The following is a 72,089-nucleotide window of genomic DNA, read 5'->3' as shown; positions in this document are numbered from 1 at the left end:
TATGACGTTAGCCATGTAAAGGACAAACTAAAATCAGAAATCTGAAGAAGTGGGCTGTGCCCACAAAAGCTCATGATACCATCTACATGTTTTGTTAGTCTTTAAAGTTCTACCACACTATTTGTTGTTTTTTAAGTTTTTCCTGTTAGGGTACGTCTACACTAGCTCATTAGTTCGAGCTAGGTAGGGTAATGAGGGCAAACGGAGTTGCAAATGAAGCCCGGGATTTAAACATCCCGGGCTTCATTTGCATGTTCCCGGGTGCTGTCATTTTTAAATCCCCCTACACGTGGCAGGGAGTAGGTAGTTCAAATTAAAGATCCTAATTCGAACTACCGTTACTCCTTATGGAATTAGGAGTAATAGTAGTTTGAATTAGGATCTTTAATTCGAACTACCTACTCCGTGCCGCGTGTAGCCGTGGGCACGGAGTTCGGACTATGGGGGATTTAAAAATGGCGGCACCCAGGAACATGCAAATGAAGCCCGGGATGTTTAAATCCCGGGCTTCATTTGCAACTCCACTTGCCTTCATTACCCTACCTAGCTTGAACTAACGAGCTAGTGTATATGTACTCTTTCAGACTAACTTGGCTACCCCCTGAAGCTTTTAAAATCAGAAGGGCAATCATGCATCTAACACAGCTAAATAATAAGTAGTGACACTACTGTGGTGTGATTTCTGTTGTTGGGTTCAGTGTGCAAGTGCGGAGTGGTGCTAGTGGCCTGTGGTTTATAGGAAGTCAGATCTGGTGGTCCCTTCTGGCCTTAAACTCTTTGACCCTATTACAAAGTGAGGGTTTCAGACATGGATGCACAACAGTCTAGCACATTCCACCTCAAAAGTTTGTCAGTTATAATCCTGATTAGTACCAGTCAGGACAGAAAAAGCAAAATTTCCCTTACTTGTGTTTTTCTTTTGCTTCCTGCAGTACTGTCCTCATGCAGAGAATGATTCCAGCTGCTTAATACCTCTAGGAGAGTCAAGTTGACCATGGTATCAACCATATCGATTGTATCCCAGATTCAGCCAAACACATGGTTAATTTTCATTGCATGACTTGTCTTATCGACTTGACTAGCATGCTGAAAATTAAGCACATGCTTTTATGCTTCGCTGACCCTGGGCCTTAATCTTCTCTTGGAAGCACAGACCGCCACCAGGATTATATAGATTTTCACACCACATAATGCAAATCAGGGAAAGTCACAACCATTTCTACACTGCCATGCTAAAAAATGGTTAACATTGCCTCCTGAATGGGGGGAAGTGTGTGATTACACTCAGATGCATGCAAAAAGGTGAAGGATATTAAATTTGTTCAGTCATTTATTTGAAAAAAAATTATTCAGCCAAGTGCATGTTTTCCAGATATAAAATGCGTATACACTTTTTGGTTACAATTAATGGATGAGTTCCAGGTCATTCTCAAGGCTCCATGTATATTTGTAGTTTCAGAATTATAGCTGGTTCTACATTTAAGAGTGTGAGATTTTCTGGATCCTCCCCCACTCACAATCTTGAGCTTGTTGGATTTTTTTTTTAATTCTGATCAACTTTCAACTTTTGAAATTCTGAATTCTACTAAAAATTAAAGGATTTTTTTTACTTTTCAAATGTCTTCATTTTTAGACCAGGTCTAGTCAACATTTTTGTCAACCACTTTCTATAAAATGATTTATATGCAGTAGATTATTTTGTTTTAAATTATTCTACAACAGGGTTACTTTCATATGGGAAGTAGTAATTTAAAAATATAATTCTTATTTATTTTTTGAAAATATCTAGGAGAAACTCATTTATCTCTGTGCTACCCATCTTTATGCTGCCACACATAACTTAATGGAAAGTGGTGGGAATAAAACTCACATATATTTCCACTTTAGAAGCTCTGTTCCCTTTCCCTTCAAGTTAAAGGAAAATACATTACCCATAGAAAGATAGGGCGTTTGAATCCTTATGCTTTAGCAGTTCTGTTGCTACCCAGCAGAGGGCAGTGGTATACATTATCACTAATGAGATTATTACAGTACCAATAACAACCTTATTCTGGTGTTCAATACCAATAATATATATATAACCCTACAGCGAGTCTCTTGAATTTTAGTCAATGATGACAGCTGTATTTTGCAAGTGTGGCTGTAAATTGGGTGATTTTTGAGAGCCTCTAATCCTTACCATGCTTTTGTCCCTCACAAATTTGTTTTTTTCCTTGCCTACATAAGACAGACAACCACGGATATATTGTTGGCTTTGACTTATTTACTTAAAACATATTTGATGCTCATATATAGTGTTTTGGCTACCTATACTCATTAACATCAGTTAGAATGGCATGCCAGTATCTTTGGGCCACTGGAGCCGACAACAATGGTTTTATATTGGGCAGGCAGCAGAATGCTGGAAATGTCATCACTTTTGGAAAAGACCCTTCCTTTGTTGCAGGATTGTCACATTATTGCCATATGGCTCCTTAGGAGTTGTGTGCCCTGACATGATACTCGAATGCTGGAGAGGCTGAAGAGCACTTGAGTCTGGCAAGCAGTTTTTTTTGAAAAGCAGCTTAATGACAGTGCACGTCAAACACTGAAACACAGGAAGAAATCATTTTGTAAAAATCTGTAGATATAAAAAAAATGACAGCCAAGTAATTTTGTTTTTAAGTGGCATCTTTTTAAATGAGTGGGCGGGGGGGGGGGGGGAGAATCACTTCGCTGCATACCAGCATTAGTCAGTTTCAAATATACAGTGTGATCAGTTAAACACATAAAGACTCCATGTTCCATGAACAATCAATAAATACATTAAATAACGATGAGCACAAAAGTTGACCAGATTAAATGGAAGGCATCTGGGGATAGGAATCAGAGTTCTTCAAGGTAAGAGAGGGAGAATTTAAGACAGGACTGGAATTAGAACAGAAATCAATGATGTGGAGAAAAGCAGAAATGTATCTTCCATACAATGGAATCCGAGACACAGAATGAATTAGTATTGACAATAATTATCAGTTTTATAATGGAGATGAACCTCAAGCTGAGGATGTGAGGAAGAGGGAGAGTGCACAGATGAGAATAATGTACTCTAGACTCAAATACTTGTCTAACTTTAAATTCAAAAAGCCCCACTCGGCAATTGGACAGTCAAATTGCAAATAAAATGGGATGCACATTGCAACAGATTGCACAAAACTTCTACTGACTTCCATCTGAAGCTTTCTTTACAGCTCAAGGCAGAATTTAGCCTACATAAAGGTATTTTGAATATAATTCTAGAAAGAGTGGAGAGCTAGGACTAGTTTCACAACAGGATTTAGGCATCTAATCCCCAGATTTAGGTACAAGTGGTATGCTCCAAATCCTTAGCTCCCACCTACCCCTGTTGGTGCTTAAACTCATTCATAGATATATTTTTGGAGTAAAAGCTCATTACTGCTTCATTCTAGGCTTTCCTCTGCCTAACTCATGGGTGTGGCCTGATAATCAGTGTGTTTAGAGGCCTTCTAGCTCACTGGGGCTATGACTACACTGACGGTTTCTTGTGCAAGAACATCTTGCGCAAGGGCTCTTGTGCAAGAACTCTTGCGCAAGAAAATGTCCACACTGCCTTGTGTGAGCTGTGCTTTTGTGCAAGAGCATCCATGGCAGTGTGGATGCTCTCTTGCGCAAGAAAGTTCTGATGTCCATTTTAGCCATAGAGCTTTCTTGCGTAAGAAATTCCTGCCAGCATCCACACTGCCCTCTTGCGCAAGAGCTCCTACACAAGAGGGCTTACACCTGTTAAAAAACAGTGTAGCTCTTGTGCAAGAAGCCCTCTCTTACCACGCCGTACTGTAAATCTCGCGCAAGAGTGGGTGGGCAGTGTGGACGCTTTTGGGAAGAACGACCATTCTTGCGCAATAACCCGCCAGTGTAGACATAGCCTGGGGGTTAGGACACATACTTCTTCTTGGCATCCCTTATTGGCTAGACTAGACAGCCTGCTAAGCTTGCTGGCTTTTGTGAATCTCATTCTCAGATATCCATCTCCCTCCCCTCACTGTACAGGGAATCTGAGCACTTAACTCAGCTGCTGAGGCATCCAAAATGACAGCATTAAAAGTATGACACACAGAGAAACATGAGCAAGTGAAGTAGTTCCCATCTAGTCTTTTTTGTAGACCAATTGGTGGTGGGATGGGGGAAACAGTCAAGGTACCATCCATGAAGAGTCACTAACATTAAATCAAATTCAGTATCTTCCATCGATGGCAACAGAAAAAACATGTTGATGTTCACTGACAGGATATCTCTCCTTATATTGTTACAAACTAGGTTAAACTTTGCTATGGGTTAAGTTAAAGCCCTGTTGTACCGTTATGCTTTTGAGAAGCACATAGGATCTTTTTCATGAGGAGAAGGCAACATGCCACTTTTATTGCAAACACAGCATATACATTCATTCTCTCTCACACACACAAGTCCTGCAGCTAGTGTCATAGTTACCAGTCTTATTGCTACTCATGGCAGCCTAGTGGCCAGTGAGGCTGGGTGCAAGCAAAAACCTTGGTTCTGTGGGCCATGGTCCGATGCTCCAAAACTGTTTTCACAAGACTAACCCAAAGCTTCCTGGCTCCACTCCCTATTCCTATGGTTGTAAATCCCAACTTTATTCTATGAGTTTTTGCAGTGTCATGCTGAAGTCATCTAATTGTTTTACCTCCAGGCTGCTTCCATTGTCATGCTCCATCAGTACTTTGATGAATATCCTGGAGTAACTGCAGCTGGTTTATCTCATTCACAGAGCTCCTTCACAGGTGTATGCCCTTGCTTTACAGTCCTCAATTTAGCTATCCTGAATTTGACCAGTTCCTGAGTTCACAGGACCTTAGTGTAAACCATTTTGACCATCTGGTGCTGGAGTCTTCTGTCTTTTATCTTCTCACATTCACACATTCCTCATTTACAGAAAGGACAGCTCATTACAGAGAAAGCAATTTCTCTTACAAAGGAACAGGCGGGATTCCTTAGAGACTTACAAAGTTAAAAAAAATTAAAACAATTTCTTACTAACTTTTAATACCTAATTCAAAATATACTGTAATACCTAGCAGCTACAATAAAACAAAGCTTATGAAACAAAATCTATATAACTTAATAAAGCAAAGCTATTGAATAAACCCTATTTAACTACTACTATGTGTCAGGCCTACAAAACTGATGTATGAACACGACCTTCATTGAAGGCAGCTGTAAAAGGCAGTTCAGAGCAGCAGTTCTCAACCAGAGGTCTGAGGCTCCCCGGGGGGCCATGAACTGGTTTCTGGGGTCTGCAGGGCCTTGTGGCAGAAGTGCAGGGCCTTGAGCCTTAGTGCCCCCAGGGGCTTGAAACCAAAGTAGAGTCATGGGTAGCTCTGAGATTGTATGACCCCTGTGGGGCTGAAGCTGGTGGCAGAGGCAAGGGGCTGAATCCCTGAGCCCTGGCATTCCTTGTGCGGCTGAAGCCAGGAGTCCTGTAGTTCCCATGGAGCTGAAGTCCTGAACTCAGGTGCCACTGCAGGGCAGAAGCTCAGAGCCCCAAATCCCTGTGAATCCCACCCCTCGGCTGAAGCCCTAGCCCTGCAGAATTAAAGCTTCAAGCCCCTCTGGTGGCCCAACAAGTTGAAGTTCCCAGGTCCCATACAAGGGAATTTGCCAGACCAGATGAGGTCTCCTGCCACCAGTCTCCCAGCCCGATACCCCTCCCTGATGCTTGATCCACTTTGGTCTTCTTGGCCCCACTGCCACTGGGCTCCGGCCACTGTTGTCGGACTCAGGCTCTGCCCCCACTGCTCCTGGGCTTGGACTGTGCACTCTGACCCCCCCTGCCACTGGCCAGGCTGGGGCTTCCTGGGACCAGAGCTTTCTGGCTGTCTCTAGCCCTGCTGCTGCCAGCCCTAGTGGCCACCAGACTCCCAGCCAGTTCCCGCTCCTGTCCGCCAGGTCTCTTTGGTCCAGTAACATCAGGACCATGGATATTGCCAGACCAGAGACCCGGAATTGGGAGGTTCAACCTGTATGTTGGAGGGGGGAAGGGAACTAGAAAAGAAAACACTGAGAACGCAGTGGGTGCAGAGTTCCAGAGTATTGTTCTGACCAGGTGTGTGTATGGTCAGAAAGTGCTCCTTTTGCTTTTTATTCCTCCTGTCCTTGAAGAAGCAGGACTTGTGCATTCCTTGTTAATAAACATGATTGCATCAACACTAAACTCCACTCTCAATTTCTGCTCCCAGCTGGTTCAATCTTGAAGGCCTTAAACTTTGACTAGCTGCTTGGATCTAATGGTATGTCTACACTAGCTCGTTAGTTTGAGCTAGGCAGGCAAATGAGGGCAAGCAGAGTTGCAAATGAAGCCAGGGATTTAAATATCCCGGGCTTCATTTGCATGTTCCCGGGCGCCGCCATTTTTAAATCCCCCTTAGTCCGAACTCCGTGCCCGTGGCTACACGCATCACGGAGTAGGTAGTTCGAATTAGAGATCCTAATTTGAACTACCTACTCTGTGCCGCGTGTAGCCGTGGGCACGGAGTTCGGACTAAGGGGGATTTTAAAATGGCGGCGCCCGGGATCATGCAAATGAAGCCCGGGATATTTAAATCCCTGGCTTCATTTGCAACTCCGCTTGCCCTCATTTGCCTACCTAGCTCGAACTAACGAGCTAGTGTAGACATACCCTAAAAGGGTAACAGTAATGTGACATACATACATTTGGAATTGTCTTCTGAAATATTTGGGATCTAATTTCTTTTTTGTACGAAGCCAGACGTATTCACATTCTAGAAGGGAAATTGACTTAGATCCTTGAGAGTTCTGTTGTGCACATTTCCATTTAAAGGACACAGAAATCAAATTTCACATTTCTTCCTTGAGTTGGCCAGTGAATTCATGAAAAGGTTTTGGACTTCACAGGGTTCTATGAAAAGCATCTGCTGACTGTCTTTTCAGCCTAAGGAAGGTATTAGGCAGAAAGCACTGTACAGTGGCTTGTACAGAGAGAATGAGTAAGCCAGAGAGAGAGAATATGATAAATATTGGTGGGAGAAACAGATAATCCATAACTGAGAGATTTACATTGCAAGCATAAGACATTTTTCTATATATTTAGCTAATAATTACCTCATGTTTCAAAGATGTATTCTTTATTACTACTGCTTTTTGGTACCTGACAGTAATTTTGTAGCTATAATAAGGTAGAAATTACAGTTGATATTGGGCCTGTTTAATTAGCTGCCTGGAAGAGAAAGATAATTTCTTATTATTTGTCTTATGTTTAGAGATAATCCCCTTCACTCTGGAGTGAGAAGACATCCTACAATTACACAGAGCTAAAAGCAGTTGTTTCTTTCAGGGGAGGCTGCGGGTCCTGAAGGCAGTGACATCTTCTAAACCTCGGCTATCATTAAAGTCTTTTAGACACCGTAAGTCTTCATTTTTATGGAAGCATTTGTTTTTTGTTGTGTTTTTTTTAATCAGCTTCTGAAAGTATCCCATTCTGTAATGTAATGTTCTAAATTCCATGCATTGACAAGGTTCACTAGAGATATCCCCTTTGTCTGGGGACATGCCTGGGGAGACGTTGTGAGTGATCTTCCAGTATTCATGAACTTCCTATTCATTTGATTAAGATTCTTGTAAGCTTGGCCCATTCACTTGTCTTTGCAGTTCCTCCACTCCATTGCTTTTATGCTATATTTTTGCCTGAATCTGTTTCTGATCTTGTACCAGTGGAAATCAGGATGAAATTCACTACCATCAATGACATTACACTAGTGCAGTGTTTCTCAAACTGTGCTCTGTGGAGCCCCAGGACTCCGCAAGACATCTCCAGGGGCTCTGCAAGGCTGTCAAACTGGAAACATCGATAGGTACAACACATATAATCAGTGAACCGCTGGGGCTCCGCAAAATTTTTTATGCATGTAAAGGGCTCCAGAGCCCAAAAAGTTTGAGAACCGCTGCACTAGTGCATATCCAACAGCCCCATCAAGTTTTCCTTGCTTCCAGGTCCACTGACAGGGGAGCCAAAGGGGAAAATTGCCCCAGGGCCTGGTGTTTCAAAAGGGCCCAGAACTCCCAGCTGCTGCTGCTAATGCAGCAACACCCAAAGCAACAGTCCCTTTAAATCACCACTGGAGCAGTCCATGGCACATTCTGGGTGGCTCTTAGGGTTGCCTGGGGATGTGGGGACATGGCAGGGTGCACTCCAGGCAATGCTGAGGGCAGAGGGGATAGTGCCACAGTCCCAGTGATGCTGAGGGTTGGCTGCCCCACCCCCACTCCTTCCCCTGAGGTCCTGCCCTTCCAGGAGTATGGAGCTGCCTCCCCCTCACATGGCCCAGGGGTCCAGCGAGGCTATAGGCTTCTGCTTGCCTCACAGAGGTAGTAAGATCCAATAGGATTGGCACTGGATTAGGAGCAGAACTGGCCAAATGATTGCACTGGCAACTCTCTAGCCTCTGGCCAATATTATGTCTCACAACATGCAAAGATAGAATTTAGATAAAAAATATAAATTACTCTTGTTGGAAGGTTGCAAATTGACACCACTTTATTTTTTAGAATTCAAACTGATAACAACTCCCACCCCCAAACCAGAGAGAGATAAAGCAAGCTGCTCCAAAAGGTAGGGAGGAAAAGCCTAGTCCTCCTTACTATAGGCTGGCTTTCCCCAGACTGATTGCATGTTGCTCTCCAGAGTGCCCTAATCTACAAGCAGGACCAAGAGCCTCCTTCTCCCATAATCTTAATTTTGAAGTGATGGCTTGCACGTCCAACACAGTCCTCAATACGTCACAGACTATAGGGTATTCTGAGGTGGGTGAAGTTTTGCTACTTTGTATACAATTCCTAATTCATTGGGAAGTGGGGAAAGAGAGTGAGGGATTGGCTGAAGGTAGCTATGGCACCCTACCTCACCCCAGGGTGGTGGTAAAGATGTGGATTCAAGTCCCTGTTCCAGAGCAGGGATTCAAATGAGGGTCTTCCATATCCCAGGATGTCCAAACCACTGAATTAAGTATATATTCTTCAGCATGAATCTGGTCTCTTTTTTTTCTGGTCAAAATTACTCAATGAATTTGTGTCAAATTTGTGAATAGTTTTGAGTCAATTGAAACTGCAAGTCTTGGTGACTGAATTATTTGTCCTGAACATTTCACCCAGCTCCAGTCTGGAGACCCATGTTCTATTCTCAGATATCTCCTGGGAACAGTAACTTCAGCTCTCTGGGCTTTTGTTTCCCCTCCCTCTCTTTGTCTAGAATTTAAACTCTTTGGGTATTTCTACACTACAGCGCTATTTTGAATTAACTTAATTCAAATTAGTTCATTCGAATTAAGCTAATTCAAAATAACGCATCTAGACACAAAAACTAATTCGAAATAGCGTTTTTCTAATTCGAAATAGCACATTCACATTGAGTGTACCCTGAATCGAAGGTAAGGTTGTCTGGAAACAGTGCCAAAAGGGCATCAGGGTCAGACTTAGTGTGTGGGGCTGCTGCCTGAGGTTAGCCGAGGTCTGTGCTTAAAGGGACTCGACCCCCCATCTTGGACAGACAGTTCTCAGGTTTCTCTACTTGCTGGTCCACCTCTCTGAGGGACAGCAAAGCATTCGTGTCTTGGAGTGCTCTGCTTGCCCTCACTCGGGACACCGCATCACTCTGCAACATGGAACCAGACCTGTCCCTGGGCACGCCGGTACATCTCGTGGGGTCATTGACATCACCCCAACTGCACTTGCTGCAGGCTGCCATCCGACAGGTCCATCGGGGGCTCTCAGGATCCAGGAGGCTCTGCAGGAGAGCATCCACCCAGAGGAGCCCTCAGAGCCACACTGGTCCTCCCCACTGGGGGCTCGTGCCCCATTCCTCCCTCATGTCCTTCCACTTAGGCTTCCCTAGCCCCCCCCCCCCCCTTCCTGATGTCAAATAAAAGTCACGTATTTTCAAAAATATTAACTGGGTTTATTGAACACAACTGGGGAGGGGGAATGAAACTGTGGGGAGATGGGGGAAAGGAGGAGGGAGAGGGCAGGAAAGAGGGTGGGAGGGGGAGGGAGAAAACTGGGAGAAGGGAGCTAGAAGGGGGAAGCAAGGAGAAGAAGGGGGAGAAGAAGCTCAGCACTCAGGGATAGGGGTCTCACTGGGCCAACTGTCTCCCAACACCGCGAGGGAGGGGGCCTCGGCGTCCCTGGGGGATGGGGAGGAGGGTGCGGAGGTTGAGGTGGGGGGTGTAGACATTGAAGGGGAGGGTGTGGAGGTTGAGCAGGAAGAGGTGGGGGGGGCAGGAGTTGGAGGAGGGACAGTAGTTGCAGGGGCAGCAGGCACAGGACCGGCATGAGGCAGCATGCTCTGCAGCAGGGCCTGCTGGTGACAGTTCCTCACTCGGTCCTCTGCAAGCTGCTCCCGGCGGAGCTGCAGGTCCTCCAGCATCCAGGCCTGGACGGTGCAGTGCAGGGGTCACAGGGCCCCCAGGTGCTGGTCCCAGTACTCCTGCTGCATTGTGGTGGTCTGGAGTAGGCTGCGGGTGTGGGAGCATGTCCCAGGCAGGGTAGTGCGCCCTGCACGAGCAGCTGGTGCAGCTGTAGAGAAAGAAGAGAAGTGGTCAGTTCTCCCTGGGGACACAGTGGATGATGCCTAGTCCCCCCGCCCCCGCGACGGGAGGGCGACCGTGCCCTGCACCGTCAGAGCTGCTGTACTTGCACAAAGGCCATGGTCAGGATGTCTGGCTCTCCCCGGGACTGGGAGCTGCCCCAAGACCGCACCCATGCCCCTGTGCCGTGTAGAGTGTGGCCGGGGTGGGGGCGGGGGGAGATGTCCCGTGCCTCTGTGTAGAAGGGGTGTGTGAAGGGAGGGTGTCCTTCTGGGTCCTGCTCCGGGGTCAGGAGTGTGTCAGGTCTCTTCACACATGCATGTGTCTATTGGGCCATGGCCCCTGGGTGTCACACAGCTGGAGCCACCTGCCCAAGGGTGGCATGGCACGTGCTCGCACGTGCACGGGTGGCTGTGTGCTCCGAAATAGCGGTTTGCATGTACAGGCAGTCCCCGGGTTACATGGATCTGACTTACATCGGATCCCTACTTACAAACGGGGTGAGGCAACCCTGCACTAGCTGCTTCCCCCCAGCAGACCAAGGAGACGTGAAGCTAGCGCCCCCCTCAGCAGACCAAGGAGACGCGAAGCTAGCGCCCTCCCCCCCCCCAGCAGACCAGGGAGACGCGGAGTGGCTTTTCTCAGCAGACACCTCAGCTTGAGAATAAAGGACTGAGGGAAGTGAGGTGTGGGAGAATAAAACTGAGCTCTGGAGAAATGTTTGGCTAGAGTTTCCCCTACAATATGTACCAGTTCCGACTTACATACAAATTCAACTTAAGAACAAACCTACAGTCCCTATCTTGTACGTAACCCGGGGACTGCCTGTATAGCCGCTATTAAAGTTAATTTGAACTAAGAGCTGTTAGTTTGAATTAATTTTGTAGTGTAGACATACCCTTTAAAATTTGGGACCAGGTACATCTATACTGGTATAAAAAGACCAATGGCATGGCCACAGCTGGCTCAGGACAGTTGACTCTGGCTTGTGGGACTTGGATTATGCAGCTAAAAACAATAGTGTTGACTTGTGGGCTCTGGGCCCCTCCCCCCACCATGGTTTTCCAGCAGTTCAGGTTCTGGGCTGAGCTAACCATCTACACCATAATTGTATAGCCCTGCAGCCCAAACCCTGCAAGCCTGAGTCAGCTGACCCAAGCCACTTGCAGGTGATTGCTGTGTAGATGTACCCTTATTCCTGTATGGTAAATAGCATAATGGGGCCCTGATGGTGGCTGAGGCTAATTCTTTCTTCTGAGGGTATGTCTACACTGCAGAATTCTTTCAGAAAAATGGCCATTTTTCCGGAAGAACTACACTTACGTCCACACTACAATTATGTTCTTTTGACAGAAGGTCGAAAGAACGCAGGAGTTCTTCCGACAGCAGTAAAACTCTTTTTACAAGAAAGAAGCCTTTTTCTGAAAGAGCCCTTTTGGAAAAAGGTGTGTGTGGATGGGGAAGAGGGTTTTTTTTTTCTGAAAGACAAGGAGGCCTCCAGAGAAAAGCACAGGTTGTCTAGTGGCCGCTCCGTCCATAGTAATCTCAACTTAAATGCAACATAGCATCCAGTCAATGTGGATGCTATCTTTTGAAAAAGCAGATCGCTTTATTGATGCACTTTTGCTGTGTGGACACTCTTTCGAAAGAAGTGTTTCCAAAAGGTTTCTTCCAGAAAAGCTTCTTCCAAAAGAAGCGTGCTGTCTAGATGTATCCTGAGAGTATTTGGGCGTAATTTCTACTCCATTATGCCATTGCATTGTTATTATTTATGATTTGTTACTCTGGTGATTCAATTTTCTTTTAACACATTGTCACAATATTATTTTTACATTTTCATTTAGTTACTTTTGGAATAGTGTAGGAAATGATAGCATTTCGTGTCAGGAACAACACACACACTGTGAGGAAACTTCTTTTCACATTCCTTTTGGGCAAAATATTCATCACAAATGCATCTAGACAGATGTCATCCCCCAGCATTTTGCTGTTCCTAAACGTGAAGCGCTACCATGGATATCAATAGGAATCCTGCTTCTGTAGGGTAACATGAAAATTGAGGTCGAGAAGCTAAGGGGAGAATATTTTCCTCTTTATAACGCTTAATGAACCCATTTGGGGAAAGAAGCAGGAGCAAAGATATGGGGCCAAATCTTACTATCAGCTAGATTTGAATCCACAGTTCCCTGGCCACCGAAAGAATCTGTTAGTCATCAGTGTGGAAGTCCAAGGCTTAACTCCATGAATGAGGCTGCCATGTAGCTGTCAATGTTGGTGATCCTGACATTCCTTGTATTTAGTCCAGAAGGGGGGTTTCTGATTGTGTTAGCTTTATCATAAGCTAGTTGTGCATGTGTGTCTGTGTGTGATAAAGGGGTTTTCTGATAGTATTAATTTTATTGCAAGCCAGGGATTTTGTGATTGTGATTGTAAATCAGGTGTGTGTGTGTGTGTGTGTGTGTGTGTGTTCAACAGTGCTTCAGACTGTCCTCCCCCTTCTAGCCTGTGAAATGTGTTCCCAATTAGAACAGGTAGGGGAAATTCTGACAAAATCTTGCCAGCCAGGTGGATTGTGAAAATGGCTTTGTTCCGGTGCAGCTCGCACACCTGGCTAGTAAGTACCCTACCTGGTGGGCAAACAGGGAGTTGATAGTCTGGGAGCCTTGGCCCTGATTTTCATTCCAAATCTGAGAAAAAACAAATTTTGAAATATCTAAATCCTCCATGAAATGGAATTTCCTTTCTCTGACCTGCTCTGGTTCCAAGATACAGGCATATTGTGGTGCCAGCATGTCCTGTCGGTGCTGGCAGTGTGGTCAAGTGGACCCATGCCTTCCAACAGGTGGGGACAAAGGGGGAAGTTTCCCTAGGGCCCGGTGATTCAAAGGGGCCCGGGGCTCCCAGCTGTCTCTGTTACTACAGCAGCAACTGGAGCCCCAGGCCCTTTAAATTGCTGTTGGAACCATGGTGCGGTGGGTTGATTGCATCTAGCTCCACCCCTTCCACCTGAGGCCACACCCATTCCAGGAATGTGGAGCCAGCCTCCCTCTCCCCCGCCCCTGCCTTTCCTAATGGCTGCACACTCTGTTGGCTCCCCTGGGTGGACCTGACATAAGATAGAGGCGCAGTTTTCAACTAGTGGGCCACATACGGCCCAATTAGCCCAGCTCAGTTGTGTGCTAAAGGCCCCCTAGGCTGCTGGGTTTCACTGGGTTCCCAGCTGCCTAGTGTGTAGAGGTCCTTTTGGCTGGTTACAGCAAATGGCCATAGACTGCTATATTTTAAAGGCTTTGATCATGATAGACACATACTCAGTTCATGATGTTTGTTGTTAGTAACCAACAATGTTATTAATTACAGCCCAGTTCTACTGTGAGCCCATTAGCAACGAACAATATTCATATGAGGCCCTGACCAAGGTACTGTAGATCATTTCACTAATTTCATGTAAATGCTCTCCATAAAGGAAAGGTTGACCATATTAACTTAAAAATGAATGATGATATTTACAATTTGAAACATTAAGAGCATGCCTTAAAATTTAATGGTGAAAATCTAATAGAAAAGATGTTAATTCTGGCTGGAAGTAGGCCACACTGTAGCACTGCCACTTTCCACTGAAAGAGAAGCAATCATTTTTTAGATAACAATGTGACATACTAGACAGAAAGCCAAGAGACTCGTTGGCAGTCATAACTGTTCTCACTAGGCTACCAGAGCTGCTATCCCAGTGCTACTGGAGGATTCCATCTCTAAACAGAGAAAAAAAATTGAACCTGTGGGACAATAGGTTATGTATTTTAAGAACACATGTTGTATGTTAGTTGTATGCAAGAGGAGGAATGGTCTGATGACTAAAATCATCTCATGGACCACAAGAGATCTAGGTACAATTCCTGATTCTGCCATAGACTTCTTGTTTGATCCTGGCCAAATCACTTATTCCTTCTATACCTCTATGGTTCACTTATCTAAAGAGCTGGTTGGAAATTTTCCACTCAAATCATTTTGACAGAAAATTGGGTGTTGGACTTAATTAAATATTTTGTCAAACTGTCTCTGGAAAGTGCATATTTTTCATCAAAAGGAAACCTGAAAGCCCTGAAACTCACATATTTTTCTGAAAACTTAAATGTTTTTATTTAGATATGTCACCACCATGCTACATGGAACATATAGCTTAGTTGCCTCGTATCCTTTTTCTTCTCTGTGAGCAGTGCTGCCTGGTCAGATGACACGATGATGAACCATTGCTAGAGTCTCTATGATGAGCCACCTCTCCTCTCTAAGAAGGGGAAGTTTTCATTTTTTTTTTTTGGACAAGATTCAGCATTTGAATCTTCACTGAAAACCTTAAATTTTCCACAGAGACCTACCCCATTTTTCTAATCATCATGTCATTTTCTCATGATAACATTTCTCCTTCCTCCTACCTCATCTATTCAGATTGTAAATTCTTAGAAGCACTGATTGTCTCATACTATGTGCTAGTACAATGCTAAGCAAGTTGAGGCCTCTAGGTGCTACTGCAGTACAAATATTAATAATGAACATAATAATAAATGATATGCACAACTGGGAATTATTAAGGAAGGTCTCCTTGCTCAGAGGTATGCAAATTATGCTGTGGGCCTCATCTATATGGGACAGGTGCTGTGTGTTAGTGACAGGAGTAGAAGAATGAGAATCAGGGCTCATGAGTTCTTTTCCCAGTTCTGTCACTGATTTGCTCTGTAATCTTTGGCAGGTCAATTGAATGTCCTGTGTCTCAGTTTATCTGTCTATCAAATGAGCATAGGAACTGTTGGTCTGATACCTCACCATCTCAGTTCCAACAATGAATTGGTATTAATCCCAGTGGTACTCTACTTATAGTTTATTGGGACATCATCAACTGTATCAGGGGAAGAATAGATTTCTTCCACCAGGCTTTCCCCATGTTCTAGGATGCAGTAAGCCACTTTTAAACCTCTCTTCCACAGCTGGACTTAGTAAAGAATCAGCTGTGTAATATTTTCCTTCTGTGAGTGAAATTTTCTCCTGTGGAATAGTCAGCACATAGCTTATGCTTCACGTTAGACTCATGTGTGGTCTGGAAACAGGGATTAAGTGGTGCACAATTGATATGCAGTGTTCCTGTGCTGACAGGGTTACTACTGAGCTCTCCTTCCAGTCTCACAGATAAATTCTGGTTCTGAAAGCAGGAAGGTCTGTAAATTGCTGTCCACACTGAGCTCCGTGATAATGATGTATTATCAATTCCTTCTTGAAATGGCAACATCAGTGCATTTCTGAAAGGCCAATTCCAGATCCGTTAACTCAAGTGAATTACTTTATGTATCATTTCCACAGAGGGAACCTGACAATCGCAAGGTTCAGTCACTCTCAGACACTTTAAATAAAGAGGAGTACCTCTTACCAGTACTACAGAAAGAAAAAAGAACAGCTGAGCCCCAGCAACCGGCATCAAGAGACACCCACAAAGCTGTGACTTTGGACATGGAGAAAAGCACTAGAATAAAGGAAGGAGAAGCTGCACACAAATACATTCACATTCAAACTCTGCAAACAGGTGATATCTTTGTAAGTATGCACTTTGGTCTCAAACAACCCTAAAAGAAAACATGGAGGACTAGAAGATTTATCCAGTGTTGCTCGAGTTCTTCACTGAATTAAGTTTCATTTTTCCTCATTTAAATCATTGCTCTGGGGTAGGGCTGTGGATGTAGGGTTCAGTATGCAGGCTGTCCCAGGGAGATAGGACAACTCCAACCCTCTCTCATTGCAGCAGCTTGGGTGTTAGCAACTAGTAAGCTAAATTTGGTGTGGGGCTAACTAGACGGTAAATGCCTTTGTCCCAGAAGGTGGTCCGACCTAGAAACCACCGTATTTGTTACCGGCGGATTTCTCCAGTCCAGAATAAACACAGACTCCAATATCCAATTTAAAAGATATATTGTATATAACAGATAACAGCATAAGAATAAACCCAGAACACAACGCTGTAAAAGAAAACCAACCCCTCACCCTCGGAAATAATAGGGGATAGCACAGTTAACCAGAGAACATAAACTACACTCAGTCTGTCTAGGATCAGGATTGAGGTGACAGCCGAGGCTCAGGACCTGCTACCTGTTGGCTTGACAGCTTCGGGGGGGGAACACTGAGGAGTCCAAAGGTGTTACTCTGCGGATGCAGGTAGCTGGGGTCCACCGTACTGGGCAATCTCCACAGTGGTGGGTCGAAGCACCCTGTAAGCAGCTGGAGGTGGTGATCTGTCCCAAAGTAGGTCCCGGGCTTTCACCACTGTCTCAGGAACTGCAGGCTGCTTACGTCCAGGTGGTTAACAAACCGAACAAAGCGAGTGAAGATAGAACCAACCCGATCTCTTCAGGGGCTCATGTTTATAAAGATCCCAAGATGGGAAAACCACAGGAGCATTTCTAGTGCACAAAATGGTGTTGGGTGCAAACAAATCAGTGTTGAGTGCAGATCTTCGCATTGTGTACAGCACTGTGGTGCGGTGTGCACAGTGATGTGCCGTGTGCAGATGTTAGAGTTTTGGTGGCAAAAGTCTTTTAGCTCCTTTGAGTTCCATTTTAAATGTCCCTCAGTCCACAAACTCCATTTTGGATTCTTATGTCCTTATAATTATAATGTCCCAGATCTTGATTTATGATTAACAGGCAACAGGGCCAAGTGAGATGCACCTGTCTGTGACTGCTGCAGTGGGCACAGCTGGGGCTGAGATGTATGTCCCCCAGCTGGGAACAGACAGACACACAAACAGACAAACTCTCTGAAATATATAGTAGATAGTTGGCCCTTTCTCCACCCATAGCTGGCCCAATGGAATTATAGCTATTCTGGTCCCCATCTCTGTCCTCTTGCTGCCCCCTGTGGTCATTCTGCTATATAACTCTCTCCAACCAGACCACTCCCTTTCAGTTTTTTGAGAGACAATTGAATTCCAGGCACATCGCATTATCTCGGCAGAACCAAGCCCTTATCTTGCTTTAAGCTATGATAAGTGGAAGCTGCATGCCAAGTCTGGTGGTCCTAGCTCTTATCATTTAGGGAGCGTTCTTGAACAAATAGACTTACAGATGGACAGAGAGATGCACATTTTTTATAGTAAAATACTTGTAGAAGTCATATCTCTTGGATAGGGAGAATTTAGGCAAAAGTGCCCCTCATTTCATACATGTTTTGTGCCTATTTATTAGTTGTCCTTTTAGATTCTATTCCTCTAAGAGCAGTTACACATACAATGCAAGTGATCATCATAGCAGGTAAAGATAGAACTTCATTCCCTTTTTTACAGAAAGGAAAGCCTGTTAAGAATAATTAGTGGAATATAATTACAAATCCTTTGGAGTTATAACGTGCCGCCTCCTGGCAGAAAATGCAGTTTGCCATATGGGATTAGAAATATGCAGAACCATTATTTTCCTCTGCTGGTTTTCTGCAGACTGAGTATGGCCTTGGATTATTTGGGGCTTTAAGGATTTGAATTATGCAAGGTATCTGACTGAATGCCCCAAAGCAGCACAGAGCCTAGTTCACTTCATAATATAAAAAGTTATCTAGTTTTTGAAGACTTTTTAATAAAAGTCTGCTGTGTCCTTTTTCAGAGGGGGTGAGAAAACTTTAGAAACTTTTACACAGAGCCAGATTTCAACCTCCTCACTGTTGATTAGTGTTCTATTGTACTAACACTCTTTCATTAACTTCAGGGGGTTTATTAGCACAGGTAGCTGTTCCTCACTGAGTAGGCTATAAGAATCTAGCACATGTTAACAGAATGTTGAGAATCATTAGGAAAGAGATGAATAAGAAGACAAAATTTTATATTGCCTCTATATAAATCCATGGTACACCCACATCTTAAATACTGCATGCAGATCTGGTCACTCCTGGAATTGGAAAAAATTTGGAAAAGGCTCAGAAGAGAATAACAAAAATGATTAGGGGTATGGAAATGCTTTCATATGGGGAACAGTTAATAAAACTGAGATTTCTTAGCTTGGAAAAGAGATGACTAATAGGGGATAGAAGTGGTGTGGAGGAAGTAAATAAGGAAATCTATTCCTCATAACACAAGAACTAGAGATCAACAAATGAAATTACTAGACAGCAGGTTTTAAACAAATAAAGGGAAGTATTTCTTCATACAATGCATAACCCACAGAACTCTTTGCCAGAAGATGTTGTGAAGGCAAAGACTATAACAAGATTCAAATAAAAACTAGATACATTCATGGAGGGTAGGTCCATCAATGGCAATTAACCAGGATGGGCAGGCATGATGCCCCTAGCCTAGGGGTGGGCCATATTTTTTGACTGGGAGCCACTTCAGAAATTTTTGAAGTGGCCCTGGACCTCCCTGGAAGGGGCAGGCCTCAGGCGGAAGAGACAGAGCCAGGATGCTTCCCTGCTTCCCCACCCACTGCCCCTGATTGGTCTGTGGGTGGGGGAGTGCGTGAATTCTTTGCCCCCAACCCAGCCAGAGAACTGCCAGCTCTTCTGAACAGCTGGTGGTTCCCTCTAGGCCCCTGGTGATGGGAGGAGACTTAGCGTGTTCCCCCTCCCCCACTCCCAGGTCAATCAGGGCCTGGGGATGAGGGGAGCATGTGAAGTCTGTCCCCACCCTGCAAGGGAGAGCTACACTTAGTGTCAGTCGCCAGCTGAGCAGTAGCTGGCGGTTGACGCTGAGTGCTGAGGAGGCGGGAGGAGACTTTGCGAGCTTCCCTCCTCCCCAGGACCTGATTGACCTGGGGGTGGGAGGAGCTTGAAGTCTCTCACTCTCTGCCCCCCGGTGCGCGGTGCTTAGAGTCAACCACCACGGCACGCCATGTGCTCCCCCATCCCTGATTGGCCCTGGGGCGGGGGAGCGGCAGGATCTCTGCAGGCCGGATCAGCCCAGTTAGCAGGCCAGATCCAGCCTGTGAAGGCCCTTTTTGCCCACCCTTGCCCTAACCTCTGTTTGCCAGAAGCTGGCTACAGGGGATGGATCACTTGATGAGTACCTCTTCTGTTCATTCCCTCTGAAGAATCTGGCCTCAGTCACTGCTAGAAGACAGAACACTGGGCTACACAAACCTTTGGTCTGACCGAGTATGGGCCGTCTTATATTCTTATATGTTTGTATTTGACGGCTTAACATAGGAATTGCCTGGAGTGACAAGAAAAGAAAAGAAAAACAGATATTATTCTTTACTTAACACAGATATTAGATTATAACCCCATCCCCAATCCAAAACCATAGTTCACTTTGCAACTCCCTAAGTTAATTTGGATATCTTTGTCTATCTAAAATTTCAAGCTCGTCATTAAAAGTTGCCTAACATGGCTCATGCTTTAAGGGGAGTAGCACTGATAGTCAATAAAGAAGCTACAGTAATTAAAATAAATTAAAACAACTTGTCATGGGAAAACCACTAGACAAGATATTATGTTGTCACTTTAAAAAAGCAGCTATGGGTTTCTGCCTTTAACATAGTTTTTCTTTGTTCATATTTAAGTATGTATCAAAAATCCAGCTAAGCAATAGCCATCCTGATCTTCAAGATTTATATCTTGCTGTAAAAAGCTCCCCCCCCCTTTTTTTTGCTGTGAAATGGATACTTAGGGATCCAAGCTAGTACTTATAAAGTCTCACTTAGAAATGAAATGAGATAATTTTCAAGCTATAAAATTATATTCTGTTTTCACAACAAAATTGCTTTAATTAAAGATGTAGCTGTGTGTTAGTCTTTCTTTTCTCTTTAATTTAGCGGCCCTGTTAGTGACGTTGGGTCAATAAACTTAGCAATATCTTTAACTTACAACTGGTGGAGATTTTTGTTAAGCTTTTTTGCTCATAAGAACAGCCATACCAGGTCAGACCAATAGTCCATCTAGCCCAGGGGTGGGCAATAAAATGGTGGTGGTTTGTCATGGTTAGCCATTGGTGGCCAGCCACTGCTATATTTACCAGTGCCCATTCAGGTATGGGTGATTGCAGCTCCTGTTAGCTGCAGATCACCATTCCTAACCAATAGGAGCTGCAGGAAGTGGTGCTGATTGGGATACTGCTTCCTGAAGCTCCCATTGGTTGGGAATGGCGATCCGCGGCCAGTGAGAGTTGCAATCACCTGGAGGCACAATAGATACAGATGTGGTGGCCCCTGGCTAGAAATGGTTTCTGTCATTTACTGGATTTACAATTTTGTTCAACAACTATTATGACCTAGCCAGAGGGCTGAAAAATAACAAGGACTTGACCAGCACAGCCTAGGGAGGAATGGAGTCAGGTGATGTAGCTCCACATCCTGCCACAAGGGAGGACAACTAGATAAAGGTTGTATATTACATGGCGTTATACTGCTATCGCCTATTTCAGTTCCCACACAGGAAAAATATTTACTGGTATAAGCACTCATAACTTCATCCATGCTAGAGCTAGAGGGTCTACAATGCTTCAATGATATTTGCATATTTAAAACAGTATAATTTTTATTTGTTGATAAAGTCTTAGTGTAAATGCGAATCAGGCTTTTGGAGTGGAGAGCCACTTTGTACTTGTTTCCGCATGAGTGAATGGTATACAACTGACAATGTAGTGGAAAAATCAGTATTGGGGCTGTACTCATATCTCACACCAATGATCTCAATGGGAGATCATCGATGTACGTGGGGTTGCCTCGGATTACACTGGTGTAAGTGTGCTTGGGATCAAACCTCCTCAGGAAGAGAAAAATACACTTTAAGACCTGCCCAGCAAGCAAAAATCCTTTAGCTTCCTGAAACACGGGCTGACGGCACTCTATGCTGTGAGATTACAAGCAGACTACACTTCTATCTACAGCCCAGTAAACATTTTGTAAACACATGGGAATCCCAGAGAGACATGCTGTTTTTGCATGGAAATTACCTTTGCTTCTATTGTCTAGTTTTAGTGCAATTGTTTGCACAAACAGCAGAATTTATTTTGTAAACCATTACTCCCATTGTTTATACGTCAATACCACATGTATCCTTTAATAAATATTGATTGCATATATGTTGTGAGAATATGGGGCTGCAGTTCAATACATAATGGGGACCAAACATTGGATGTGATGCTTCAGGATATCAAATGGTGTCATGTGAGACAAAGAACAATCTGTATCTTACCTCTGAATTATTGTGTACAAGGTATTGGTTATTTTACATGTGTGCCACTGCCCTCTATTGGAATATGAGGGGCATACTTATGTGCAGTTAATGTTATTTATCTGTTTTTATTTATGGCTTTGCACTTTACAAATATGGAAGAGAGTCCATGCCTTCAAATTGCATATAATTAAATTCAGGTATGGGCAGTACTGTATTATTATTATTATTATTTAAACATAGTCATGAAAGGCCCCAAAGTGTGATTGTGCCCATCCACCTTGTGCTGGACTGTGCAAAAACACATAGTACAAGATAATCTCTGCTCAGAAAAGCTTACAGTCTAGGCAGAAAAAGGGGTACGGGGAAGGGCGGAGAAAAACAGCATCATTGTTCTCCATCATCTTCATTTTAGAAATGGTGAACAGAGGCACAGCATCACTGAGGACCTTTTGTTTAAATGTATTTGGGCACCTAAACATATAGGAAGATATTCGTTGAGATTTTCAAAAGCAGATTCAGGTACCTAATCCCTGAGGCACCTGTAAGCATCTTTAAGGGTCTAAATACCTTTACAAATCTGGCCCCAAGTGACTTCCCAAGGCCAGTGCTAAAGTCTGTGGTAGAGCCTGGAGTTGAGCCCTCGTCTTATTTTTAGTGCAATGCCTTAACCAGTAGTACATCTTAGGACAAGAAGCAATGGTTTTAAATTGCAGCAAGAGAAGTTTAGGTTGGACATTAGGAAAAAACTTCCTAACTGTCAGGGTAGTCATACGCTGGAATAAATTACCTAAGGATGTGAAATCTCTGTCATTGGAGATATTTATGAACAGATTAGACAGACAACTGTCAGGGGGTATGTCTACACTACCCCGCTAGTTCAAACTAGCGGGGTAATGTAGGCATACCGCACTTGCAAATGAAGCCCGGGATTTGAATTTCCCGGGCTTCATTTGCATAAGCGGGGAGCCGCCATTTTTAAAACCCCGCTGGTTCGAACCCCGTGCAGCGCGGCTACACGGGGCATGAACTAGGTAGTTCGAACTAGGCTTCATAGTTCGAACTACCGTTACTCCTCGTGGAATGAGTGTAGTGAGGATGAGGAGTGTAGACATACCCAGGGATGGTCTAGATGGTGCTTGGTCCTGCCATGAGGGCAGGGGCTTGGAGTTGATGACCTCTTCCAGTTCTAGGATTCTATGATTCCCCCTCCTAACTATCGAGTCTCTATCCCTGTCAGGTGAAGTTTTCTTCCTTGCTGATGGTCTTGCTGATCTCCCACTTCAGCACTTGAAACAGGTTTGAAGCCAGACTCAAATGGTGTATTCACTGGGAGCTGGCTCTCTGCACAGAGGTGACTTTCACCCATTATTCACAGGGTGAAGGTAGAGGCCTGTAGCAGCTCAGTTGTTTTTTTTATAATTCAGTTGTCTGTTTGTTTGACTCTGGGTATCACAGCTGTCTGTCAGAGATGGCAATGAAGTGCCTCCTGAGTGTTTCAGAGCTAAGTGGCATCGTGATGATAACATAAGTAAAATCTGCAAGAATACAGAAAAACAAGTTTGTTTCAGTGCTTGGAAAATTTCACGCCAACTCCTGCTGAAATGGAATCATAATTAGAGGTGAGGTGGCCAATTACCCACCATCCCCATGATTAGGTGTGCTCCTCCACTTTAAAGAAACCAGAAGTGCTTCTGAAGTGATTGGCATATTCCAAACAGGACAACATAATCCTGCTGTCAGTAATTTAGATAAACTACCAGACTGCACCTACATCTTAACAATGGAGATTTTGATGGTGGAAGGGTTGAAACTGGCAGAGCTCTAGGTATCTTTTAAAAATGTAAAATAGCTGCTTTAATTTTACTTGACTGGTTAAAATGGACAAGCCCCCTACCCCCAAAGATGCCCACAGAAATTAGCCTTTGTGCAGTATCCACAGTAGAGCCAGTGAATCATAATAAAGAGTTCAGGCCTCTGACTGTGGCTATCAAAGCAGAGCAAGCTTTTAAGGAGCCTCAGTGGTATGGAAAGGGAATTGGTCAATGGCCCCTGCAGAGCCCCAACATCTTTCAGAAAGGTGAAAGAGAAAGGAGAAACTTTCTCACTTTGTAAAGGTGCTGTACTGACCACAGCCATCAGGGACTGGCAGATATGAAGACTGTGCTGTAATTTTGCATCCCTAACATTGCACACAAGAAGCAGCCACAGCCCAAAGGAAAGAAGGGGCCATGTGTTGCCAACTTTCATGAATTACACGATATTGGCTGGAACTAGAACCAGTCTCCCACTGACCTCAGAAGCTTCAACCTTCACGTGAATGTCACCTTTGCCTGGAGATGGATGTGGGTTGGGAAAGAACCCTCTGACTGGCTACCTGCTCACCCAACCTCCTGGAGAAGAACAGTCAATCCCAGCTGCAGCAGGAAGTAGGCATGGCTCTCTCTTCTCTTCTCAAATGCCAGGAGCATTTTTGGATGATCTCCTGTCTCCCCAAAGGCTGCATGAGGGTTCTTCATTCTGAAGTAAAAGGAACTGATGACCTGTAATGCCCACACATCACTTAAGAAGCTGCTTGTCTTTTAATGAGTCCTTTTGCACTTTTGCCCTATGTAATTATGAACATTTTCTAGTGATATTTAAAAATGCCGCACTTTCTCTGCTTTTGTTCAGCTCTAGTAATTTTAGGGTTTTGCTACATTGCTTATTTATTTTACTTTTCTGCTTTGTAGTCATATTGCACATATTCTTCAGGTAATTTTATCTAAGGGTATGTCTACACTACCCCGCTAGTTCAAACTAGCGGGGTAATGTAGGCATACCGCACTTGCAAATGAAGCCCGGGATTTGAATTTCCTGGGCTTCATTTGCATAAGCGGGGAGCCGCCATTTTTAAATCCCCGCTGGTTCGAACCCCGTGTAGCGCGGCTACACGGGGCTCGAACTAGGTAGTTCAGACTAGGATTCCTATTCCTCATAGAACGAGGTGTACTGGTAGTTCGGACTAGGAATCCTAGCCCGAACTACCTAGTTCGAGCCCCGTGTAGCCGTGCTACACGGGGTTCGAACCAGCGGGGATTTAAAAATGGCGGCTCCCCGCTTATGCAAATGAAGCCCGGGAAATTCAAATCCCGGGCTTCATTTGCAAGTGCGGTATGCCTACATTACCCTCCTAGTTCGAACTAGGAGGGTAGTGTAGACATACCCTTATGTATTTAATAAAAGATTATTTAGGCATCTTAAATAGCCACTGAACTCATGCATATCTTTCTGCCAGGAGAGATGTGCTAACCACATCTTTTGTACACTTAGCTAAACTCCCCCTGCACTTTCAAGTGGAAAGGAATTCTTCCCTTCACATCATATGTTAGGGTATGTCTACACTACAACGTTAATTTGAACTAAGCTAATTCGAACTAACGGATCCAGACTGAAAAACTAGTTCGAATTAGCGTTTTGCTAATTCGAACTAGCATGTCCACATTAAGTGGACCCTGAACCAGGCTTAAGGATGGCCGGAAGCAGTGCCGGCAGGGCATCAGAGGAAGACTTAGAGCGTGGAGCTGCTGTCTCAGGCTAGCCGAGGGTTGTGCTTAAAGGGTCCCGACCCCCACCCCGGACAGACAGTTCTCAGGGGTGCCCCCCCTGGTAAAGCAGTCCTGGCTTGGATTGCCCGGACTACCCACACTGGGCACATCACAGCACTCGGCCATCAGACTGGCTGCACTTGCCACAGGCTGCCATCTGGGGAGAGGGGGCAATTGGGGGGGCTGCAGGAGAACTTCCACCCCAAAAGCCCGCAGAGCCAGCCCAGTCTTCCCCATCGGGGGCGCGTACCCCATTCCTCCCTCACCTCCTTCCACTTACCCTTCCCTAGCCCCTCTTCATGATGTACAAAATAAAGGACAATTGTGTTCAAAAATAGAATCTCTCTTCATTCAACAAAACTGGGGGAGACTGGGAAAAGGAGGTGGGAGAGTGTAGCCAGACATAAAGCCCCATTTTAACATCCATCTTTGTCTGCTTAAAACCATGCGTTTGGATCTGTGTCACTCCCAGGTGACAAGATCCGTTGGGGCACCTTTCCAGCCTTTCCCAGGCTGCCCGCTGCGAAGGAACTTTGTGTTCTAGCAGTTAAAATCTAAGGTGTAATAAGCTCTTCCTACACACTGGGGCATCTGTTAGCCTGTTTGGCTACCCTCTGCGACGGGACCTTGGTCCTAGCAGTAAAGTCACGGACGTTAAACACTCGGGGCTCCTTTCAGCCTTCTGGGCTGCCCGCTGCGACGAGACTTCGTGTCTTAGCAGTTAAAGACTTAGGAGACATACCCACACACACTGCCCTGACCGTCGGCTGACAGAGAGGGGAAGAGAATGACTGGGAGAGGAGAGGGCAACTAAAATGATCAGGGGTTGGGAACAGGTCCCATATGAAGAGAGGCTAAAGAGACTGGGACTTTTCAGCTGGGACTTGGAGGGGGGACAGGATAGAGCTCTCTAAAAGCAGGAGTTGGGTGGAGAGGGTGCATACAGAAAAGTTCTTAATTAGTTCCCATAAAGAAGGACTAGAGGACACCAAAGGAAAGGAATGGGTAGCAGGCTTCAAAGTAGTAACAGAAAGTTGTTCTTCACAAAGCAAAGAGTCAACCTGTGGAACTCCTTGCTGCAGGAGGCTGTGAAGGCTAGAACTAGAACAGAGTTTAAAGGGAAGTGAGATCAAGTCATGGAAGTTGGGTCCATTGAGAGCTATTAGCCAGGGGGTAGGAGTGGTGTCCCTGCCCAAGGTTTGTGGAAGGCTGGAGAGGGATGGCACGAGACAAATGGCTTGGTCACTGTCTTCAGTCCATCCCCTCCAGGGTCCCTAGGGTTGGCCGCTGTCAGCAGACAGGCTACTGGGCTAGATGGACCTTTGGTCTGACCCAGTACAGCCATTGTAAGCTCAGGACTCAGGGTCGGGGGTCTCAGTGGACCTCCTTGATTTTCATGCACACCTGCTCCTGGGTGGCCAGGCTGGCAGCTCTCCTGCCCTAGTCGGCCACTTTCCTGTGCCTAGTGCGGAAGTCGTGGACAAGGTCCACGATGTCCGCACTAGCCCAGGCGGGTGCCCGCCTCTTGCAGTCCCGGGCAAGCTCCTGGGAGCCGCCAGCCTGGTCCCGGGAAGAGGGGGAGGGCTGGGGGGCATCGGGTGGGTGGCTCGATCCGTGCCAGGTGCAGGGTCTGCTGGCTGGGTGCTGGCAGGCTTGCACTTAGCACGGGCACCTTTAACGGGGCCGGGGCCGGAAGGGGGGCAGACGTGTTTCCCTGGTGTTGGCCAGAGTGGCCACCAGGGAAACCTGGGGAGGGCTAGCCTCCCACTAGTTCGAATTAAGGGACTACACACCCCTTAATTTGAACTAGCTAGTTCGAACTAGGCTTAATCCTCGTAAAATGAGGTTTTCCTAGTTCGAACTAAGCACTCCGCTAGTTCGATTCAAATTCGAACTAGCGGAGCGCTAGTGTAGCGCCTATGAAAGTTAGTTTGAACTAACGTCAGTTAGTTTGAACTAACTTTGTAGTGTAGACATACCCTTAGAGTGTGGCACTGCTGCTAACTGGCTGCCATATTCCACCCCAGAGGCAGCTGCAATTCAGTGGTGAATGAAATAACTCATCTGTCATCTATTAATTTCTTTGGATTGATGGCTCTATAAATGGTGGAGCTATTTATTAAAATCATTAAAGCTTTTAAAGGCCGTGCAAGTCTTTCAATTGATTTTGGTTTGGGAACTATTACAATTATGTTCCATCCCCTCCACCTGGCAACATAGACACGCAAGGATGCAAAGTTCAAGGGAAACTTTTATTTTCTTTCCATTTTGCATTCACCTGTTATTTACCTTTAACAAAAAATATTGTTCCTCCACTTACAGGCAACATATTGGTCTTAATTAGTACCTGCAGCAGTAAAACCCCTCTATGAATGGACACTTATTGGTTGGCAGACCAGAACCCAAAAAACTATCTTGTCCGGTTATTGCTAGCCAGATGTTTGATCGTTTGCTTAAAGATGTGAATGATAATTCTCTCCGTAAGTGGCTCAAGAAAATAATTGCACATAACTTACCTGAGTACCTTCCTGCATAAGAAGGGGTTTCAGAGGATGAAAATGTAGCTGAGTGTTTTTGGCTCACTCAGATGTTTGAGTACTTCACAACTAAGCAGCACCTGGCTCTTGAGATAGGGTTGAAGAGGAAAGAGCCTTTCTGTCAAAGAGCAAGAGAATAAATCCTGCAACAGGCGACATTTTTATTGCCTTTGTTCCCAGCTAATTTGTGGGTTTAGACTGAAAACAAGCTGTGGCAATTGCAACACACCTATACATTGCTCCACTGTGCACTTTTCCAAAATATCTACTCTGGTTGCTGCGGAAGGATCACCATTTCATTATTTTCCCAAACAAATTATTTCTTAACAGGCTTAGAAGGCAGCTTTCAAAGCCAGGGACTCTTATTGCCCAGGTTAACAGTGTCAGAATAGCATCAGAGCTAATGATGAGCAATCTGGTTTAGACTATATTTTTCTGCCCAATTGTACACCTTCCTTTCCTTCCCTTCCTAGGACACTAATGGAAGGTGCCACAATTAGATTGCAGGGCAGGGAGAAGCTGGACTGGAGCACTGAGATTTTTATTAAATGACAAGAAGGTGTATAAATACTAGGGAAACAGCTGAATGGGAGGATGAGAAATGATCTGATTAAAGACAGCATGGAGATCTCAGGTGCAAAATGAATAGGATATTTGGTTGCCAGAAAAGAGAGTGGTTGTTTTCGGTATAGGTGTATATCCTCATGTATACTCTACAATTTCTCCAAACCACAGATGCTAGAGGTATGGAAATGATAAGAATAAATTACACAAACCTTGGTGTTTGTTGCTTCTGCAGGGCAGAGCCCACTGGAGACAAACTTCACAGGTGCAGAGGCCTTTCTGTATCTTGAAGGGGGAAACACCACAAGTGATAGTCACATAATACATATAAATCTCATCTCTCCCCATTGCCTGGGGCCAGAGGAGCCACAAACCCAGCAAAGCATTAGAAAGTGAGCAGGATTTGGTGCACATATAAGGCACATAATGACAACTGTGTCACCTATAACTGTGAAACAGCTTGCTTATGCATGCCAGATATGTTCATTATAAGACCCTTTAACACTCTGCCAGATGAGCTTAAATAAGATACAAGAGACCCTCTGAGTTACAAACATCAGAGTTACAAACTGACCAATCAACCACACACAGAAATGGAAGTACACAATCAGGCAGCAGAGGGGTAAGGGTAGGGGTGGGGGTGGGGGCAAAATGTCATATTTCATGTGTTTATTACACTGTGGGTATGTCTAGACTACATGCCTCTGCCAACAGAGGCATGTGAATTACACATACCAACATAGTCAATGAAGCGGGGATTTAAATATCCCCCGCTTCATTAGAATAAATATGGCCGCCGTGCTGTGCCAGCCCAGTTGTTTGGCAGCACAAAGCGGCAGTCAATACGGGGATCGATTGGCAAGGAAAGCCTTTGTCGACCGATCCTGTAAACCTCTGTGTGCCTCTGATTGGATAGGCATGTTTTAGGGTATTACTTTTTCTACACTGTGTGCATGTAGGCTGGAATTTGTCCCTCTTAGCCTAATAAATTACCCTCCTCAGCAGACGGGTTTGATGGTAATGACTTTTAACCCTCATGCTGCATATATTAACAGCATTTAAGATAGCTTCTTGATTTTCAAGTCTGTCCGGTTGCTCTAGGCTTTGCTTTCTCAAAATGCTTTGCTCTCTGTATAGGTGTTGCTAGGGTTAAATTTCTCATAAATTGTAACTGCTGTGAAAAGCTTTTTTCTGTTAACTCAGTAACCAGCCTGTCTGATATTTTCATGTTTTGCATTCCCAAAATCATAGTTTTCAGTCAATGTATGCAGAGTTCTTATAAACCATTCAATATTTTCCCCTAGTTCTTGAATTCCCTGGTGGAAGCATACTGTTTCATAAACCACATTTCTCTGTAGGATAAAGTACACATCAAACATAGCCATAACCCTTTCATAGTCATCTTTGTGACCGACTTCATAAAGTCAAAGGATTTAAAGATATGCTGTGCTTGTTTCCCCAAAGCATAAATTAAAGAAGACACCTGTATAGCTCTAGTTTCCTTGTGGAGTCTATTTGCAATTTGAAATCTTGCAATATATTGCTTCCAGTCTGAACATTGGGAAGGTTGGTCAAAGCTGAAGTTTTCTAGGGCAATGGAGGGTGGCATACTGTTGAGATCCTGCAGCCTTTGTTGCTTGTTTTTGTGACCTTTGTTGCTGTTTTCACTGTTTGTATTACCATAAAATCTCAAGTATAATGCGCACCTATGCATAATGCGCACCTACCTTTTAAACGTCAGAAACCCTGAATAACCTGAACTCTTATCTATAGCACACACCCTGACTTTGCTGTATTTTGTCTTGCCTTTTTGTATTGCCGGGTAATCACGCGTGAGCGCACGAGTATATAGTGCATGGCGTTCCATGCTCTCTTTGGGATGCCATGAGTTGTTGGCGATCTTGCACGACCACTGAAAAATTGAAAGTTGTTAGCTATGCTGAGGCTCATGGCAACAGATCTGCCAGCCATAAATTTGATAACATAGCAGAGTCTAACATTCAGTTTTGGAGACAGCAGAAAGAGCACCTGCAAGTGCTGTCTAGGATGAAGATGGCTGAGCAAGGTAAAAGTGCTGCATATCCTGAGTTGGAGGCCAAGCTGGTTGAATGGATTGCTGAGCATAGACAGCAAGGCAGTGGTGTTAGCATTGTGGAGGTTAGAATGAAGGCTTTGACCATTGCCAAAACGTGCGCTAACACAGGTGGGTTTAAAGCTTCATATGGCTGAGGCGATTGGTTCATGAATCGCCATGGCCTATTGGTCCGACACCGAATAACGATCGCACAGAAGCTACCAATGGACTCAGACACTAAGTTACTGCAGTTCCAAAAGTTTATGATAAAGCTATGGAAGCAGCACTGCTACGACCTTTCATTAATTGGTAACGCAGATCAGACACCATTAAATTTCATTACATTTCATTATGTTCTTATGTAAAGGTGCCAAGACAGTCTTCATTGCTACCACATGAAAAGTCTAGGTTTACTGTAATGCTTGCTTGCATGGCTGACGGAACGAAGCTGCCTCCTTATATTGTGTTCAAGTGCAAGACAATGCCAAGGAATATAATCTTCCCGAACACTGTTCATGTGCGTGTTCACCCTAAAGGCTAGATTGATGAAGCTTTAATACTTGATTGACTACAGACTTACAGAAGCAGCCGGGTGGACTTATGAGAAAGCGGTCTCTAATAGTTTTGGATGCATTTCGGTGTCATCGTATGCCATCCGTCAAGAAAAGGCTTCCGCATGACAAAACAGACTTGGCAATTATTCCTGGTAGAATGACCAAAATGTTGCAACCACTTGACATGACAGTTAACAAGCCAATAAAAGATGTACTGCTTAGGAAATGGAACACCTGGTTGTTGGAAGGTGAACATACATTTACTGCAGGTGGATGTATGGAAACACCAAAGCTGCAAGATGTTACCCAGTGGATAGCGGATGTATGGCTTGAACTTGATCCTGATATGATAAGGAAGGGGTTTCTAATGCTATGGATGGCAGCGAGGATGATGCCCTGTGGATGGATCCGAGCGACGATGAATCGGCCGAGGGCGAATTACCGGTATGCAAAGATGACAAAGATTTGTATTACCTGTATGAATATGTTGAGGACTATACCCCGGAAGATATTGCTCAACTGTTCGAGGAAGATTCTAACAAAAGTGAATTCGAGGGCTTCGAAGATGAGTAGATGATCAATTAACATACCAGTGTTTGCTTGTTTGCACTACAATGTTGATTTCATTTGTTTAACTTACCTTTTTGAAACTGTGTATATAGTTGCTTGTTGATGCTAATAAAAATCAACTTAACCTCTGGTGTCCTGTGATTAATTAATTGCCGCGGAACTGCTAAATGAAAACTTAAAAAAAAAACCTCCTATGGCTAATGTGCACCCTGACTTTAATGCTTAAAAAAACTGGGAAAAAAGTGTGCATTATACTCAAGATTTTACGGTAGTTTACTCCTGACACCCTGGCATGTACTTCTGTACCAGATATGGAATGGTCACAGAACTTCCTTATACACACCAGATGTGTTCATCATAAAATTCTTTATGCTTTGCCAGGTATAGTGCAGGTTGACTTAAATATGGTATTTTACACACACCACCACCTAATGGCCCAAAAGTACTATATAATTTAGCATAACTGAGAAACATATTAACATGCAGATAGATACATGAACGTATTTCTTTAAAAACTAAAACTGGAAAGCAAGCAGGAAGAGACCCAAAGAAAACTCTGTGAGGACCCTATATGAGGGTACGTCTACACTGCAACACTATTTTGAAATAACTAGCACTATTCTGAAATAACTACTTGCATCTACACAGCAGATAGTTATTTCAAAAGAGTGTCAAAGTACTGTGAAGCCAGAGGACTTCTTACTCCGACTCCTGTAATCCTCATTGTACGAAGAATAAGGGAAGTTGGAGGAAAAGTGTTCTATTTCAAAATAAGTGCTGTGTAGATGCTCCCTATTTCAAAATAAGCTATTTCTAAATAAGATACACAATTGATGTAGCTCAATTTGTGTAGCTTATTTAGAGTTAAGCCCTGCAATGTAGATGCTCCCTGACTCTATTATCAGTAAGGAAGGGCAATTGGTCTAGAGTTTGGGTTTTAAGCAAGTAATTTTCAGAAAAAGCGCACCAGGAATAGTTTAATAATCTGGGGCCATCTAGAGCAATTACTCATGTTTTAAATAAAGATGCTAGGGCTGGTTATTTTCTGCCTTACCTATTGGGTAGCTGTTCATACCTGTGCAAAGTGAGTGTGATCTTGTTTGGTACAGTCTTCAAGCCACTTGATGCTCATTTTAGATAGATCTAAATAATTAGGCCAGGTGAAAATAATGGAGAATCAGGAGCTGTATTTTCATTTACCTCTAAAGAAGAAAAAGCACCTTGAATATTCCCAAACCATAATTTCTTCATTTAAAAAAATAGATCAAGCTAGACTATACTGAACTTGTACCCTGGGGAAAAAGGGAAGATTATACAAATGTGATGTTGTTTGTTGTAATAGACTTTGCGGGCTGCACATGATCCATGTCTTAGAAATCCTTATGTTGATGTATTTTGCAAATGTGAAGAAATAATAGGTTCCAGTTTTGAACTGACTTCCTCTTCCAGACAACTTCCCCATGCTGTAATGGAGGTGTTAAGAGAGAGGAGAATTAGGTCTCTGGTATGCTTCCTGTGAGCAGGAACTGCCTTCAGTTTAACTAGAGCAGTGTGAAGTGCTGAAGGTCACAGTAATCAGATGTGGTATTTATTTTTGCCAATTACTGTACTTGGCCTGAAAAAAAAATCACTTGAGGTTATAATGCTTGGTTTCAAGTAGGTCCTAAAGGATACAAATTGAAAAAAAAAAGTGTATAATTAATTACAAATAATTACACTACTTCATATTCCAGTGGAACAGTTTTCACTTAAAAGAAAGCAACGATGTTACAAAATTCACTTTAACTAGAAATTCATTGCATGCCAAAGATGTACTGCCCCAAACAGCATTTTGATCAAGATCAGTATTAGAACAGAAAGCAGAAAATCCAGCATGCTTTAACAAAAAATCCAACAAGGCTAATCCATCAATATTTGTTACAGGTAATCAAATGATAACTAAAAAGATGGATATGTCAGTAATCTTCTATTTAAGACTTTAGGGTATGTCTACACTACCACCCTAGTTCGAACTAGGATGGTAATGTAGTCAACTGGAGTTGCAAATGAAGCCCGGGATTTGAATTTCCCGGGCTTCATTTGCATGTTGCCGGGCACCGCCATTTTTAAATGTCCACTAGTTCGGACTAGGCTTCCTATTCCAAACTACCGTTACTCCTCGAGGAGTCCGAACTAGCGGACATTTAAAAATGGCGGCGCCCGGCAACATGCAAATGAAGCCCGGGAAATTCAAATCCCGGGCTTCATTTGCAACTCCGGTTGACTACATTAACCACCCTAGTTTGAACTAGGGTGGTAGTGCAGACATACCCATAGAAAGCAAGTCCAACAATTGAAATAGCACACACATATCTATATCTATATCTATATCTATATCTATATCTATATCTATATCTATCTTGTAACAAGTCATACAGTTCAGTAAATCAAATGTTAAATTCCAAGATCACAGATCAGATAATATGAAATCCTGATTGGTACATATATCACCAACATACATGCAAAAGCAAAACTAACTAGTACAGGAACTTCTATGCATACTGAGCCAAATTAGTCTCTGGTATAAGTCAGTGGAATTATGTGAACGATAATGCATTTGGCCTATACTGTAGATGATATGCAAAAGGAGCAAAACTGCATTTACTGCACATTTCAGTGTTTTACTCTTCTGTATGAATATTAAAATCTAGCTCCATCCCCAGGTATTTAAACTCTGTTGTTCAAGTGAAGTTCAATTTCAGATGCAATCTTAGAAGAATCCCATTGGGAGTTGTTTAATTTTTGATACAGGTTCAACATGTGCGAACACTGATATACCCATTTAAAATCAATCAAAGAGAATATAATGCTTGTCAGATATGAAAAATGTATAGTCCTGGAGTCTGATTCTTCTCTCACTTACACAGTTTTCAGTGTGATTTCAGCGGCATTATTCTTGATTTGCATTTACACTGGCACAACTCATAGTTTCAAACTATTCACTGGGCTAAATTCTGGCTGCTGAGCTACATTTGAAAGTCTCTGAATCCCAACTGAACGTTTAATTAAGTCCTTAGAGAGTGAAGTCTTCTATTTCAGTCATTCTTCACCTTTTTCACATAGGACCCAAAACTATCTGGCAGGGTTTTCTTTAGTGTCTTACCAAGTACTTTGTGCTGGCAAACGATAGTAGTGTTGGAGCATAGAGAACACTGCTGGGGATTGGGGGCTGGGAGCTTGATAGGGAAGCACTGGAGATGGTGAGAGAGATGGGGGCTGGGTATAAGGCTGTTTTTGAGGCTAGTAGATGTGCTGGTATCTGGGTGTGAGAGTTGATACTACACTGGGAAATGAATAGAATTGTAATCAGGATCGTGGCAGCTGATGCTAGCTGCTAGAGTTGCTCTTTTTTCTTCCCCTATACCCAATCAACTACTCATCATCTCATTGTTCTTCTCTGGGGCAGTGCTGCTTCAGAAGACACACTATTTAAAATGGTTCTCGAAGCAATGCTCCCTCTAGCCCAGAACTGAGCTCAGCGTCGATGGAGATTGCGGATGGAAAAGGGATGGGGAGGGGAGACATTGACTGAGCCCGGTCTTGCAGCAATCAGCTCATGATGAGCAATCCTGAAATTTTATGCCAGTGTGGAGTCTGAATAAAGTTGTTGGAGCACCACAAACATACAAGGTCTTCCCACACAGCCTTTGGTAAAGTCCCACATTAAATTTTCATAAGCAAACAAGGAAAATATGGTCTAGATGCAATTACTATTAGGTGGATTCACAAGTTATTGAAATAGTGTTCTAAGAGTAATTATCAGTGGCTTGCTGTCAAACTGGGAGGACATACCAAGTGGCATCTTACAAAGGTGTCATTTTGAACACAGGCCATTTTGAACACATTTTGAACACATGCATTTTCTGCATACCTCTCACACCTGGCTGATGAAGCATGCTCACTAGCCAGGTGTGAGAGGAATGCACGGAATGCAAACATTTTCCCCTCACTCCCTTAGAGTCTGAGGAATGGGATGAAAAGCTAGCCATATCCCAGCTGCTGCCCCACCTACATGTTCAAAATGGTGCCCTTGGAATCTTGCAGGAGTCTGTCTTGGGTCTGGTATTATTCCATATCTTAATACACTTAAAAAACAACAAATGGTCTAATAGCACTTTATAGACTAACAAAACATGTAGATAGTATCATGAGCTTTCGTGGACACAGCCCACTTCTTCAGATGACTGAAGTTTTGAGTTTAGGATGTGCAGACCCAAAATAACTAGGGAAGAATGGAGAAGGAGGAAGGAAAAAAACTGAAGGGGGGTGGGAAATAAGGAGCAGAGGGTATAAAAATATCAAAGGGAAAACCAAATAGGCAAAACTGGTAATCAGGCTATCATAAAGGGGGGGAATGCTCAGTAGTTCTCCCTTTCCAAGGAATATTCCATTTAGTTTACAACCTGGGACATTTAAGTTAGATATTAGGAAAAACTTTCTAATTATAAGGATAGTTACATACTGGAACAGGTTCTTAGAGAAACGTGGAAACCTCATCCTTGGGAGATTTTAAGAACTGGGTAGACAATCATCTGTTGGAGATGGTCTGAGTATTCTTATTCCTGTCTCCTCACAGTGAGGTAGGGACTGTTGTGTGTAAAGAGCAAAATACAGTAATTTGTGGGCTACTCTGCCTAGGAATATGGGATGTCCATATTTGGAACCCCAGGTATCCACATTTGGAACCCCTGGCATTATTCCAGTACAAGAAAACAAATAAGCAATAAATATTATTAAGGGTCTGTAGAAACCCTCAACGTTCTGCTTTCACTTACACTTGTGCCATACGGTGTTGAGAATGGTGTTGTGTCTGCCTTAATGAAATCCAGAGTGGGGACCTATATTACCCCTAAGTAAAGGCGTGGTTGTGTGTAATACACAGGCAAAATGTCTAGTAAGATGCTGCTATTCCTTAATGTTTTCAGAGAATTAATATATCTTGTGGGTAGCTTGTATTGCTTCTTGTCTTCTTCCAGAACAACTCTATTTTTAAGAAAAGCCCATCCTACTATTTTTAGTTTAGTGCTAATGGACTGGATGTGCCTTTAGATTTTAATGCTTCTTGTCTTGTGATGAACACTAGAGTGATTTTTATTCTGGACTCTAAAAAGACAGGTCTCTAGACAATTTGCAGTGGGCCTCAGTACCTTGTCCCAGCACGTATTTGCCATTTAAATTTTCTTTTGACAACTCTGCTCACACCGAGAGCAAAACACACACTGTCAGTCTACAATTTCTTATTTTAGATTATGGAAATAAGAACAAAAATGAAGTCTTTGTGAGAGAACATCTGTTTCCTACACAGCAGGCTTTAATAACTCTGAGAATAAAATGATACTGTTGCTACAGACAGTTTAGAAATGCAAAGGTGCAGGTGATAGAAAATAGAAGTATCCAGTCAAGAACTTCAAAAGTGGCTAGTGATTTGTAGTGGCATATTTGAGGCACCTGAATGGGGTTGAGCAGCCACGCACTGATCAATACGCTCATTAAAGATTTGGCAAATTGGGCATTTCAAAAATTAAGGCACCTAAAATCAGTACCCATTTGTTAATGATTTGGTATGACTGGGGGACCCAGGGAAGCCACACTGAGTATGCTTAATTAGGGCAATCTGCCAAGAATGGGACATACAGCTGGTGGTTATTTAAATACTTGAATTGACCTAGCTAGTAACAAAACAACTTCCACAAGGCATTACTGGTTACCTGGAAGCCCAAAACATAGTAGAGATGGTGAGCTTTAGTGTTCCAAATACTTCTTTTGGAATTAGTCCAGGGGTTGCATTTCAATATTCAGCACCAGGGTAATCCAAAATGAAACTAGAAACCTCCATCTTGTGTCTTCCCCTGATGAAGCATAATCAGGGTTGAGTTTAAAAGAACAGGTCCCAAAAGCCCTTTATACATTTTTCAGGCAGCTTGGGTGAACAAAAGTTTCTTTGAAGTAACTTTCTATTTTCCAAACATCACTGGATATTAACTACCTGGATTAACATAAAACAATTGCCTAGCTCCTACCATTTGTAGCTGATTTGCTATCTACTTGAAAGAAAATTCAAGACAATAATATAATTTCACTCATTGTTCATGTCAGTCAAATCCTTTTGATTTCTGAATTAACAGAATACAGCAATAGATAGGAACTGTTTAGTTACATTCGAACAATACATATGTAAACACATAAAACCACAAGGAAACATTATGGCTATGTCTACACTGGCGGCTTCTTGCGCAAGAATATCTTGCGCAAGGGTTCTCCTGCAAGAAGTCTTGCGCAAGAAAACATCCACACTGCCCATGTGCGAGATGTGCTTTTGCACAAGAACATCCAAGGCAGTGTGAACACTCTCTTACGCAAGAAAGCTCTGATGGCCATTTTAGCCATAGAGCTTTCTTGCACACGAAACCCCGGCCCAGTGTCCACACTGCCGTCTTGCACAAGAGCTTCCATGCAAGAGAGCTTACACCTGTTAGACAAGAGCATAGCTCTTGTGCAAGAAGCCCTCTCTTACCATGCTGTATTGTAAATCTTCTTGCACAAGAGCAGGCAGGCAGTGTGGACGCTCTGCGGATTCTTGCTCAAGAATCTATCTGTTAAAATGTCTCTAAAGGTTGAATCTGGATTAATTAGACTATAAAGTTGCTTAACACTGTCTGGCCCCTTGCCATACTTGGCCATTGAAAGTTATTACACATGCCAGAGTCTGTATTTCTCTAATCAGGAAGATGAGCATGTGGCCTGATCTAAAGTCAACGCCATTTTCTCTTAATGTACTAAGTGATGGTCAATAGGGAAGAATATCATTGTACACAGTGGCTCCACCAAAACTGAGAATTGCTGGGTAATACTAGAATTCCCTCCAATAGGAGCAATCAACATTGACTCCACACACCAAGAGATACTTTTAAAGTGTACTGCTGGATATAACCACTTGATCACCTTGAGCATTTATTTTATAGAGATTTATAAGGTATAGCTGGAGGAATGGATCTGAATTAAAATTCTACCTCCGGTCCTGCTAGTATGACATGTCAGATCTAAATGCATTTCTGAGGGAGATGAGCTGCGCTGTTTACTTCTTTCTTTGAAGGAGATAGTTATGGGGCCTTTTTTGGTGCCGTAGGCTTTTAGGACTGTGACATAGGCCCTGCATCATGGGTTCTCCTATGTTCTGTATCATCTTATCAGTAGCAGCAATACCAAAATCAGGGTTTTGGGAACTGAAGTTGTGAGAGACAATTTACTGACAAAGTGACTTCCACACAATGGCACTGTGCCACAGCAACACTATTTTTGGGGAATAAAATTAAATCCTAGTCATCTTCAGGCCTTGGCATTTCAGAGTGTTGGCAGAAATTGTGATGGTGCTAGCTCTGAGAGGAGGGTGGAAGAGAAGGGTGAATGAGGGAGAAAATCATCACTCAGGGCCTGACTCTGTTACTTCAGTGAGAGTTTTGTGTGTGTGCAGCATTTGGGATTGGTCCTGTGTGGTGTAAGTTTGGAATGCTGAGTGATAAAGGCCTATTATAGTATCTTAAGCAATTTTAAGGCCAAGCTTACTTGGCTGTGCTGATATCATCTGCTTTGAAAGTTCACTTTGAAAGATTCTTATGTGCTTCATCCAGTACTTCTGCAGAGCCATGCAGATGATCCAAGTTTCATTCTTGAGCCCAGTTTCTTTCTGCACCAACACAGTCTGAGTATGTCATGCCAGCAGCTTGCTCAGTCCCTTGAGGAGCATCTCCTATTGTAAAAAGAGTCTATTGGATACAGCTCATGTTTTATTTTCTCTTTTAGGATTTTATAATGCCACCTTCCAGCATAGCATTGTGGTGTCTTCCACATGAAATCAAGAGCAATAGCAGAATCTGATAATAGATTTCATGGCATCTCTGACATTTCTCCGTTTTTAGTGTCCAAACTCTGCTTGGGGTAGGCTTATGGCAAATGAGTTTGGGGGGACATTTGGGTTCATGCAAATTCATAATATTCACATAAATAATGTTTAAAATATAATAACTCTTGTCTGAATCTTCTTTACAGATGGTGATATGGAGGAAATATCATCCAGTCATATTTTCTGACTCCAAAGTAAGAATCTTTACTTTGGGAGTCAGAAAATATGGGTTCTAATTCCATTTCAGCTACTAGCCAGTTGTGTAACTGAGCAAGTCATTTCACTTCTACCTCAGTCTTCCATTCCTCCTTTCATTTGTCTTCCCCAGTTAGATTATAAGCTCTTTGGAGCAGGGACTGTGTCTCATTATATTTGTACATCGCCCAATGTAATGGAGCCACTGTTGGGTGTGGATGAGAGAAAGAGAGAATGAACCACACATAACAGATGTTAGTCATATTGCTTAATATATTACTGGATCACACTCAGATATGATGGTGACAAGGGTGGGTTGAGTATCTACCCAGAATGGTACAATATAGGTACTAGTACTATATCAATAAAATAATAATAATATACTGATGTTTTTATAGGGCCTGATATATGCTGTCTTTGAAGACACACTCAGCATGACATTGGTTTCTGATGGAGCCGAGTGTATTGTGATATCAAAGGAGTTCTTCAAAAGGCACGTGGATGAGGACTATCTCCATAAATTATCCACAGTTGTAAGTCTTGTTAGTCTAGAATACTAGCATTAAGACCATGGCAATTATCTAGAAATGTTAGAATTACTCAAGGTGATTCAAATGCTTCCAAAAATGGGTGTTCATTGCATATGGTTGTTTATAAAAGTTTACTCTTTGGTGTCATACCACTTTCTTTGCTAATGCCACAATACAATCAAACAGCACATCAGAAACATTGTAAGAACATGGGGAAACTGATTTGTGGGGGCTGCTCATTCCCAATTGTACAGATTTCCTGAGATGGGACATACTTCTGGGCAAGGGGCGTTTGGCTTGGCATTCAGGTAGAGTGAAAATATCTGCACTTAGATGGGATCTTTTTGCCTATATATCAGTGTATGAAAACAATAACAAATCCCTCCTTTCTCCATGATTTAAACTATTGTTACGACTTCTAAGCAACCAGTATTATTTGAAGTCCAGCAGTGGGTGATCCCTTTTGGAATTAAAATAGAAAATAGACACATACACAGGCTGTCCAAGTAGGGTGACAACCCATCTGAATTGGTCAGGACAGTCAGGAAATGCAGAGTTCAAGTCCCAGTCCTGGGCTGAATGCCTCCAGGACAGTCTTTGTTCTGGATTCCCTGGGGGTATTGCTCTGCATCTGCTTGAGGCTCAGTGCCAGACTCTTTTTAAGTGGTGAAGCTTCAGGTTGGCCATAGCTCTCCCTTGCCATGAGGCCCCATTCTCTGTTCCTTCTCTCTTCCCAGGCCTACCCCTTAGCCAGATAAGAAATAAGAACTGCCCAGAGAACAGTTATGGGCTAGTATGGGGAGCCCTAGACCCTCCACCTGTCCTCGGTGGCACAGCCCCCGGAGTAGGGATATGGGCTACTGTTGGGAACCTCAGCCTCTGCTGTCTGGGCAGATGAAGGGTCTGGGGCTTCCCACAAAAGCCTAGGCTCCATGGGTAACTCTTACCATGGCCCCGCTCCTACTTCTGGCCTGGCCAGGGGGCAGGGTCTTGGGGGAAGAGGAGAAGCAGGGATGGGTCCAGAGTGGGGCACGGCTCCTGCATACGTACACTTTTGGGTTTTGCAAATATGGTCATCCTGTGTATAAGATGCAGCTTTTTTGATGACAGGGTGTTTTCAACAAGAGAGAAATGGATGTATTGATTATTCAGGGGAAATAGTGACACTAATTTCACCCAGAGATGTGGTTAGGGTGTGTGTTTTGTCCTGTAATAGATTTATTCCTGGACCCCTGGATGATGTAGCCTTTCACATCTGTCTAGGAAGGAGCATGGCGGAAAGGGATCTAGGGGTCATAGTGGACCACAAGTTGAATATGAGTCAACAGTGTGATGCTGTTGCAAAAAAAGCAAATATGATTCTAGGTTGTATCAACAGGTGTGTTGTAAGCAAAACTCGTGAAGTCATTCTACCGCTCTACTCTGCACTAGTTAGGCCTCAGCTGGAGTACTGTGTCCAGTTCTGGGCGCCACATTTCAAGAAAGATGTGGAGAAATTGGAAAGGGTACAGAGAAGAGCGACAAGAATGATTAAAGGTTTAGAGAACATGACCTATGAAGCCAGGCTTCATGAACTGGGCTTGTTTAGTTTGGAAAAAAGAAGATTAAGGGGGGACATGATAGCGGCTTTCAAATATCTAAAAGGGTGTCACAAGGAGGAAGGAGAAAATTTGTTCCTCTTGGTTTCTGAGGACAGGACAAGGAGTAATGGGCTTAAAGTGCAGCAGGGGAGGTTTAGATTGGACATTAGGAAAAAATTCCTAACTGTCAGGGTGGTCAAATATTGGAATAAATTGCCAAGGGAGGTGGTGGAATCTCCCTCTCTGGAGATATTTAAGAACAGGTTAGATAGACATCTGTCAGGGATGGTGTAGACGGAGCTTGATCCTGCCTTGAGGGCGGGGGGCTGGACTCGATGACCTCTCGAGGTCCCTTCCAGTCCTATGATTCTATGATTCTATGATTCTATCTGTCTTACACAACACACAAAATATGCAGCAACCACAGAAGCAAAGTGCAATTCAAACAATCACATTTACTAAAGAAATGCACCGTGCAAGACCTAACTACACATCCACTACTGCTCTGGTAGATGACTACAGTGACAGTGTCACTAGAGGGCTTATAAACTATTAGAAGGGATACTATCCAATCCCTGTACAGTAAGCTATATATTAAAAATGTACCTTAACTTTTAATGTTGGGTGTATTTTGCTACCACCTCTTTTTATGGATATCTGAGGTGGCTTTAGGTAGCTGAAAAAATAAAATAAAATTGTTTGCTACAATAAGTGGTTTAAATCAATGCTGTTCATGAAAGCATAGATACTATAGGGGATCTATCTATAACATTTTGTGTAGAATATCTGTTATATACCATTAAACATTTAGGAAAAATACATTTTCATAAATCTGCCTAAGAATTTTCCAATAGTATATTGAATTAAACAGTGGAGGAAGATAACTCAGTTGATAGATTTTCTACTTGAGGAAAAAGGGATGCTTCAAGAGCCTGACTAATAGAAATAATCTGTGCCTGTTCTCTTCAAGGGTGGTGTTTTCAGCTGAGAAATACCATTTCCTTGGGAGAGAAGTACATTGGCTGTGAGAAATTCTAGAGTGGAACATAATTCAAACAGGATTAATTCACACGGAATTTTGATTATGATGACATCAGAAGAGGGCACCTGAGGAAAGTGCATCCAGACATCACTGTCTACACATTCTGCATTTATGCATGGGTTTGCTAATTAATCCACCACTGCTAAGACATACGGCTCAGCAATCTCAGGATCTGACAGTAGGTGCACAGGCCTCACAAAAATAAGGTATCACAGATATTACAGATTAAACAAATGGAGAGTGGAACTTTTTATTAATTATTTGCATTACATTAACATCTCAAAGTAACAACTGAGACAGAGTCCCATTGTACTATACACTTTAATAACACAGGGTTCATCTACACAGCAAAAAGGGTGCATGTACTAGCCTACCTCAACTATCCTAAGTCCAGACAATACGAGTAACACTAGCACTGCATCCAATGCAGCGTGAGTACTACAAAGCCAGCATGTACCCTGGTTAGGTCTTAGCCTTACTGGTCCACTCTGAGGCCCCATGCTGCACTGTCTTCACTGATATTGTTACTTGTGCTAACTGGATTCAAACTAGCGTTGCTAGGCTAGTCCCCACATAGCTCTTGCTGTGTAGAGCTTAGTCCCTGCCCTGGAGAGCTTTCAGTTTACATTACCAGACAATGGTAACAAGCACATAAAGAGGAAGGTGACTTACCCAAAGTTACATGGAAGTTATACTTTGGGCTGTTCATGCCCTCCGCATTCCCCAGCCAGATGACTTCTGTGCTGTGGCTCAGCAAGAATCTTGACGCATCCTCGGAGATGTAGTCTGGCGAGAGAGCTTGGACAATGAATGAGAATAGGAGCAATTACTACTTCAATGGAGGTTCTGTCTGTGGCAGTCTGTTAGAATTGAAGTTTTATACTTTAAAGTTTTCAAGGATTTTCAGCATTTTGTGTGTGTGGGGAAAGGTCAAAATTTTCCACAGAGAAAACCAAACCAAAACACTTTCCAGTCAGCTCTAGGAGTGACAGAGGAAGATGATCGCAGCTGCAGTTTAAACGGACTTGAGATAGACAAGGTTAGAGACTGCCAGAAAAGAGAAGATTCCAGCAATCAAGGAAAAAGACTGTCTGGGCCAAAAGTGTTTATCCTCCCACATCTCCGGGAGATATTAGCCTCACTTTAGGAATGGGGAAGTAAAGGCACAGAGAGCCAGTGTAACTTGTCCAAGAAGTCTGTACCAGAGCAGGACACTGAACTCATATCTTCCAAGTTCCAGTCTATTATCTTAAACACTGAACCATCCTTCCTCCCGGTATGTTATACTATGTTCCTAACATTTTACTTAGGCTAACATGTTACTGCATATTCTTATCACTGTCATCCTTACCCTCTCTAATCCCATTTGACTGTCTCCTCCCATTCAACTGAGTTTTGTGTGAATATAGGCCCCAATACTTAATTCCATCCTCGAGGGTAGATGGACTGCAGGACTGGAGCCTCACTTAAGTCAGTTGTAGGCTAAGTTGCAAGACCAAGGCCATAGGCCCTAAGCTTTGTCAGAAAAGGACTGTTTTCCAATTTGGGCTTGTATGGCATCTAGCACAGGTGGGGCCATGCTGCTGACGCAGGCACTTGAGCTCTACTGGAATAGAAACCAAACCATACCTACCCATTATAAGTTGGAAGCAGTGTCATGTAGCAGTGAAATTTCAAATGGAAAACAAGAAGGGAAGCAGCACTTTACAGCAATGTCAAAGTCCTGCTTAACAGCAGCAACAGCAGGTGGAAAGTGGTGAATGCTTATGTGCGAATGTGAAATAAACACATTTAGTGATGCACACAGTCACACTCATTCCGCCATGACGGCTGTTAAAAATCCTTTGTGTTATTCTGCTGGAAAGCCGGGCCTCCCTTTGGCTTTCCATTTCACCCTCAGTCACATTTTTGGCAGGCTTTTAATGTGTTTGCTTACAGTGTAATTAACTGTTCTGGATTCATTACTTCCCGGCTCTGACTTACATTTAGTCTCTTCTGTGTAATTACTCTGCTGTGTACAATCATTCAAATTGTGCTACATTGGGCCTGTCCTATTTTTATTAAACAGGGACAAATAAGTGGTCAGTTTCCCTATTACGCACACAACTGGCATCTGCCCTTCAGAGCCGCTCGGGTTCAGTTTGTTCTCTTCCCCAGCTATGTGAGTTCCAGTGAGATAAAGAGAAAATGCGCAAAGGAAATGATCAGATTTGTGTTCTCTCTGCAGTTAACGTAAAGATAACTAGGGGGTGGCACCCCCTGCTTGCTACACTCACCAACCCCCCTCTCTCTCTGGGAGTAGGCAACCCTGGCTCTCCCCCAACCCCCAGAGAGGAGCAAGCTGCAGTCGCGGCAGCCCTGGCCCTTTCTCCCTGGCCATGGTTGTGGCAGCCCTGGCTCTCCCCGCCTCCTCTATGCCAGCCTTGGCTCTGGGTTCTCCCCACCATCACTCACCCCACTGCACCTCTCCTTCAGTCTGAGGCCTAACCCTAACACACATACCCTGCCACCTAGCTGAGACAGGCCTGGTTCTGTCCCTAGTGGGCAGGGAAGGCTGAGGCTGAGACTCACCATCCCCAGCTGTGCCCCCAGCAGGCAGGGAAGGCTGAGGCTGTGGCGTGCCAGCTCCGGCTCTGGCCGTCAGATGGGGCCAAATGGTGGAAAGCCTCTTCTGGAAAAGCTATCGGAAAAACTACGCAAATTGCGGAGCACAATTTGAGTAGCTTTTTCCAACAAAGGACTGTAGTCTAGACCTAGCCTCAGTGACATAGGTCACACTGGCATAACCACGGGGCAGGAGTTACTATGTTGTCAAGATAGCTTCTCCCACCAACATACCTACCACCACTTCCATTTTCTGGATTATTTAAACTCACAGTAGCACTCTCTCCCTTTCACTGTGAGCAGCCAGTTTACAGCTGCAGCTGCACTGCTGGAAACTCTCTAGTATAGCCTTGCCCTGAGATACACACTTAATCTTTAGCACAAGTAGACCCATTGGCATTTGCAGAATAATCAGAGCATTAGGGACCATCTTGCTACAGCCCTAGACGTTGGGTTATATTAAGAAAAGAACAGAGTAAAAACTATAGTTTTGTATTTGGTTCTATCTTTCGTTGGGAGTAAATCAACATTTAGATCACACCCTCTCCTTTCTTCAATTTATTCAGCAAGCAACAAATACTTTGCCAGCATGTGACAAGAGAAGCATTTCAAGAAATAAGCTCTCTTGCATTGCTGCAACTGAAAATCTCTCTCAGTTGCTCTCCAAGTAAAAACTACATTTTGTGAAATAAGAAATAAAACAATTAAATTTTGCAAAATAAGTAATTAAACACAAAGAAATAAAGCATATCAGGTTGAAATTGCATCTACTGTGATTCATCTTAAAGTGAGGTCTTGTTGCCAGATGTAACAACTTTCCATACTCTGGATTTACTCTCAAAGGGCTAAATTCTCCTTTCAGTTAATTTCCAGTCAATGGAGTCTGCTGTGGGGTAAATGAGAAGAGATTAATGTCTCCAAATGCCTAAGGCCTTTGCTGAGAGTTGTTGGTGTTGCATACAAGCGAGTAAAGTTCATCTAATCACAACCTTAAAATCAGATGGCAGTTGAGAAGAACCCTCTTTTGTTCTGCTGATTTTGAAAAAATCAAATACTGTATGTTTATTGGAAGGAAAGATGGGGATTAAAAATCAATGTTCTTTATTGCATAGTGGATCATTATTTCCCACTGCTTTCACATTATTTTGCCATTTAGAGCTTGAAGAAGCTGCAGGCTACTCTACCAGCATAGCAGCTTTCTGATCTGTCTAGCTTAGAAATGAGCTAAATGCAGTAATTATATTAACGGATCTTAGGTTGCAGCGCTCACTTTCTTGAAGCAGGCTGCCCTGTATATCACCATTAAAATGTCCCCTTCATGATGTAAAAAAGAAGCAGTTCAATGATGTTTAGTTTAGCTATGATATTCAGTCCCTATTGAAAAACTGAGAAATATAAAGTCCCCAGACTTAGCACCCATATTTGCCATTTTTTCATGGCATAGGAACAAAGAGACCTTTTCTATTTAAGGCAAAGGTAACAATATTAAAAATTGAAAATAACTGTATTTTAAATATCTAATTAGTCCAGGACACTCAAAGTCATGAGGACTAAGCAAGCAGCAGTCAGAAAAAGAATGATACATTGCCTGTATTTTCAAAGAGTTCCAATAGAATTCAGATGGTTGCCTCATTCCCTTATGCTCCTATAATAATTCAAGAAAGAAAGCAAATCTCATGTTAGAGGACATTAACTACTAGTTGCCAGGGGTAGAAAGACACTTCCCTTGCGCTCATCTGGTGGAATAAATCCCCAAAGTCCTATCTTAGAGGTATCTGGCACTAGCCGCTGTCCAAGACAGATTTAGATATTGTTTTGATTTTATATGACAACTTTTTATTAATCAGAACCACTAATAAAAAGAAGTTATTTAGTTTTAGAAACATTTCATTCTTCCTTCCATGGCTTCCTTAAAGCACTGTGCCTACAAAGGAAATAGCTCTTGACAAGTGTTAGCTATTTCTTCATTTGGTTACAGCTAAAAGCTGTTGCATCTAATCTCCTAATTGCACTTCTTTAGAAATGCAACTAGTACTGCTTGATAGATACTTTAACTTAAATCAGTCTTTAAGAAACTCCAGTCTTTTTACAAAAGTTTTTTTTAATCATCATCATTATTATTACTACCTTTCTTTTTGTTGATAGCCACATCATCATATCTCTCCAGCAAGAATGATTGCCTCATTCTTTGTCAGATTAATTTTATCTAAAGGCTTCAAATTGTCAAGGAAGTTCAACTCTGCGGCATTTAACTCTTCTGTGGAATAAAAAAACCCTCAAGAACCTAATGAGTCAGTTAAGCATTAGACATGGTGGTGTAAACACTTTAGTGGTTCCTGTGTCATCATGGAAGTTACTACAGAAAACAGTAAAAGCTCTCTTATCCAGCACTCAATTAAGCAGAAGCTCAATTAACTAGCATTTCTGATGTCTCCCAATACAAATCTTCAGTGTAGTAATTTGGACTAGTATACTGCCCAGTGCATTATGGAATTGCATGTTCTGCTCTCTACTTTCATGCAAAAGAGGCAGAAGAGATGTAAGCAAGCTGAAATTAGGGATTTATTCAAAAAAGCAACTTCCAGGATGTGTCAGAGGGTCATTACAGATTCATCCCAATTTCCTACACCTTTTGCATCTACAGTAATAATTGATGTAGATAATGATGACCCTGAGGCAATGTAAGATCCTGAAGTGCCTTCTGAATTATTAAAGAAAGATTAAATTATGTTTAGTATAGTTTAAGGGTTAAGTGTATTTTTAGTGATCTGGGTATATACCATGTGCTGCCCATAATGATATGTAGTGTCATAACTGTGAGTAAAGGATGCCACAGATATCACAGTGATGAGCATAGTATAAAAACCTAAAGGATAGATTTCTTCACCATATGCTTATTTTGCACTGATACTGTTCAAAACACACAAAATCAGTTTACTATTCCTTTGCTCAATGTGAATTACATGGCATTTTAATTATACAGCCTCTTTCATCCGTACATCTCCAAGCCCTTTGCAAATGAGGAGAAATGTCTTTGTTCTTATTTTATAGAGAGAGATGAAATGCCTCCTGAGAGGTTATCCAACCCACTAGTGATGGAGCTAGAAACAGAACCGTTGTTTTCTTGACTCTTATTTCAGTGTCCATGGCCCACACTGCTTCTCAGTTTGACCTGGGAGCGCCTTCCAAACATAAAATCACTTGCTGAAATATTGGGCAGGCTCAAATATGGGACTATTAGCTTTGAACTAATATTTATATGCTCTTTTCCCATAATTTATTAATAAGTAACTATCCATTTAATAACATACCACACAACAATGACAACCAGTGCAGGGCAATATTGTCAAGTCTGGTAAGGGACCATTCAGAACATTGATTATTGAAGCCTCAGGGGGTAGCTGAGTTAGTCTGTACAGGATAAACTTAAAAAACCACAAATAGTCTGGTAGCACTTTAACATCTTTTGTTATTCTTTAAAGTGCTACCAGACTATTTGTTGTTTTTTCAGTTTATTGATTACTGAAGCTGTGCAAATCCTTCCTAGTTTACTACCAAAAGGGTTTGCAATCTTTTATCCATTTGTTGGGGTCTGATATAAAAAAAGGTTTGGCTTGACAAGAAGCCAGTTATACTGTGTTTGAATCTCACTGCACAGCTAATGGCAACCCAAACTGCCCGCATTCCTATAGGTTCTCCAGAAATAGAGGCAGAAGAAGTGAGCCATGATATGTGATCTGCCCCATTTAAGCCTTTCCCAGCAAACAGGATATCATCACAAAATGCACTTAGGAGAAGCAGACTCCTGATATTTGTGGGTGTCCACATACAATATTATTATAAATGTGGGGTGAGAGCCTTAGGTCTGGGTAAAAGGGCTGCAGGTGCATAATGGGACTCGTGGGTCTATCTGGGGGAAAAGTCTGATAGTGCAGGCACTGCCAAAGACAGCTGCCTGCTGAAGCCCCTCTTGTTGTGTTGTAGAGGTGTGTAGCTGCAACAAATAGTGCTGCACATTGCAGGCTGTGTTGTGACCCATCAGGCAGTCCTGGGATACATGGGTGGTGGGCATCAGAGGTAGGGGAAAGGCAATGACTTCCCAACTTACAGGTATAGCCCCACCCATGCTCTGCTCCCTGCTTCAGCACAGCTCCCAGGCTTCAGGCATGCTGAGGCTAGGGACACTGTGGCAGAGCACCCTAACGTGATCCAGGCCAGGAAGGCTCGGGCCACACACTGCCCACCTTTCCCCCTCAGGAGCAGGGGGCTTGGCTTGTGTGGGGAGTAGGGCCTTATGCAGAAAGGGCAGGGCTGGGGACTTGTCTCCCCCAGGTCTACCTTCACCCACTGCCCATGCTGGGATGCTACCAAAATAGGCACCCAGGATTGTCTTAATTCTTCTGGAGGCCTCCCCAGCCAACACAGACCAAGATTAGTAGTATATTAAACTAGTTCCCCCTACCACTCTAAGAAGATCTGTGCTGCACCTCTAAGAGGCACAGTGCAGAATTCCATGCAGGGTATTTAAGGGAAGGCTGTTCGGCAAGGGTGTAGCTTAGCTCTGTGTTTGACAGACCCATTCTGTGACAAGCTGACAGAGAAAAAGAAGCCCAGATATATTCAGCTGAATTTACTCCACAGATTACTCAAGTGAGTCCATTTTCTGTGCAGGCTCAGATATGTACTGCCTGATCTGAAAATCCATCAGCTAATTTTTTTCAGCTATTTAGGTACTAATTGGTTATGTTGCAATATCATAATAGCCCTTCCACAGGGCTCTGTGTTTTCAATGTGCTATTATTTAATCTATCCACATGACGCCCTTGTGAGGTAGGTAAATATGTGTTCCCTTAACTAACGCTGTGGAGGCTGGAACAAGATCTGGTTATGAAAATGAATTTAAACCAGGAGTAAGTCTGTACAATTCCAGGGCTATAGTTTCAAGCCTAGGAAAGGGGTCATTGTGTGTGTCAGGAATAGTTCAGTCAGAGAATTTATTTCATACAGGGGGATTCCATAACAACACTAGGTTGCAGATAGGCAGATTTGGCTGGGGTGTGTGTGGTGAATTTGTCCTGCATAATGTCAGTTCTTCACTGGCCATGTCCTTGCAGCAAAGAATCCGGCCCTTAGTATTGGAAAACCGGTGTAAGTGAGACAGGCCTGCTGACGGGAAAGGAGGTGGGGGATGCAGGAACAAAGGGGGCAATTGTCCTGGAGCCTGGCCACTGCAACTGCAACAGAGGTGGTTACCAGAGCCTGGGTTCTTTAAATCGCTGCCAGGAGCACTGTGCTGTGTGCTCTGGGTGGATCTGCGGTTTGGCTGCAGAGGGGGAGGGTGGGGGAAGGTTTACCATATTCCAGGCAATGCTGCCCCAGCCATACAGGTGGCTGCCCAGAGCCACCACCTCCACCTCTTGCCCAGGAACCTGACTTTGATTTCACTTATTCCGGGATAAAAGCAGTGTTAATTCCATTGCCCTTGATAGAGTTATTTCAGATTCATATGTAAGTGTGAGCAGAGAACTGGGCCCATGAAATTGCTCTGAAATACAGGATTAGAACTCAAGAGTTCCTGGCTCTTAGCCATATGCTCAGTCCATTTGAACGTGTCGTCTCATTCTGGGACTTTATACAGAATTAAAACAGCATACTGAAACATGATGAGCCCTCGATTCAAGTGAAGAGACATTCAGTTTCAAATCTGGATACCCATGAGGTACTTGGAGAATATAAAAAAATCTTAGTTTACAGTCTAATCCAATATACAATCCTAAATATTCCCACAATGCACTGGTATACTGCATATGGACTTGGGAAGACTCTTTTGCACAACAATCACTACAATGCACAGCTTTTGGATGGTTTAATGGTCCAGCTGTATTTATCTTCCTACTGCTTTACTGAGCAAGTCAGCATTTCAAGCCCCAGTGATCAATGATACTGTTGGTAGTCATATGAAAGCAGTATATGCCTCACTCTACTTTACTGTCATAAGATTAGCTGTGGATGGCTAATAGAGATTACACAGTATATTTTACCATCCGTATTTATGTTTTCCAGATTCAGCCTTATCCTTCTAAAGAGATGCTGGAGAAAAAGATGCAGGACTATATGAACTGGAAAGCATACAAATCACTGCTAATCCATAGACCACATTAGCCATTTTGAAATTGCTGGTAACAGCAAGAATTCAGAAGCTTTACAAAATATCCTTGAGACCAAAATATAATTTAATACTTGTTTTAAAATATATTACATAAGGGGGAAAGATGCTGTCTCTACCATTCCTCCAATTTCCTTCTTTGATGTGAATGTGTTTGTAAACAAATATATGATGTAGACATTTTAATTTTTGCTTTCAAGTAGCTTTGCAAATACTTCACTATAAAAAGCTTTCATTTAAATCTTGCAGTATTTCCCTTTCTTTCCGAGAGTAATACAATGCAAGAATTCATTAAGTCATCTGAAAGCAATTTTCAATTATGAAAATACAATTTAAATAAGGGGGAGAAGAATCTTTGAAGATGACAAAAGTGGAAAGTGATTGACACACTCAGTTGTCATCTGGAATCAATTTCACCCTTGGAGAAAAATACCTCAGCTAGGGAAAGATCAACTGTCAGCAGGAGGCAAACTGCAGGGAAGGAGGAAGGGAGACAGAAAGTAAAGGAGACAGAAAGTAAATCCCAGCTCAAGCAGAATATCCAGAAGCCAGAATACCTTCAACAAGGCAAAAACCTGGTTAATATAAATACTGAACACTGTTGCATGGATAACCAGAGCAAACATAGAAGAACTAGGTGAATATAAATAGGAGTCCAAATCTTCCAGTTCTTAACTGAGGTCTGATTCAGGCAAAATACTACTGAACTTCAAGGACAGCTTGCCTAAACAATTTCTGTGAGGTTTATTTTTACAGCTGCTGAATAATGTACTGGTTTACATTTTAGTGCACATAGTATTAATAACTAATTATAATAGTGTGGAGGTCTCTAGCTGTATACCAAGGACCATTCGTTGTCTGGGAAGCAGTTGCCACTGCTCTGCAGAGCTGGTTGGTCACATAATACTATTTCCTTCTTATTCACTGTGCTAAAAGACATTAAAAAGTGTACTAGATCCTTTCTTAATGTGCCACCCACAAGAATGGGAAAAGGGAAATTGCCTGTGGTAAAAAATGGGAAGTGGTTCTATTAAAAGCTGTTTTAAGAAATCCTGTAATAGTGAGTGCACAATGTGGCAAACCAGAAATTACTAACATTTTTTCCCCTAGTTTTGTAGAGGAAACAAAAGAGTCAGAAATGTGTCTCAGGTCAACTTTGTTTGAGGAGCTTTTGCCTTTTAAAACATTTTAAAAATAAAATTGAAGTAACATTCAAAATGCAAAGTGGCTGCATTTCAAAATGCTAAGGAGAAAGGCTTTGACTTCTTTGGAGTTTATTTTTTCAATTAAATTAATTCAGCATGGATTAGCAAAATGTTTCATTTGACCCAAATCTACATTTGTAGCCAAAAACAAACAAACAAAAAGTTCTGTCTGACAATTTCACCCAACTCCACTTCTGAAGTTGTGGGTGGAGGGAGGCAGGCAATTTGGAAAGATTGCAACTGAAAGTCAGAAGATCTAGGTCTGTAAAATCAGGCTTTCATTAACAATAAATACTTTCACGCTATTTTGGTTTATATGAAAGAGAAGGTCTAATAAACTGCAGATTTGAGTCAGGCAAATTAAAGGCATTGATAGCTGGGAATGCTTCTTCACAGATCTCTCTTTTAACAGGCACTACTCTTGCTTATCCCTTAGGGTACATCTACACAGCAGGGCAAAAGTCGAATTAAGATATGCAACCTCGGCTATGTCAGTTGTGTAGCTTAAGTTGAAATAGCTTAATTCGGCTTTTCGCAGCAGGAAGTTGAAGGAAGAACACTCTTCCTTTGACTTCCCTTACTACCCGTGAAGTGAGGGTTACAGGAGGCAGAATAAGAAGTCCTCCAGCTTGACATTAGTTCAAAATAATGCTGCTGTGTAGATGTGCTCTTAGAGCAGGAGCTGCATTAAGCAGTGAAACCCCCCACATGTTTGTTGTGCCCCAAAGTAGGATAATCATTTTACAGAAGAATTTTAGTAGATATGGCTGAGTGGAGTGAATCCTGTTACTATACAGGGGGAGAAAATGACACCATTCATAGGGAAGATTTTAACCGACACTAATCATAGAGAAAATTTTAAAGAAATGAAGCATGTGTGAGCATTTGGGAAACAGATATTAGAGCTAATAGATACATTAAGTATGTGTATAAGGTAACAGAACTGAAAGTTTGATTTAATAATAATCAGGCCTTAATGCTCAATAACCATGAACAACAGCATAAAAACGCCCCTAACAAGGACAATCCTTCTTCCCCACCAGCCTTAACTGATGTCGGTTGCACTATTTGGTTGTAGCAGTCAGTTATTATAACTAACTGCCAACCCCCCATGAGAGATAGCAGAAAAACTATTTCAACCTTATAATCGCTCAGGGTATGTCTACACTACAGTGCTAATTCGAACTAACTTAGTTCGAATTAGTTAATTCGAACTAAGCTAATTCGAACTAACGAATCCAGACTAAAAAACTAGTTCGAATTAGTGTTTTGCTAATTCGAACTAGCATGTCCACACAGAGTGGACCCTGAACCGGGGTTAAGGATGGCCGGAAGCAGTGCCGGCAGGGCATCAGATGAGGACTTAGAGCGTGGAGCTGCTGTCTCAGGCTAGCCAAGGGCTGTGCTTAAAGGGACCCGACCCCCACCCCGGACAGACAGTTCTCAGGGGTGCCCCGCTTGCAAAGCAGTCCAGGCTTGAAGTGCCCGGAGTACCCACACTGGGCACATCACAGCACTCGGCCATCAGACCGGCTGCACTTGCCGCAGGCTGCCATCTGGGGAGAGGGGACAATTGGGGAGCTGCAGGAGAGGTTCCACCCCCAGAAGCCTGCAGAGCCAGCCCAGTCCTCCCCATCGGGAGCTCGTACCCCATTCCTCCCTCACCTCCTTCCACTTACCCCTCCCTAGCCCCCCTTCCTCATGTACAAAATCAAGGACAATTGTGTTCAAAAATAGAATCTCTCTTTATTGAACAAAACTGGGGGAGACTGGGAAAAGGAGATGGGAGAGGGGAAGAGACAGGGTGGGAGAGGGGAGGGCAACTACAATGATGAGGGGTTTGGAACAGGTCCCATATGAAGAGAGGCTAAAGAGACTGGGACTTTTCAGCTTAGAAAAGAGGAGACTGAGGGGGGATATGATAGAGGTCTATAAAAGCAGGAGTGGGGTGGAGAGGGTGCATACAGAAAAGTTATTCATTAGTTCCCATAATAGAAGGACTAGAGGACACCAAAGGAAAGGAATGGGTAGCAGGCTTCAAACTAATAACAGAATGTTCTTCACAAAGCAAATAGTCAATCTGTGGAACTCCTTGCTGCAGGAGGCTATGAAGGCTAGAACTAGAACAGAGTTTAAAGAGAAGTGAGATCAATTCATGGAGGTTGGGTCCATGGAGTGGTATTAGCCAGGGGGTAGGAGTGGTGTCGCTGCCCAAAGTTTGTGGAAGGCTGGAGAGGGATGGCACGAGACAAATGGCTTGGTCACTGTCTTTGGTCCATCTCCTCTAGGGTGACTAGGGTTGGCCACTGTCGGCAGACAGGCTACTGGGCTAGATGGACCTTTGGTCTGACCCAGTACGGCCATTGTAAGCTCAGGGCTCAGGGTCGGGGGTCTCAGTGGACCACCTTGATTTTCATGCAAACCTGCTCCTGGGAGGCCAGGCTGGTAGCTCTCCTGCCCTAGACGGCTGCTTTCCTGTGCCTAGTGCAGAGGTCATGGACGAGGTCCACAATGTCTGCACTGGACCAGGCGGGTGCCCGCCTCTTGCGGTCCTGGGCAAGCTCCCGGGAGCCGCCAGCCTGGTCCCGGGAAGAGGGGGAGGGCTGAGGGGCATCGGGTGGCTGGCTCGAGCCGTGCCAGGTGCAGGGTCTGCTGGCTGGGTGCTGACAGGCTTGCACCTGGCACGGGCACCGTAGCCAGCCCGTGCCCCTTTAAGGGTTCCGGGGCCGGGAGGGGGGCAATAGAGTTTCCCTGGTGTTGGCCAGAGTGTCCACCAGGGAAAGCTGGGGAGGGCTAGCCTCACACTATTTCGAATTAAGGGGCTACACAGCCCTTAATTCGAACTAGTAAGTTCGAACTAGGCTTAGTTCTCGTACAATGAGGTTTACCTAGTTCGAACTAAGCACTCCGCTAGTTCGAATTAAGTTCAAACTAGCGGAGCGCTAGTGTAGCGCCTATCAAAGTTAATTCGAACTAACGTCCGTTTAGTTTTTAGTTCTAGACGCGTTAGTTCGAATTAGCTTAGTTCGAATTAACTAAGTTAGTTCGAATTAGCGCTGTAGTGTAGACGTACCCTCACTGATTTTAGTGGGAGTTTGATTCTCAGGCACTTTTGCAAATTCCAGTAGGTACCTATCTGCCTCTGTTGACACCTAAATAACATTGAAGATCTGGCCTTAAGCGTCTTTTGAAAATGAAGCTCCATGTTCTTTGATGCATTTGAACATCTACCTCTTGCCTAAAATCTAACTTCAGTAACAGGACTGTTAAGAATGATATGCCACACAGAAATGTGTCTGCTACAGAAAAGTGAATGTCAGTAAAGAGGGAGCCACACCAGACTTTTGGAAACTAGACCTTAAAAAAGTAAATCTTAATAATCAAGGAGCTGATTAGTTAAAAGGTCCACGTGGATAATAAATCCAACATACAAGTGCCTTTACTGATCTTTATTTTTAGAAGCTATTATGTGACCATTGATTGATTATGTCATGGTTAGTTCTTGTGAGGCGGGTCTTTTTATTTGCTGCCAAAACAGACTTAATATGGAAACTTGAATCCACATTCTCTACACCAGTGTTTCCCAATTGGTGCTCCGCGGAACCCTCTGAAAAGAGAGAGAGAGCTGGCTTGCCAGCATGGAGCTGGTCCCGACCCCGCGCACGCGCGCATCCTCCTAGCTCGGCCACAGAGCATCTCTCCCCCGGACCTGTCCCTGCCGTGCGCGACCTTCCCTGAAGGAGAGCGCCGGCCCCGGGAGCGCCGCAGATTGGCCGCCTGCGCTCTGGGAAGAGGGGGGACGCCGGCCCAGGGCACGTGGCACTTGGGGGAGGGTGCCAGGCCTGGGCACATGGCACTTGGGGGGGGCACCAGCCCCGGGCTCGTGGCGCTTGGGGGGGGGGGGCGCCGGCCCCGGGTGCGCAAGTGTCCCTGCCCTCTGGAGCCCGGCGGGCGAATGGCCACACCCCCTGGCGCCCGGCAACCTCCAGTGGTTGGGGACCACTGCACCAAAGGGACAGGGGTGGAGGAGAGACAAATGGCAGGGGGCCAAGCACAGACAATGAGGAAAAGGGCAGGAGGGGAGAGGAGGTGTCAGTGGCAGGGGGACAGGGTGATGCTGGGAGGGGAGAGGGTAAGAGCATTGGGGGCTAGAGGGGTGAGGGGAGGTGCTGGGAGAAGGCTTGAAAGAAGGGATGGGCATGAGGAAAGCTGGGTTGGAGCAAGTCGTGAGAGGGCAGAGGGGCATGAGGGGAATGGGGGCAGAGGGTGGTGAGGGGGGGCATCAGGGAAAAATGGAGCAAAGGGGGCAGGGGAAGTGAGGGAAGGGGGAGGCACCAGGAGGGTGCAGGGGTAAGAGACGGTGCAGGTGCCAGGGGATTCTGGGAAGACACCTGCCCAGTGGAGGGACCACCATCAGAGGAGAGACGCAGGGCAGGTTTGTAGAGGGAGGTGTTAGAAAAGGGGATGAGGAGGGGTAGCTCACATGATCAGAGTGGGGCTACTGGAGAAGTGGGCACAGGGAGGAGAGAATGGCTGGTGGAGGGGGGCAAGTTGCAGGAGGGCTGAGGACATTGAGAAGAGCAGGAGTCAGGACAGCAGAGGAGGGTGAGGAGTCGGGGGGCAGCAGGCACCAGGGGAGCTGACATGGCAGCAGAGGGAAAAGGTGGAGGTTTAAAAATATTTATTAATAACTTGGGTGGCACATCCAAGCAATCCACATGAACTCAGTACTGGTGCACAACACAATTCATTTTGCTCATGTGAGGAAATTCTTAGGCTATGTCTACACTGGTTGTTTCTTGTGCAAGAACACATCCACTCTTCCATGTGCGAGCTGTGCTTTTGCACAAGAGTATCTATGGCAGTGTGGACACTCTCTTGTCCAAGAAAGTGCCGATGGCCATTTTAGCATAGGGCTTTCTTGCTCAAGAAATTCATGTTGCCTATCTACACTGGCCTCTTGCGCAAGAATAGTTGCTCAAAAGGGCTTATTCCTGAGTGGGAGCATCGTAGTTCTTGTGGAAGAAGCCCTGATTTCATACATGAGAACGTTAGTGTACTTGCGCAAGAACACACGGCTAGTGTAGACAGGCAGCAAATTTTTGCGCAAGAGCGGCCGCTTTGGTGCAAGATCGTGCCAGTGTAGACACAGACAAGGGGAGGGAGGATGGCAGGGGCAGGGAATCCGCACTGGCTCAGCATGTCTACATGGTTTGGGGGTAGGTGCAGGGAAATTGAGCTCAGCTGGGTTGTAGAGTGGGGAGGTCTGGGGAGCTGGGCTGGGTGGTGGGTGGGGTGGGGTGTGTGTGTGTGTGTGGAGCTCAGAGCTCAGTTTGACTGCAGGAGGAGGGAGGTGCCAGGAACCGGGGCTAGACTCAAGGGGAGGAAGGGACAGGGAATCGGCTCTTGGCTCTGCAGTTTTGTGGGGCTTAGAGGAGGTGCAGGGAAACGGGGATCAGCTGTGCTGTGGGGGAGGCATGCAGGGAACCAGTGCAGGGCTCAGCTGGGCTAAGGTTGATGGAGGAGGGCATATAGAACAGATGGGCAGCTCAGCTGGGCTGTGAGGGACTGCAGGGAACTGGTGCTGCACTCCCTTGGATTGTGAGGGATGGTTTTGGGGGAAGTGCAGGGAACCAGCAGGGGTGGGCAGCTTAGCTCGGTTTCAGGGGATAGAGGTGCAAAGAAGCCTAGTGGGGAAGGGGCGGGGACCAGGAGCCCTGAAATGACCTCCCCTGGTCCAAAAATTCCTCATCTGGGACTAGTCAGGTCTCGAGGGTGCCAGATCAGGGAGGTCCAACTCCTACCCAAGTCCCCTCTTCGCACCCTCCCTCATAGCCAGACACCCTACATCCAGCCTGCTTCTGCACCCTACCTATCTGGTCTGCACCCTACCCAGACCTTGTCCACTTCCGGCCCCCAGCTCCCTCCCAGATCCTGTACCCCATCCCTATCCCGCTCCTTGGCAGCCCTGCCATCCACTCTAGCACCGCCGTGGCCCCAGCACCTTGTCTCACTCCCCAGAACTCAGCATCGCCCTGGCCCTGGCTCTGACCCCAGCCCCCAGCCCCAGCACCCTGCCATCCATGCTAGCACCCAGCAGCACCCTGTTCCTTGTCCCAACACCCTGCCAATCACCCTAGTGCCCAACAGGTCCATGTTCCTGACCCCAGCACCCTGCCACCTGCCTGTCCCAGCACCTTGCCCCAGCACCCTGCCACCTGAGCCAGCGTCCTTCCACCCAGCAGCACCCTCTCCCCAGCACCCACTAGCACTCTGTCCCCTATCCCCACCAGCACATTTGGGACCACATTAGTGAGGCTTGGGGGTTTTTGGAGGAGCTTTTTTTTGTTTTTTTGCATCTCACTTGTGTGGCCCCAACTGACTTTTCTGTGGGTCAGTGACCTTTGACTCAAAACAGGTTCCTCACCCCTCTCACATATAAAGACAATGCTAAACCTTTTGAGTTTGACATAATAGTTTATTTAAAAATGAAGCCAGGCCAACAAGCCCCCAATTGGGACCAAACCCCCATTTCACTGCAACATCATAACACTCCTGCACCACCTGACCCCAAATCTGAGCCTATCATACATTGGAACCCCCGTCCTGAGCCTCTTACATCCCCACACTCCTGCATCCCCACATCCTCAGTCTTCTGCCACAACGTTCCTCCACCATCCACACATCACAAATCTGTGTTTTGAGCCCATCATACTCACGAACCTCTTGCCCTGAGTCCCTCACATATCCAGCCCAAACTCCTGCACCCTCATATCCACAAGCCCTGGCTTGCTCAGCACCCCAACCTTCCACCTGAACCCAACGCTCCCCAGCCTAGAGCCCCCTCCCTGAGTCAACAGCCCTTTCTCCTGCATCCAAATTCCCTCCCAGAGCTTGTACTTCTCACCCCTTCCCACACCCAAATCCCTCATTCCCACCCCACATTTCACTCACTAGGTTGAGACAAGTATAAGGGCGGGCTGGGTATAGCAAGTGATGGAGAGGAGGGGAACAGAGCAGATGAGGCCTCACAGAAAGGAGAAGGGGCGGGGGGTCTTGGGTCATGAATTGGTGGGTCCCTCTCTCCTCCCCCGCCTCCCCCCCTTTTTTTTGCTTGACAAACCTCGGGGTTCCTTGAAATTTTGAAAAGCTGAAAAGGGTTCCTCAGCCAAATAAAATTGGGAAACACTGCTCTACACCATACAAGGATTTAACCAGATCTAGAGTCTCCTGTGAGTTGCTGCTTCTTAAAATGAGAAGAATTTCATGGCAGTAATTTGGTAGCTCACTGAGTTGGTGTTTTATTAAGCAATAAGAGCAAATGCCACTGAGAAAGATTACAAAATAAAAATCTCACCTGTTACTAGATTGGCAAAGTGATTAAAGCATTGTTTTCAGGTCTATGCATCCCCTTTTCCACCTAAATAACCATCTTGTACAAACTAATCACTCTTTCTAGGAAACAGATGTTCAGTTAGACCTTTTCCTTATAAAAAAAGGTTTGCATGTATGTTATTGTCACGCCCATAGCCTATCATAGCAGTGAAAGTTATGCTACTTATGTAGATGATGAACTGCTTGTGATGAATTGCTGCATTCACGAGAATTACCATTGTGTCATGTAGCCCCAGGCTAATATAAATGGCTCACAAATGATAAAAATCACTGTTCTGTTTTGTCATGGGGACTAAAATGAGACCCCAGCGCTTTCCATGCAAATCGTCTCTTGTGAGACATTAGTCAGTGTCAGAGGTAAGCCTGTTGAATTCAATGTCCTCCAAAGGAGGGGACCGGGAAGGGAATTTCATTAACTCTTCTTATTACCCAAATAATCTATTTTACAAATGTCTGATCTAAAGATAGTCACTAAGTTACAGGAAACCATTTTTAGAAATAAATATCCTGTTAGTAAATGTAGTTTATTATATAGATTAATTTTAATAAAAGCTAATTAAGGCAAAAATTCTGTGCTGAGATCTGCATGATGGAGCGCATCTTCAATATTCTGTCATTTCAACAAGCACAGGTCTGCCACTTTATCAAGAGGAGTACTGCACAATGAAAGGAGAAGGCAAAGTAGAGAAGAGATTATACATACAGATATGGGGCAGAAGTTTGCCCTTATGTAAAGCCATACAGGTAACAATGCTCCAAAATGGAAAGGTGAGGTTTGTGGACAAGACTGTCATCTTTCTCTCAGTAACCACATGTAGCTTTGGGGTAAATTTAATTTAAAAAGTGAGGCACCCAGTGGTGCAAGTAAAATAAAAATCTTACCAGTATGGGAGGGCCACATGATCTCTCCAAATGACTCTGCCCCCCCTTGCTCCCCCATCCCCACCACGGTCTTCCTCTCTTCTTCCCATCCTACATTATCGGTGGGAGCAGGGAGGCTGGGGATGGTGTAACAGTCAGAGCAGCTGCTGGCAGTTCTGCTACTTTCCCCACTCTGCCCCCACCAGCAGGGAAAGGAGCAGAAGCCCCAGTCCTACCACCCTGCACTTCCACACAGCTGCCTCACCTCCGGCTACATACAACAGCAGCCCTGCTAGAGAAGAGGCCTGGGAGGAGTGGAGCTGGGAGTTCTGCTTCTTTCCCTGCTGGGGTAGAAAGAGCAATGGGGAAAGGAGCAGAATGTCAGCAGCTCCTCTGGTGACTTTAGCAGCCCCAGCCCTCCCTCCCAGCCCTGTCCTCCTGCAGGGCTCCATACAGATGGAACTGGAGGGGAGGCAGCTCTGTGGAGGGGATGGAAGCTGTACAGTCTTCCCAGCATACCATACAGGTGAGAAATGTCTTGCTGCTACGGCATACCACAGGCCTACTTGCATGGCTGGCCATGACTGACTGATTTGTATTCATTGGTGTGTTTTTCCACCTGGATTCCAGATAACCATTGGGCATATGCAGGGAGAATGGTAACTATGGGATACTGTTGAGCAGGAGTGGGGAACCTAAGGCCCAGGGGCTGGATGCACCCCCCTGACTTGCCTGGATCCAGCCCCTGAGTTCAGAGTTCCCCCTCCAGGATTGGGGAGCCCACCTTGGTGCTCCATCCCCCCCCCCCACCTCCGCTGCCTCCACATAGTCCTGGAAAACACAAAATCTACTAGCCTGCCCCCCCCCCCAGGCTTTGGTGTGCAGGGGAGGGGGAGGATATGAGGAGTATTTTTCTCCTTCTCAGTCAGGAGCCACGTCAGTGAGAATTTTTCTTTTTTTTTTTTTTTTTTTTTTTTTTTTATTCTCACTTGTGTACAGCTCCTGACTGATTTTTCTGTAGGTCAGCAGTCCCTGACCCAAAAAGGTTCCCGAACCTTGCAGTTGAGGATGGTAGCAGAGATTTACCCTTCCTGGGTTTTGGAGCCATTCATTACCCCAGTTTACCTTCCAATCTCGTATCAAGACAAACCATCTGGTGTTCTCCATACACCACTCTCTTCTGTGTGTTGTTTACTACCATAAAATAACACTCGAAATATTCTAGATTTCTTCTGAAGGATAGAGGAATCTTTTATGTTTATAATGGGCTTTGGGATTTTCATAACCCTCCTTCTATTCTCAAATGTCTTCCCATTCTTTTATAAGAAAATAAGGACGGCCATTCTGGGTCAGATCAAAGGTTCATCTAGCTCAGTATCCTGTCTTCCAACAGTAGCCAATACCAGATGCCCCAGAGGAGGGAACACAACAGGTAATCCTCACGTGATCCCTCTCCCGTCACTCATTTCCAGACAAACAGAGGTTAGGGACACCATTCCTACTCATCCTGGCTAATAGCCATTGATGGATCTAACCTCCATGAATCTATCTAGATCTTTTTGGAAACCTGTTAAAGTCTTAGTCTTCACCACATCCTCTGGCAAGGAGTTCCACAGGTTGACTGTGTGCTGAGTGAAGAAAAACTTCCTTTTGCTTGTTTTCAACCTGCTACCTATTAATTTCATATGGTGATCACCAGTTCTTATGTTATGGGAACAAGTAAATATTTTTATCTTATCAGTCTTTTTCCACATCAGTCATGATTTTATAGATCTCTATCATATCCCTCTTAGTCTCCTCTTTTCTAAACTGAAGAGTTCAAGTCTTTTTTAATCTCTCTTCAAATGGAGACCCCTAATCATTTTTGTTGCCCTTTTCAGAACATTTTCTAATGCCAATATATCTTTTTTGAGATGAAGCGATCATTTCTGTATGCAGTATTCACAATTTAGCCATACCATGGTTTTATATAGAGGAAATAAGAAATTCTCTGTCCTATTCTCTATCCATTTTTTAATGAATACTAATATTGTTTACTTTTTTGACTGTCTCTGCACACTGAGTGGATGTTTCAGAGAACTATCCACAATGATTCCAAGATGTGTCTCTTAAGTAGTTGTAGCTAAATTAGTCTCCATCATATTGTATGTATATTTGGGATTATTTTTTCCAATGTGCATTACTTTACATTTATTGACATTAAATTTCATTTGCGATTTTGTTACCCAATCACTTAGTTTGGTGAGATCTTTTTTAAGCTCTTCACAGTAGGTACGTCTAGACTGCATCCCTCTGTTGGCAGAGGGATGCAGATTAGGAAGGTCGAAAGTACAAATGAAGCGGGGATTTAAATATCCCATGCTTAATTTGCATAAAAATGGCCGCCATTTTTTCTGACTCTGCACTTTGTCGGCAAAAAGCGGCAGTCTAGAGGGGGTCTGTCGAGAAAGAAAGCCTTTTTCGACAGATCCCTTATGCTTCCTGCAAGGAGATTTACAGGATCTGTCGAAAAAGGCTTTCTTTCTCGACAGGTCCCCTTCTAGACTGTTGCTTTTTGCCGACAAAGTGCTGTCGGCAAAAACGGGGGCCATTTTAATGCAAATTAAGCGCTGGATATTTAAATCCCTGCTTCATTTGTAATGTCGACCTGCCTAATCTGCATCCCTCTGCCAACAGAGGGATGCAGTCTAGACATACCCAGTCTGTTTTGGTCTGAATTATTTTGAACAGTTTGGTATCATCTGCCTTTGCCACCTCATTATTTACCCTTTTCTCTAGATCATTTATAAGTAAGTTGAATAGGACTGGTCCCAGGACAGACCCTTGGAAAACCCCACTAGTTATCTCCACTCTGAAAACTTACCATTTATTACTATCCTTTTTTTCCTGTCTTTTATGAGGCATTCCCCTTCCATTAGCTCTTCCTCTAGCCTCAAAGGCCTTTACAATTCACATAAGTGGAGCTTTTCATCTAGCAGACTCTTATCCCTCAACAAATCACTGTATTATGCAGGTCTACTCCCAGGTCTTCTGTCTGGAAGCTCTACCCTTCTCCTGGAACCTGGCTTCTCAAACTCTCTCTGAGGGCATGTCTACACTAGGAAATTATTTCAAAATAACTTATTTTGAAATAATAACTCCCAATCTAGTCTTTCCCATCATTCCTGTCACCTGGGAAGCTCAGTTACATGTGGCAGAGGTGAGGCAGCACAACCACCCTTTTAAAGGGCCAGGTCACCCTTTGACAGAAAGAAAACATAGAACAGAAGATCTCTTGCACAAACAAAGTACTTACCGTGAATTAGGGAATATAGCCTGCCGGTTGTCCATGTTTTTACCTACCCCTCCCGTGGGGTATATCTGTCCGTGTCTTATGCAATTTGAATTTTACTCATATTACAAGAAGACAAGATCAACATAATAAAATCAGCATCTTTGATTTAATAATAATTTAAAAAGAGCGGCAATGTTGTTGTGTTTACAAAAATAAAATAAAAGTTTAAACGTTACTTACCGTGAAGCTACTAAATAAATAAATGTTAATACATACAATACTGCAGCTTTAAAAAAAATCCATCCTACGCATTGTCATAAAATAAATAGTACATGCTGCATGCTAAATAAGTTTATTCTGCATCACTTGAGTCATAATTAGAAGCATCCTCCTCAGCGTCTGAATTTTCAAAACTGTCAAAACTTTCATCATACTTGCTGTCTTGAAAAACATCCATAACCTTGGCTAGGCGTGCTTTATTGATGGTTGAGGCCTGTGATGCTGCGTCTGATTCGCTGTTGTAGTCGGATTCAGAGCTAGACGAGTCGACTTCTGGAAGAAATTCACATTTATGGAATCCATTGCGAATAGTAGACAGTGTTATTCTTTCCTAAGCTGCCAATACCCATTTGCAAACTTCAGTGTAAGTTGCATGGTGCTGTCGACCTGCCAGAGTTTGTCATCCAATTGTCCCATTCCTCACGGATGAAGCACTTGAATGGGTGGTTGACAGTTACATCAAGCAGTTGCAACTTGCAGGTCAGTCCACCTGGAATTATGGCAATATGTGCTCCCACAGCAATGATATGTTTTTTAACCAAAGTTTCTTTATGGGCAGCCAAGGCATCAAAAAGTAGCAGAAATTTGGGTTTAAAAATCCTGCCTTTTCGTGCACGAAAACAGCTGTCTGTCCACGTCTTCATCACCTCTGTGTTCATCCAGCCCTTCTTGTTACAGACCACAGACACGCCGGCTGGTAGTTTTTCTTGAGGCATCATCACCCTCTTAAAAATTACCATCGGTTTTAATTTCTCACCACCTGCTGTGCATGCCAATATGACCATAAAACAGGTGCGTTCATGACCTGTGGTTGCTACACAGACTGTCTTCACTCCAACTGCAGCAACAGCCCAAGTTATGGGTATATCGAAGGACATGGGCACCTCATCCATATTAATGACGTCATTTGGTTTCAGTTCCAGCTTGTTAATTTCTTTATGGACAAAATCTTTTAAATCATCCATCTTCTTCCATTCATCAGGAAGCCGCTGCCCAACACTTGTCCATGCTTGAACTGAAAAGTTGTTTCATCTCATAAATTTGTAAACCCAGTTACCTGAGCCTCCATGAAAATCATCGATTTTCATCTCCATATCCATAAGTCGAACCTTGAGCTTTATGGCTACCATTGACACTGCACATTGGCTATCTCTCTGTGCAAGAACCTACTTCACCAGGTTTTCTTCTAGATTTGGCCACTTGGCTTTCTTTCCTTGGCGCGCTCTTTTGCAAGGATTTAATTTCTTAATCTCCGCTTCTTCTTTTATCCACTCACAAACAGACTTTTCATTAATGGAAAATTTTCTGCCTGCTGCTCTATTGCCATTTTCTTTTCCATATGTAACAACAGATAGTTTAAAATCGGCTGTATATGATTTGCGCTTAGGCATCTTTAAAAATATTTTCTTGGATTATATTATAAACTGAAAAAGTTTTAAAATGTTGTGGTGGGTGTAGGTCTTATGTACCAGTAATAGGGTAGTGCTTATTGCTTTATATAGCTATGTAGACGCACAATACATTATTTCGTAATAACGTCCATTATTCCAAAATAACATGGGCATGTACACATGCCCTAACATAGCTACCCCTCTGAGGCTATGTCTACACTGCAACGCTATTTCAGGATACTGGAGTATCCCAAAATACCTATCCCTCATCTTCACAAGCCCATCATTTCAAAATATAACAGGTTCACTAATCTGACGTCTCTGTAAACTTCATTCTACGAGGAGTAAGGGACATTTTGGAATAGCTAGTTATTTCAAAATTTGGTGCTGTGTAGACAAAATACAAAATAGGTGATTTTTGAAATAAGATCAAAATAAGATAACGCAATTTACATAGCTTAAATTGCATATCTTATTTCAACTGCGGTGCAGTGTAAACACCCCTGAGATTCTACACTCCAAAGTAACACTTCTCTTTTTTATATTCTAATCTTCTCTGCACAAAAACTCATATCTAAGGAGGAGATTATGTTTCCATACATGATCTTTCTCTGATGTGGTAGGCTCTTCATGCAACTTTTTGGGATTTTGAGCCGACACAGATGAATTGAAAAAGGTCACTGACAATGCACTGATAAATAAAGGGCTCTGTAGCTAAAGCCCTAGGTACATGCCTGTGCCTGGTGACATGCAGCTGCTTTGTGGGCTTGATCCAATGCCTTTTGATGGCAATGAAAGGGCATAGAAAGTTAGCATATGCTCCTAATGCACACCAGCTTCTTCTGAAAATTCCCCCCTCTGAGGTAGCACAGTTATCATCAATATGCAGTATGTCACTCAGTCCCAATGGACCCCAAAGGGTCTTTTCATGCCATCCAAGTTGCTGTTGATTATCTGCAAAATCTAGCACTCAGAGCTTTAGCTTTTGCTCAGACAGTACTAGTGTCCTTGGCAGCAATTGTTGCTCTTCTTTATGACAAGGCACAACAGAAGTGGGAATAATACACAACTTTGTGTTACACCAAGAACAATCTCAAATTGTTCTGTGTCACTGTTCTGTGTTCTGAATTGGTATACAAACTTATTGTAGCAAGCTTTCTTCCAATTCTTTGCTGAGATTCCATAGTGGTCCCCCGCACAGTGCCCGCGGGTGCCATGGCATTTATGTGCACCCATCTAGTGATCAGGGCCGGCCCAAGTCATTCTTGCACCCTGGTCTCCGGGCACCCAGTGCATGCGCAGCTCCCACCCCGGGTGCATGGCCCATGCGCGGCTCCGCCCCGGAGCACCCAGCAGCCCCAAAAGGTTGGGGACCACTGCCATAGTGTCTCAGCATCCTCCAGTGAGCATCTCTGTATACCCTAACAAATGTGTTTATATGAACAAGTCAGGTTCATGCTCAGTAGGGAATCAAGTAAGGACAAAATGTACAGGAGAAAAAGGACAGTTCTGTGGTAGAACTCAACTATGGGCTTGGAAAACCTGTTCTCAATTCCCCATTTGACCAAACACTTCCTGCGTGGCTTTAGGCAAGTCACTTATTCTCTCAATGTCTCAGTTCCCATCCATAAAATGGGGAAAACAGCACTAACTTGCCTTCTTTGAGGACAAATACATTGACTATTGTGAGGTGCTCAGTAGTGGAAGTCATGAAAGTACTTAAGAGAAAGAGTAGGACTTTATACGATGATCATTAATGATTCCTCTTGTTGTACCCTTTCAAGCTGTCATTCATTTTATTTGAATAATGGAAATGCTGTCATATATAAGTTGCTTATTAATTAAATAATAAAAAGAACAGTAAAATTGCACAGTGAGTTCTCTCCCCACACCCTTTTCACGGACACACCTGAAAAAGGTAAAAATTCTGCTTTGGATTAATGCTTTGTATTTGTGAAATTTTAAACAGAAATCACCAGTTTCCTTCAACCCTTTTTGGTGGTGGTGGTAGTGTGTTTGTGTGTATGTGGGGAGAGTTTCCTTCAATCCTTTTCAAGGGGGAGGGAGGGAAGAAAGCCAGGGATATGGACAAACTCATCATTAAGCATCTCCCAGCAGACATAGGACCTCGGTGACCAGTCAACTATTGTCTCCCTAAGTTTTTAACTGAGGTCATCAGCACTATGTGCTTTCTTGAAACTTCACATATATGTGATGCCCCTCCTGCTGGATTCTGCTATAGTACTGGCCTTCCTACCCATTTTCTCTTCAAATCATCTTCTCCATTTCAAGTATCAGAGGGGTAGCCGTGTTAGTCTGAATCTGCAAAAGCGACGAGGAGTCCTGTGGCACCTTATAGACTAACTGAAGTGTAGGAGCATAAGCTTTCGTGGGCAAAGACCCACTTCGTCAGATGCATGTAGTGGAAATTTCCAGAGGCAGGAATAAATATGCAGGCCAGGATCAGGCTGGAGATGACCAGGTGGATCCAATCAAGGAGGATGAGGCCCACTTCTAGCAGCTGATCTGGAGGTGTGAATTCCAAGAGAATAGAAGCTGCTTTTGTAGTTAGCAAGCCATTCACAGTCTTTGTTTAATCCAGAGTTGATTGTGTCAAACTTAAAGATGAACTGTAGCTCAGCAGTTTCTCTTTGAAGTCTGGTCCTGAAGTTTTTTTGCTGCAGGATGGCTACTTTTAGATCTGCAATTGTGTGTCCAGGAAGATTGAAGTGTTCCCCTACAGGTTTTTGTATGTTGCCATTCCTAATATCAGATTTGTGACACAAATCTGATATTAGGAATGGCAACATACAAAAACCTGTAGGGGAACACTTCAATCTTCCTGGACACACAATTGCAGATCTAAAAGTAGCCATCCTGCAGCAAAAAAACTTCAGGACCAGACTTCAAAGAGAAACTGCTGAGCTACAGTTCATCTTTAAGTTTGACACAATCAACTCTGGATTAAACAAAGACTGTGAATGGCTTGCTAACTACAAAAGCAGCTTCTATTCTCTTGGAATTCACACCTCCAGATCAGCTGCTAGAAGTGGGCCTCATCCTCCTTGATTGGATCCACCTGGTCATCTCCAGCCTGATCCTGGCCTGCATATTTATTCCTGCCTCTGGAAATTTCCACTACATGCATCTGACGAAGTGGGTCTTTGCCCACGAAAGCTTATGCTCCTACACTTCAGTTAGTCTATAAGGTGCCACAGGACTCCTCGTCGCTTCTCCATTTCAGGCACTGGGCACACCCAGGAGTCAGTGCTCTAACAACTGATCTATATGGCTGTGGTGATTGGGAGGTGAATTCCCATCATCTCATGGTTCCTCAAGTCTACGGATAAAGATGCCAGTAAATCAAATGCCAGTGTTTTAGTCAGATTGGCATTAAAATGCTGTTCAGCTCCATAATGTGACTAAAAAGGCACAATGGGTTTTCAAGTTTATTGTGTCTTCATGGCTTCCATTTCAATGTGATCAAATGGTTTTGGTTCCAGCCAGCTTTGGAGACCCCACCAGGGATCTGAAAACCATACTGAGTATGTGTGGTTTTGTTTCTCCTTGACTCATGCACCAGTATGTATGTCATAGAGGATTCTGCAATTGAAGCTTAGTTAGCAATTCTATCAATGGTGAGCCAACTAAAATAAATTCCAGCCCCCTCTACCTTCGCTCTGCAAAGTGGACAGGAGATAAAGCAACAAGAGTAAAAAATAAGCTGATGTAACTGGGTACATGCAGGGAGAAGATCCCTTTAATGAAAATATGTCATTTTTGTAGTACTTTTTATAATGCACTTGAATTCAAGTTGTTGGAGTAGTTATGATAGCAGATACAGAGTCATCACGAGGCTACCATGAGTAAGACACAGTGACATAGGGCAGGAGTGTTAACTGACAGACAGTAAAGCTAGCAGTATGTTCACAGAAAGCAAAGTTTGAACAAAAAAGTACAGGTACAGTTGGATTCACAGAGAGAGAGAGAGAGAGAGAGAGAGAGAGAGAGAGAGAGCGAAGAACTCCTCTGGATCTGATCAGTACACTTTATTGATTGATCGCTGGGGTTTTAAATGAGCAAGCCTCTCTTCCTCAGGTTGCTGCTACTACTGGTGTCATGACACCAACAATGATGACAATGAGACAGAAAGTCTTGGAGGGGTCGCTGTGTTCATCTATAACTAAAAAAAATTAAAAGAAAATGAATGGTCCCGCGTACCTTAGAAACTAACAATCATATAGATGGTATTATGAGTTTTTGTGGGCACGGCCCACTTCTTCAAATGAATGGAGCCAGGGGTCAAGATTAGCAAATAAATAGCAGGAAAAGAGGAGATGGGGAAGGAAAAGAAGGGGAAAAACAATCAGTTAGGATATGTCTACACTACAGCACTAATTCAAACTAACTTAATTCGAATTAGTTAATTTGAACTAAGCTAATTCGAATTAGCGCATCTAGACCCAAAAACTAATTTGAATTAGCATTTTGCTAATTTGAACTAGTGCGTCCACACTGATTGGATGCTGGGTCGCATTTAAGGGCAGCTGAAACCGGTTCCGGCAGGGCATCAGGTCAGTAGTTGCTTTGTGTGGCTGCTGTCTGACGCTATCTGAGGCTCGTGCTTAAAGGGACCCCCCTGGACAGTCGGTTCTCAGTTTTTCCGCTTGCTTGCCTACCTCGCCGAGGGACAGCAAAGTGTTTTTCTCTCCGCCTGCCTGTGTCAGTGCTTCCCATTGGGGACGCCGCCACAGTTGACACCATGGAGCCAGAGCTCGCCCTGGTCATACTACTTCAGCTTTTGGACTTGCTGCTGCAAGCCTGCCAGGAATGGGTGGAGGCTGCCTGGCACCATCTGGTGCATGTCAGCCCCCTGCCTCTCCCCCTGGCCTCCCTGGGGGTCTTGGAGGAGTGGCAGCAGCGCCCGGACACCAGCGTGTCCCGCCGCATCTGGCGTATGGACACCAGCAGCGACAGGGGAGACCGCATGGTCCTGGAGCACTGGGGAGACCAACAGTGGACCCAGAACTTCAGGATGAAGAAGGACACCTTCCTGGAGCTCTGCAAGTGGCTCGCCCCTGCTGTGTGGCAACGGGACACTCGCATGAGGCCCACCATCCCCCTCCAGAAATGTGTGGCCATCGCCCTGTGGAAGCTCTCTACACCGGACAGCTACCGATCCGTCGGGAACCAGTTCGGCATGAGGAAATCCACCGTCGGAGCAGTGCTCATGCAGGTACGGCACCCACCAGCCACTGGGCCGGGGGGGAGGGAGGCTGCAAGGAGGGGATGGGGGGGAGGGAGGAGGCAAAAGTGCCCCACACGGGAGGGTTCAGTCTGTCCCGGCTGTACTACACGCCGCCCGGGGGGGGGTTGCTTCCGGGAGTGGGGAGCGGGGCAGTGCCAGGGAACGAACACTCCCAGCCACCCGGGTGCCCCTGTGATTCGTGGTTTGGTGTGTCTCTCTGCAGGTGGACAAGGCCATCAACTGGGTGCTGCTCCGCAGGGTAGTCCACCTCGCTGACCTGGATGCGGTTATCCAGGGGTTTGGCGCCCTTGGCTTCCCCAACTGCGGGGGGGGGGCATCGATGGGACACACATCCCCATCTGTGCCCCAGAACATCAGGCCTCTCAGTATATCAATCGCAAGGGGTACTTCTCCGTGCTCCTGCAGGCCATGTCTGACCACTGGGGCCAGTTCACGGACATTAATGTGGGCTGGTCCGGCAAGGCACACGACGCCAGGGTGTTCCGCAACTCCTCCGTTTGCCAGAGGCTGCAGGCTGGGACCTTCTTCCCCGACTGCCACATCAGGGTTGGGGAAGTGGACGTGCCCGTCTGTCTGGTAGGGGATGCAGCCTACCCCATACAGCCGTAGCTGATGAAGCCATACATGGGGCACCTCAACCCCTCCCGGCAGGCCTTCAATGCCAGGCTTACCAGGGCCCACATTGTGGTCAAGGGCGACTTCAGACGCCTGAAAGCCTGATTTAGAT

Source organism: Pelodiscus sinensis, chromosome 1 (assembly GCF_049634645.1).
Source record: "Pelodiscus sinensis isolate JC-2024 chromosome 1, ASM4963464v1, whole genome shotgun sequence".
Taxonomy (NCBI): domain Eukaryota; kingdom Metazoa; phylum Chordata; order Testudines; family Trionychidae; genus Pelodiscus; species Pelodiscus sinensis.
The sequence above is the reverse complement of the archived record's forward strand: the minus strand, read 5'-3'. Positions refer to the sequence as shown.